This window comes from Heloderma suspectum, chromosome 10 (genome assembly GCF_057233095.1).
Source record: "Heloderma suspectum isolate Gila_16-S chromosome 10, 16-S_ref, whole genome shotgun sequence".
NCBI lineage: Eukaryota > Metazoa > Chordata > Lepidosauria > Squamata > Helodermatidae > Heloderma > Heloderma suspectum.
In genome coordinates, this window is record NC_139467.1 from 38207407 (window position 1) to 38278688 (window position 71282).

At 47.4% G+C, this 71282-nt stretch overlaps 3 protein-coding genes across 4 annotated transcripts in view; all 3 read right to left on the reverse strand.

The window, feature by feature from the left end:
• Window positions 1-1018: 1018 nt before the first annotated feature.
• On the reverse strand, window positions 1019-23425 carry LOC146338157 (gap junction beta-3 protein-like). 2 transcript variants are annotated; one of them, XM_084814418.1, is made up of 3 exons: window positions 23226-23425; window positions 7322-7507; window positions 2939-4233 (listed from the first exon to the last, which is right to left on the reverse strand). In XM_084814418.1, the coding sequence occupies exon 3, from the start codon at window positions 4194-4196 to the stop codon at window positions 3393-3395; it is 804 nt and encodes a 267-aa protein (XP_084670544.1). In that variant the 5' UTR covers window positions 4197-4233; window positions 7322-7507; window positions 23226-23425; the 3' UTR covers window positions 2939-3392. The 2 variants fall into 2 exon arrangements, with proteins under 2 accessions (XP_084670543.1, XP_084670544.1); XM_084814417.1 differs by lacking the exon at window positions 7322-7507 and having other exon boundaries at window positions 1019-4233.
• Window positions 23426-59277: 35852 nt separating this feature from the next.
• LOC146338158 (gap junction beta-4 protein-like) lies at window positions 59278-60015 on the reverse strand. The gene has a single exon (XM_084816359.1). It carries the CDS (start codon window positions 60010-60012, stop codon window positions 59278-59280), a length of 735 nt encoding a protein of 244 aa, XP_084672485.1. The 5' UTR covers window positions 60013-60015.
• A 10518-nt stretch (window positions 60016-70533) lies between these two features.
• Window positions 70534-71282, reverse strand: part of LOC146338159 (gap junction beta-5 protein-like) — an 858-nt gene continuing 109 nt past the window's right edge. Inside the window, exon 1 of the mRNA XM_084814419.1 lies at window positions 70534-71282. This exon is cut by the window's right edge and continues 109 nt beyond it. Within this exon, the coding sequence (XP_084670545.1) occupies window positions 70534-71282 (749 nt within the window).

Sequence of the window (71282 nt, forward strand, 5' to 3'; positions counted from 1 at the left end):
CACTGGGTGACTTTGGGATAGTCACAGACTCTCAGCCCAGCCCAGCCCAGCCCACCTCACAGGGTTGTTGCTGTGAGGATAAAATGGACGGGGATAAGGATTATGTACGTTGCCTTGGGTTCCTTCAGGAGGAAACAAGGCAGGGTATAAATAGAATGAATGAATGAAGGGAAGAAGTTCAGATGCTTTTCTTGTCCTTCTGGTTTGGGGTAGAATCATTTGCAGGACACCTGAAGATTAGGGTTGCTAACTCTTCTTCCTAGCTCTGCTCCTATACTTTTAAGACCAGCCTAACTTGCAGAAATGTTGTAGGTGAAGGCTTCCACCATCCTGGAGATTTCATGCTATGAAAACATTCTGCACATCAGGCTCTTTACTTAGAGCTGTGCATAAATGGTCCCTGGAAGCTCTCCACCCAATCTGTGGGTAGAGAAGTTCGAGGACCATTTTCCCAGGGGGAGGAGAAATTCTCTGACAGTTTCTTGAGTGCAGGGCTCACTGCTTCTCTCTCTCTCCTTTCCTAAGGTTGGTTGGTTTTGCTGCTGTAAGGAGCAGCAGCAGAAACAGGGTTGGTAGACTGCCATTTTGCTTCCCTCACAATGCCCCCAGACCTAGCATCCTTCCTGGGTGTTGTAGGGGATGGGGAGAGGGAAATGGGGGAGAATATTCAAATAATATTCTGCAAAATCTCTCTCCTTTTTGGAGAGGGGGCAAAAAAGAAAATTCTCAAAAATGTTCTTCTAGGAAGTTCTGTTAGTGCAAAGGCATAGGAGCAGGACAGCCTGGGGAACAACCCCTCCCCCTCCCCGCCAGCCTACTCTGGAAGATGGGTTTGGGATTTAAGCTGTGTGTTCAGGATTGTCATGGTCATTCTGTGGTTGGGATTGCTACTTCTTTTCTCTGCCACCTGTTAGCTCCTGCTTTTTCCTGCAGAATTGTAGGTTTCCATTGTATCTTGCATATTCTGGAGAGGAATAATAATAATAATAATAATAATAATAGTAATAATAATAATAATAAAGATGGCTGGGATCATTTTATTGTATCTACTCAAAAGAGCTTGCTGAAGAGTTTACTTTATTTATCAGAGCCACTGTCAAGCTACACCAGAAATATTTGGATGCTGCTGTGCTTGGCAGCCACAGAGACAATTATCTGTATCAATGCCAGCCAGTTTTGCTTTGGACTGACACTGAGATAATCTTTGGTTTCTGACAGTTAAGAGTGGACCAACCTATTGGATCCAATGCTTTCTGTAGCATTAGACAGCATCCACAGTGGAGGTCCAACTGTTTATAGGACTGAACAAAGTCCTATAAACAGTTTAAAAATGCAGGCATGGTTTCTTTGCTGTCTTCATAACCCACTGACCAGGAAGCTTGGTGAGTCGGAGTGTGGTGCTAATACAAATCAGGGTTGTGGGTTTGGGTCCCACACCGGCCATCCCAGGACAGACAAGAACCCTGGGGGTCTCTTTGGGGAACAGCCACAGCTTACCGGTTAGGTGCCATGCTTCGCATGCCAAAGATCCCATTTGCATCTCCAGCTTAATGGTCTTAGGTCACCGAACTGGGAAATAACCCTGCCTGGGATCTTGGAGAGATGACTCAGTGCAAGGTGGCTTCAGATGGCAATATGTCTGCCAGCTCAGTTCCTGTCTGACAAGTAAATGGTGAGATGTAGCAATGCCCAGAAGCTCCGGTAGCACCCTGCTTGGAAGAAAGCACCCCAGTGACTTTCCACACTCACCCCTCCTTCTTCCTCTTGTGGAGAAGAGAAGAATTATTCCTCCATGGGGCACATGCCTTCTGCATGCCCAAAGTCTCACAGTCAGGCTTGGCATCTCCAGTGAAAAATCCCTCCACCCTTCAGGAAAGGAACCGCAGCCAGAGAGCTGCTGATAATTAGAGTTGTAAGTTAGATCCAGTGGTGTAGCGGAGTGAGGGCTTGCAGGGTCGAAGCGCTGGGACTTTTTGTTATTAGCAGGGATGCTGATGTCATCTGCCACCCCCCTCAGACTTCCCTGTTCCCTCTGGGCTTAGCTGCAAACCTCACAGTAGCGGGCGGGAGGGATTTTCCCAGTAGCGATATACAGTAATGTTGTGAGGAATCCCTGTTGTAATGCAAAGTATTTTGGGGTAGCTTGGCCTTGAATGCTTAATGAAGACCCAGCAGCTTTACAAAAGACCTTCAAAAGACATATATAATACAGAGAGATGGATCAACACAGCTACCTGCATCTTTGGACTCCCTTTGGGACTGTGGCTATGGGTCTGTCAGGACTTCAAAATATACCACTACACCGCTGGCTAGATCAACCAACAGTCTGACTCAGGATAAGTCCTCTTCATATGTTCAAGAGTGTAGGGCTGGTCCTCCAGGGTGGCAGGGCGAGGGATACTGGCGTCAGTAGCCATAGCAACTCCTGCTGCAGAGCACCAATGCAAAATGTATGTCTGATGGTTTGGGCGGAAAAAGGCCTGAACAAACATAATAATGCTTCCCTAGTATTAAAACACTTCAGAGCATTCAAGAAACTTCACGTAACCTGACCTGAGTAATCCTTCTTTGGCCTTGAAGTCCTACCTGTAAGGTAATTGGTGTTATTTATCCCTATATTGCAGACGCAGACCTGAGGCAGAGAGAGAGAGAGAGAGGGCGGGGGGAGGGAGGCTTTGTAGAAGAGGCGAGAATTTTGAACCAGGCACCCTAAGCTCAAAGTCTTAGGAACTACACTGAGGTTGCCATCTAAGGCAGACAACATAGCTTTGAGAGAATTTTGGTCTGCAGGAGGAGGTAGAACATCAAAGCCGAATAAGGCACGTTCACTGGATTTCCCTCATTAACTCCTCCCTGCCCCCCCCCTCCGGTTTAGCGACCTTGCAATGCTATAAGCAATTGAACAAGTCAGAGAACGGAATAAAAGCAAAAAGCCATTGGACTGCCACTGTAGGTCTTCCGAAGACCACAACATATATTACTCAGATACAGCTCTCTTAGCTGACTACCTAAATTAATCATATCTTCCAAGACAGTTTTTGGTTTGTTTGTTTTTTTAAAAAAAGAAGAGGATGGAAAGCATACATTTAAAGGGTTGCAACTTCATCCAGAGGTGAACAAAACCAACATCTTTTGCTGGAACGTCTGAGCTGCCCATGTTTGGTGTAGCCGCAACATGTAAACGAGCCATGAGGGCCACAGGGTGGGCATCGGGACTCAACAAACATGGCTGGGCCCCTCCTTGTGGAACATTCTGTTGGCCATACAATGGAAAGCCTCCCTTTCAAGTTATCCTTTCCCGCCCCACGTTTCAAAAAGCCACTTTTGTGTCCCAGTGAAATAATCCAAATATCAGTTGACCATTTGGGATTTGCCCCTCCCAGCGCCCCAGCTCAGATTAAGGTCAGGTTAGGTGCGGAGGCTCTGAGGGCCTCTAAGGGCACGATCTTTAATTTCCCATCCTGCGGATGCTCCATCTTTGTGTGGCACTGGCAGGTGGAGGCCTTGCTATAAGTGAGCGACTTCTTGTTCTTGTTCCACTTCTGCATGGAACGGACCACCCGCTTGAAGATGAGGTAGAAGATCTCACACACAGTGAGGACGATGCAGAGGGCAGATGCGCCTACCATGAAGTAGGTGAAGATCTTCTTCTCTGTAGGCCGAGCAATGTAGCAGTCCACCGTATTGGGACACGGTTGCAGATCACACTTGACCAAGACTGGCAGATCAAAACTGTCCCATATCCTATGCAGGAGGTAGAGGAAGATGATCTCAATCGCCAACTTGAAGAAGAGGGTGAGGAGGTATGTCCACCAAAGGCCACCGTGCTTCTTGCCGGTGTTGCTGTAGAGTTTGGGACAGTCCTCTCCATTCTTTTCCCGGTTCTTCCTCTCCCTGTCCTCACGGTAGGCCACGTGCATAATGACCAGCAGTGAAGGGCAGGTGACGAAAATAAGCTGCAGGGCCCACAGACGGATGTGGGAGATAGGGAAGTAGTGGTCGTAGCAGACATTGGTGCAACCAGGCTGCCGATGGTTGCAGTCGAAGTCCTTCTGTTCATCCCCCCACACCCTCTCGGCAGCCACTACATACACCAGGACCCGGAAGACGAAGACGACGGAGAGCCAGATGCGCCCGAAAGCGGTGGAGTATTTGTTCACCCCACTCAGCAGGCCCTGCAATGTCTTCCAGTCCATGTTGACTGATGCCTGTGGAGATCTTGCTCACCTGAACCTGGGGAGAAAAGGGAAAAGAAGGAAAGAAAAGGAACGGCAAGTCAAAATCTTTCCTGCAGTTCATCACGCCGGAACTCGGCAGTGGATAAATGAGGGACTAGCTGCTTGTGTATTTCTCTCTCTGTCTGTATCCGGATTCCAACCTGCAAGGTAGGGTGGCCAGGTGTCTGGCTTTACAGAAGACCATCATCTATTTTGGAGAGCTGGTAGAGGACAGTCCTCCGAAGATGTCCTCTGTTTGGTGGGCTGTCCAGGTCTGGTTTAAAGTGAAAGGACCATAAGGAGGGAGAGCAGCAGGGTCCCGGAATTTGTCCAGCAACAATTGGCCCCTGGACAGCAGACTGGGTGGGTACACAGGTCCCTTGGTTGCGGTCTCCTCCCACCATGGTGAGATGTATTGTTATTTCTATTTAAATTATCGTTATTATTTCTACATCTGCAGCTATACAAATACATTTGCGTTTGCAAATCGGGATTCGGGGCCCTGTTTGCCCACTTTTTTGGTGATGCAGTTCCTCCCTTTTGCCAAGGTGTAAGGGGCCACCTTACTGCAAGGGGCTTGCTGCCGGGTGTGGGATTCATCCAATGCAACAGGACCCAGGCCTGACCAAGAGAGGGAATGACATCAGGACCAACCAAGGAAGTCTCCTTCCATCAATAGGCCAGAGAGAAATTAGCAATCATCATAGTCACATCCTTATAGAGGTTTCTGGGTCAGGCTAGCTTCTTAGTCTGAACAACCAGGAGACCTGTTCTTGCTGGCTATAGATCATGTGTCTTGCTCTTTCCCTCCCTCCCTCCCTCCCTTCCTTTCCCTCTCCCTTCCTCTGCCTCTCCCATTAACCTGCCACACCCTCAGCTTTGTAGGGGGTGAATCTGATAGCCTTTCTGCCTGCCCAACCAGTTTTTATGCCACCTTCTCATTAAGCCTAGGCTAACTTGCAATACATCAAATTATACAAAACATTTAAATCATAAAATACAGTGCAACAGCAAAACTATATGAAATAAGCATTTGGTTCACACTAGACTATTGTAATACACTGAATATCGGGCTGCCTTCGGAGTCGTATTGATGGTTTCTGATCACATGATGCCGAGGGGGGGGGGGCTTTTACTCAGATGGAATACTTGCTACCACTCTTTTTAATAGTTTTGGCAGATTTTTAAAAAACTTTTATTTTTTTGTTGCTATGTTGATCCAGTGGAGGCTGGTTGTCAGGGGGCTGTAAATCCGCTCTGGATTCCAGTCAGAACCTGTCAGAATGCTAAAGGAGCTATCCAAGGTGCTGAACTCATTAGGAATAGCTCCTTTAGTTCGGGCTGGTTCTGACTGAAATGCAGGGTGGATTCATAGCCCTACTGACACCAGCCTCCACTGGTTTATCTAAATCCCATTTTCAATGGAATTTGTCAGCAATTCTCGTGCAAATGCAAATGGCATGATCTGGATTTGCCTCAACTACTTTGCTGCCCAGGCAACTCTGCTTTTATTTGGGGCACCCAACTTGCTCTTGCTGAAAGCGTCGGCTGTGTCCCAACATTTGGTAATCTGGGCTGGAAGACAAGAGGCAGGTAACGCTCTGGCAATTATTCTGAGCTGACGCACAGCCTCTGCGGCTTGCTTGCAGCTCCTTAGCTTAATTAGCTCACAGGGCAAGCAGTTAATGAGGACGTAGGTGAGGAGCGAAGGATTTGACTCGACACACCCTGTTACACATTCAGCATCTGGCGCTCTGTCAAGGACGTGCAAGCCACCACAATGACGGCCGTGCGAACTAGCATGGCGTTGGACTAGAAGCCCACAGCTGAAGGAGGGCTTGTGAAATTCAGACCCACCATTTGCTGCTTGGAAGAGCCGTGGCACATGGTGTGCAAATGTCCCAGATTCAGTCACTGGCATCTCCAGGTAGGGCTAGGAAAGGCCTCTGTCTGAAGCCCTGGAGAACTGCTGCCAGCCAGTGTTGACAATACTGAGCAAGGTAGACAAATGGACTTGGTCTAAGGTAGCTTCCTATGTTTGCTTCCTTTGGGAAGCCAGGGTCGCAATGCTGTGGGGCCAGTCAAAGCCAGAATCGGCAGAATTCACCTGTCGGGCTCTAGAGCCAGGAGTGGGCAATGTCTGGCCCTCCAGATGTTTGGGCCTACAACTCCCATCATTCTTAGCCAGCAGAGCCAATGTGAGAGGTCATGGGACCTGTAGGCCAAAACCTCTGGGGGGACACAAGTTGTCCCCTCCCTGCTCTAGACTGTAGACCTTGCTACCCCACGGACCCTGGTTCTCTCTCTTGCCTGGCTGGAATGCACTTCCTTGCTTCCAACAGCACATGAAGTGAAGCGCCTGAAATTCTCCCTGTCTGAATTTCTCTCTAGATTTTGGAGTTTCAAATTCCTTGGCCTTGTCTCTGAAATGGAGCCGGTGCATTAGGAATACTCCATTAAGTTGCCTTGGTTCTGGGAGGGGCTGCAGCTCAGTGGTAGAGCAGTGGCTTTGCATGCAGAAGACCCCAGGTTCAACGCCCAACCCCTCCAGGTAGGGCTGGGAAGGAATCCTGCCTGGATCCCTGGAGTCAGTCAGTGTTGACAGCACTGGGCTAGATGGACCAGGGGTCTGGCTCATTATAAGGTGGTTTCCTATGTTCCTATGGTCCCACAGGACACTGGGTATGCAAAAGTGCCTTTCGTTTTTTGTGCCTCTTTGCCCACCCCCACCCCCATTTCCGTTACCAATGCACGTGCACCCTTTGATGCAACACTGCTAAAAAAGCGATCCTGACGTTCTTGAATGCTTGGTTCTGTCCAGATTCTTTTCCCGTCGCCTTTTATCAGTGCACAGAAGCACATGCGTGCCACTGGAAAGCACGGCACACAAGCTATCTTGATGCAATCATCTTGATTACGTTATTTACTACTTTGCACTGTTTTGCATGTGTGTGCGGGTAACGCAATCACCGACTACATTAATCCTCCTAATTAAAACCAGAATTCCGGTGGAGTGGAATGCAGGACAAAGTGAACCCCTGGGATGAAAATGGAATGCAATGTGGGAGAATCATTCCTCCCTACATACGTGGGCTCAACTCTACTTCCCAGTTTTGCTCCCATCTCGCTTCCTCCTTGGCTCCTCATCTCTTCGCCTCCATGTCTCCATCACCTCTGGTTTCCCCATGTCCCTGCTTTTCTTCATTCCACTTCCTTTGTGTCACTCTGTCCATGGAACAGCTTCCCAGCATCCTCTCTCACTCGCATCCAGTGGTGTAGTGGAGTCAGGACTCGTAGGGAGATGGGGAAGAAATGGTCATTTATAGAAAGAGGGGGGGGAACCACAAAAGCGCCCTGCCTCATTTTGGCTCTGTCTAGCTTTGATCCCAGTCAAGCTGACATCTTTCCCTTCCCTCGCAGAAAGTGGACTGCAAAGCGGAGAGTTCCTTCAGCAACTGCACATTCTCTGCCACCACACTAGCTTAGCCAAGCAGCATCTGAGACTTCATCACTATTCATACGTATATACACACATATCGTGCCTTTCTTTCAAGGACCTCAAGGTGGTGTACATCGTCCCTCCCTTTTATCCTCACAACAACCCTTTGAGATAGGTTAGGCTGAGCGTGAGTGACTGAACTAAAGTCACTCAGAGAGATTCTTGGCGGAGTGGGGATTCCAACACTGTAATTCCTCTGCCACGTTGGCTCCAAGGCCACCACAATGTTAAAAGGCTAACCCAACGTCAGATTGCATTAACAGAGGTCTGCAAAGCTTGTGGTCTGGGGCAGCTCACCAGCCCTGTTTTCTGCCCTGCCAGATGTTGGATTCCCCCCCCCCCACTGTCCCTTGCTGTTGCCTGGTTTTTTGCAGTCCCAAGCAGGAAGTTAAGAAGCCCCTTCTGGGTCCCTGTACCTGGGTGGTGGTGGGCTGCATTCACCTCAGTAGGCCGGCGGTGGTGCATGCCTGCCTGCCTGAGCAAAAGTTTGCTTCCCAAAATTCAGGAAGCGACAGCATGGCCATAGTAAAGTCCTGAATCTCCGCACGGCCAGCTTCTCTTATCCCTGTATGAAAAGCTGCAGCTCTGTACATTTCCCTTTGCTCCAGCGATAGCAGATGAGTCTGCCTTTGTTTCTGGTCACCCCAGGAATCCTTTGTAGGGTTGCCAGCTTTCCCATTTCCCAGTAGCTGTGTTTTTAACAGTGCCGTGATGTGCAAGCGCTAGCAGGAGATCGTGGCCCTCTTGCCGTGGAAACTTTCAGCTGCTGATTTCTCCAGGCTGAGTGGCGGTTAAGGGACCAGGCCAGACCATTGGCCACCCTAAAGCAGTGGAGGCTGGTGGCTCCGATGTCAGTGGGGCAGTGAATCTGCTCCAGGTTTCATTCAGAACCAGTCAGAATTCTAAAGGAGCTAGCCAAGGTAGCTTCTTTAGAGTTCTGACTGAAACCTGGAGCAGATTTACCACCGTACTGACAACGGAGGCACCAGCCTCCACTGCCCTAAAGCCTTTTTTTTCATCAGTCCAGCTCAGGTTTTTCCTGGCCAGTGATAGCTGTTTGTTAAGCAACTGCACAGCCAGTCCTCTCCTTCCTTCCCTTTAATTGTGAGGCTTGTAAGCCATTAATGGACCTTTTTGTGGTAGGGAAGGGACACACCCAACAGTGGAATAGCTTTCCTCTTAACTCTTAGCTACCTGCTATTCCTGCCCCTCCCCCACCCAGTTGTGATTCCATGGAAGGTCAGATATTTATGCTTTGCGGGTTTTCTCCCTTTCTTCTGTGTATGCCCTGAAAAGCAAGGCATTCACTGTACCAGCCTTCACTGTATGTACCTGGGGTCCTCCAGATGTGCTGGACGGCAGCTCCCCCAATTCCCAGTTAGAATGACCAACTGGAAGAGGCTAGAAAAAAACCATGGCAAAGTGGAATGGATAAATGTGCTGCTTTTTCAAACTTTCTATTTCCAGGGAACCTTGAGGAACCCCTTGAGAGCTGTAGACCCTCTAAGTCCTTTAATGCACCCCCTATGGAGTGCAGTGTCTGGAAGCTGTATTGGGATGGATGAGGGTGAACAAGCTGAAACTTAATCCAGACAAGACGGAGGTAGTGAGGGCTGGGAAACCAACTACTTCAGATGGAGGTTTACAACTGGTCTCAGATGGGGTTGCGCTCCCCCTGAAAGACCAAGTGCGCAGACTGGGAGCCCTCTTGGACTATGAGCTAGCTGGGGAAGCCCAGGTGGCCGCAGTGTCCAGGAGTGCTTTTTACCAGCTTAGGCGGGTATGCTAACTGCTACCCTACTGTAATGCGCTGTATGTGGGGCTGCCTTTGAAGATGGTTCAGAAACTCCAGCTGGTGCAGAATGCGGCCGCCCAAGTATTGGTGGGGGCAATTTGATCACATGACACCTATACCGCACCAGCTGCACTGGTTACCAGTGTGTTTCCCAGCCCAGTTCAAAGTGCTGGTTTTGACCTTTAAAGCCTTAAATGGTTTGGGACCAAGTTACTTGAAGGACTGCCTGCCTTCACCCATATCAGCCTGCCCACACTTTAAGGTCAGAAAGAGAGGCCCTTCTCATTTGCCCACTTGTGAGATCTGTCAGGTGTGTGATCACACATGAGAGGGCCTTCTCTGCCTGGAGATGCTGCTGGGAATCTACCTGGGGAACTTCTGCATGCAAAGGAGATTCTCTACCACTGAGCCACAGAACTTTCCAATAAAGAGGGTGGCAATTGCAATAAATGTGCATTGCATAGAGGTATTGTTCCACCTCATTCTCCTGCATGTCTAGGGTAGACCAGATAGGGATGGGGGAGAATTTCTCCCCGAAACTTCGGGGGGCCAAGTAGTTTCGGGGAGAAATTCTCCGCCCCCCCCTGGGATGGGACTTACCTTTCCCAAATGTCCCTCCCGGCGGCGGTTCGGCAGGTCTTCGTCAGGGGCGGGGGCGGCAGCCGGTCTTTCGACCGGCTGCTGCCGCCGCCATTCCAATAAAAGTAAAAAAAAAAACACGCCCCCGTGATAGGCTACGTGACGATTAACGTAGCCTATCACGGCTAGATTTGCAAAGTCAGCCGTGATAGGCTACGTAAATCGTCATGTAGCCTATCACGGGTGACTTAAAAAAAAAAGTGCGTACGGCTAATGGCGGCCCCCATAGGGAGCCGCCATTCGCGTTCCTTATTTGGTTGCTGTAGTCTATGTAAAGATTATGTAGACTATGGCGAAAATAAGGGCAACGCTATTTGCGTTGCCCTTATTTTCGCCGTAGTCTACGTAAAGATTTACGTAGACTACAGCGACCAATTAAGGAACGCGAATGGCGGCTCCCTATGGGGGCCGCCATTAGCCGTACACACTTTTTTTTTTAAGTCACCCGTGATAGGCTACGTGATGATTAACGTAGCCTATCATGGCTGACTTTGCAGATCTAGTCGTGATAGGCTATGTAAATCGTCAGGTAGCCTATCATGGGGGCGTTTTTTTTTTAACTTTTTATTTCACGGCCAGGCGAGGCGAGGCGCCTCCTCCCCGGCCTGAATTTCGGCCGGGCGAGGCGGGAAGCCTCCCCCCCAGGCCTGAACTTGGGGGGAGCAGCAAAGCGCCTCCTCCCCACCGCGAAGCAAGCTGCGAGACCAGGTAAGTGGCTTTCGTGCACCCCTAAGACCAGGCCTCATTCTGCAGGTGGTGAGGTGACCTTTTTGTAACTGTGGTGGCAAACCTGTGCCCGGAGGGACTCTATCACTTGAGTACAGGTGGGGACTCACCTGACTGAATGAATGTATGAACATAAGAAGAGCTGTGCTGGATCAGACCAAGGGTCCACCTAGTCCAGCATTCTGTTCACCCAGTGGCCAACCAGCTGTCGACCAGGAACCCACAAGCAGGACACGAGTGCAAGACCACCCTCCTGCCCATGTTCCCCAGCAACTGCTTACATAAGCCCACTGGAGGCGGAATATAGCCATCAGGTCTAGTAGCCATTGGTAGCCATCTCCAGGTATTTATCTAACTCCCCTTTAAAGCCATCCAAATGGGTGGCCATCACTACGTCTTGTGGTAGCGAATTCCATAGTCTGACTCTGCACTGTGTGAAGAAGCCCTTCCTTTTATCTGTCCTGAATATCCCACCAATCACCTTCATGGGATGACCCCGGGTTCTAGTATTCTGAGATAGGGAGAAAAAGGTCTCCCTACCCACATTCTCCACACTGTGCATAATTTTGTACACGTCTATCATGTCCCCCCAATGAAGAAATGTCCTCAATGCAACATAGAAAGCTAGTGTTTCAGAGGTTCAAGGGGTCATAGCCTACCCCTCTCTCTGACACACTAGTTTTCTATCTGCAAGGACTTTTTCCCCTCATGCGACAACTTAGTCCATCACCTGAGTGTGGCTACTGATCCAGATAATAGCTATTCTGGATCAATTGAACAAAGGGTGGTTAAAGTGCAGAAGGATGTTAACAAATTTCTGTTCTGAAATTCTAAGAATGGCTCTGCTGGTGTACCTTTAGCAGTACCCAGAGACACAGAAATTGATTAAAGCCCCCCCCCCCCATTAAGGACAAATAGTGCATAGAAACTGGATAGTGAGACAGTTTTCTCCCTTTCTCATAATACTAGAACCTGGGGTCATCCTGTGAAACTGATTGGTGGGAGATTCAGGACAGATAAAGGGAAGCACTGGGCACATTGTTTAACTATGGAATTTGCCTGCCCGAGATGTACTGATGGCTACCAACTTAGCATGCACCTGATCTTGTCTGATCTCGGAAGCTAAGCAGGGTCAACCCTGGTTAGTACTTGGATGGGATTCCGCCTGGGAATTGGGCTTCCTGCATTGAGCAGGGGGTTGGACTCGATGGTCTTGTAGCCCCCTTCCAACCCTATGATTATATATAAATATATATATATATATATATATATATATATATATATATATAATATCTTAGTATCATAGGGTTGTTGCGGGTTTTCCAAAGGCATCTGGTTGGCCTCTCTGTGCAAACAGAACGCTGGACTAGATCGGCCTTTGGTCTAATCTGGCACCTGCTACATTTCGGTCTGTGCCGAACTTCTATTCAAGGGACAGGTACACTGCCTGTGGGGGAAGGTAGCAGCTCCATTGGCTTGTGCACGCCTCCAGAATGGATGTTCAAACATGGCTTTTCTCCAAAGCCATTGAGGGCTAATTGAATTCCCTAAAGTTGCATATTGTTTTAACTGTTTTATTGTTTTAGATTTTTAATTGGCATTAGCTTGTTTAATGGTTTAATATGCTTTTAGCTGTTTAAATTATTTATTGTTTTAAACTGTTTGAATGGATTTTATCTGCACACCACCTCGAGACCTTAATGATATTGAGCAGGATACAAATGTTTTAAGGGCGCAATCCTAACTAGATAGGTGGCTGCCTCCAAACTCTGAGGTGACCGCCTATCCAAATCAAGGCAGGAGAGGCACGGGGGGATCACTCCCTCTGCACCTCTCCTGCCTTGCTCTTTTTCACTAGACAGCCATTTTCGGCTGTCTAGCAGCGGGGGGGCTGACCTGGAGAGGAAGCTGCCGTGCAACACTTAGGATGTGTTGTACCTGCAGCTCCGCTCTCCCTGCCCCAGAACGCTCCCAAGCCCTGCCCCTTTTCAACCACTCCACGCTCCTCAAGGCAACACAGGCGAGAGGGGTGGTTGGTTTTCCAGGAACTGACCTCAGAACGCGGGCTCTGAGGTCCGTTCCCAGAAATGAGCATATCCTATGGCCTGCTAGACAGTGTCTAGCAGCCATAGGATTGCTCTCTGAACAACTAAAATAAATGTTTAAACAAAAAGTCAGCATTTTAAAAGTACCCACATTCCCACAAAAATATCACACATGTCTTAGAAATGCTATTTTTTTCAACACACACATATGTATACATAAAGCAGAATAGTTCATACCAATCTTCCTTTGTTCAGATAATTAGCCAAGAACATAAGAGCTAATTGAGCCATGCCTGCTGTTGCCAACTTTTCAACTGCTCCGTGTATTAGGGGTGTACGAAACCCCGCTTACCTGGCTCCGCCGGGTTCTGCTGGGGGGGGGAGGCGCTCTGTCTCTCCCCCCGGAATCCTCGCCGGGGGGGAGGCGCTCTGCGCCCCCGAAATCCTGTCCAGCCGGCTCCGCTCCGCGGGGATTCCGTAAAGCTGCCGGCCAGCTCCGCCAGCAGCCGGACATCTGGCAGCTGGCTAGCAGGGACGCAAATGGTGGCTGCCATAGCCACCGCTGTTTGCGTCCCTGTATTCAGCTGTGATAGGCTACATAAAGACTAATGTAGCCTATGACGTCTGGGTTAAAAAAACAAACAAACAATGTGTACCCAAATGGTGGTGGCTACGGCCGCCGCCATTTGTGTTCCTTATTTTTGGCCATCTTAGTCTACGTAAATATTTACGTAGACTAAGACAGCGAAAATAAGGGGGAACGCAAATAGTGTAGCGGGCGCTATTTGTGTTCCCCTTTATTTTCACCATCTTAGTCTATGTAAATATTTTTATATTTAAATATTTACGTAGACTAAGACGGCCAAAAATAAGGAACGCAAATGGCGGCTGTAGCTGCCGCCATTTGCGTACACAGTTTTTTTTTTTAAAACCCAGACGTGATAGGCTATGTAAGTCTTTACGTAGCCTATCACGAATGGGGGGGGGACAAACTGCAAATGGCAGCAGTGGCGGCAGCCGTTCGGAAGACCAGCTGCTGCCGCCGCCACCACCGAAGCCGCCGCTGGAGCCGCCGCCATCCGGAACATCCGCCCCAGGTAAGTCTCATCCCGGGGGGGATCCGCAGGGGGTGGGGGGTGGCAGGCCGTTCTGCCACGGAGTTCAAGGGGCTGAATGCACTGGCATTCGGCCTCACTGAGATCCATGGCGGAATTTTCTGACATCCCTATGTAGCATTGCCTTTAACATCAGCATGAGAAATGCAGGAGTGAGTAGCACAGATGGAGGGAAATGTTATGCCCAGCTATTGTCTGCAGATGAAACCACTCTTAATGGCAGAGAACTGGGGAGTGGAGGGTAGGAAGGTTAAAAAATGGGCAACCCTATCTAACTCTTGGCTAACTTGATGGAGCAGACGGCCAGGTCTCTGTCAAATGTTCTATCAGCTACAGTTACAGTCATGACTCAGTTCCTTATCTTGCCTTGCTGCATTTCAGTGGATAGAGCAGATCTGTGGTTAGCTTGTTTTTTACATCCTTGCTATGCAACTGATTTTACATTGATCAGTTAATGTAATACATTAATACATTAAAAATTAATGATTTATATCAAGGATTATATTTTTATTGCAACTGTGATTTGCTAACTGCACTTAGCAGGAAGTCAGTATTATATTGGATCAGGCCCACAGAGACCTTCACTGTTTCTGCTGGACCTGAAATGAAATGTCACAAACAACCCTTGAAGTTTGACAATAATACATGCAGATTTCAAAAGTGACTTTTTACAAGTTCAAAACTGGAATTTGTCTTCTGAATTTGAAACTGTACCTCCAAATGTGAGTGGTTTGGGTGAAACTGGAAAGGATTCAAACTGGGCATGAAGATGAAGAGTATAATTAAAATGTAGCTATGACAGCTGTACTGGAAAAATGCAAAATAATTATATGTCTTGCTTTCAATGCATTGGATATATTTTAACAAAATGTATTTTTGCTGCACACTGACAGCTTTTGGTCCGTATTTCTATCCTTGGTAGATAGAAACAAAAAGGAAAAAATTTTTTTTTTCAAGTAATGGAGCACTTTCTTTACCGCTTGATTAATTTCATTTGATTTTGGTGCTCATCCAGTATGGAACCTTAAGAGTGATTACCTATTCAGGTAGTGTGAAATATGAAATAGCGATTGTGATTCAGGTTTACGGTATTAGTGTACGCCCCCCTCCAAAAAATCCAACCTCCCTCTTCACAATAGCAAACAAATAGATATAAAGAAAGTCGCCCAGGCCTTTTCTTGTTCGCTTGCTTGCTGACTCATTTGCTTGGCACAGTCTTGCTTTGACTGAATTCCTGAGACGCACCAACACAGATATGTTTATTTGATAGGGTTGCCAACTGGCCAGGAAAAAAATAGAACTAAGCCTTAACAGCACCTTGATCTGTAGAAATTACCAGGGAATACTGTTCACAGCACAGATATAAACGTAATCATCTGCTACTGACTGCAGATCCAGCTTCTGATGAAGGTGCAGGAGCAGCAGCAGCTGGTGCAACCACCATTCCTCCACCTGGCCTTATGTCTGCATTTTAAATAGGGATGTTGCGGGCACCCGACTGGGTCCGGGAATTCGTTGGGCTCCCCCTGCCCGTGACCCCCGGACTGTGCCCGCTGAGATGCTGTCCTTGCTCGCCCCTGGTCGTGCCCGCTTGTGCCCGCTCATGCTCTCCAGGACTTACCACGATCCCGTTCGGTGAGCACCTGCCATTTCCATGCCTTTGATTGCTACGTAAAACAGGAAGTTAAAAAATGAGCATATTTAGCTTTCCCAGCTCCAAACTGCTAGGGATGTCTGTGGAATCCGCCACCAACTCAAATGAGGCCGAATTCCATTGAATTCGGCTCCCAGGAGTCCGTGGCGGAATGGAAGTACTCACCTCCTGGACCCACACGGACCGATTCCTCCCTCCTGGCGGCTCCATTCGGAAAGTGATCCGGATGCAAATGGCATCAGCGACGCCATTTGTGTCCCTGTATTTTCTTGTGATAGGTTACGTGTTTGAATTTGGGTAGATAGTTGCGTAGCTTATCGCATGAAAAAGCAGGGACGCAAATGGAGTAGTGGATGCCATTTGCATCCAGATCACTTCCTGTTTCCGCCCAGCAGCGGTACGGACAGCAATGGCGGCCGTATCGCTGGCAGAATGGAGCTGGCTGGAGGCTCAGCGAAGTCAACACAGAGCGGAGCTGGCCGGCGAGGATTCAAGGGGGGAGAAACTGATCGCCTCCCCCCCGGCGGACCCCCCCCCCCCGTGGACGCAAGGTAAGGAATTCATACATCCCTACAAACTGCGCATATTTAAATATGCACTTTTTAACTTCCTGTTTTACGTAGCAATCAAATAGAGGGCGCTCACCGAATGGGATCATGGTGAGCTCGTGGGTGGCCCGAGCGCGGGTCCTGGGGGGTGCGAGTGGGGACACTGCTTCGGCGAGCTCCTGGAGAAACCGAGCTAGGGTGAGTTCTTAAATCCCCAATTTTAAACAGTCATTTTTAGCATCCGTAGCGTTCCCAACTTTAAAACAGGCCCAGCCCTTTGCTTTTAACAGCACCCACAGAGATGCATTTTCTAGGCATGGAAATCAAGGCTGTAGAGAAACTTGCTTTCTTTCTCTGCCCCTAGTTAAAGACGGAAGAGCAGGGTGAGGAAAAAGTTGGCAGCTGTGCTTATAGTGCGGTCTCAAGTGTACCACTAGAAACTAACAAGCCTGGCTTAAAAGCTCCTTGCTCGTCACAAACACCCGCTTTCTTCCCAAATCTCTGGAGGTCAAAAACAGTTGCTTCTTTCAATGGACACTATTTGTTTTCTACTCTTGCATCAAAACACCCCCCGCCCCTCAAGGCAAACAGGTTTATAACTGTGTTTTGGCTTCTGCATTCCATGTGGTACTTAAATGGGAGTTAACTGGTGAGTGAGTGAGTGCGTTGCAGGTGAGCTGTTGGTCTAATGTGTGAGGTTGGAAGGAAAGGCCTTAACCTCTTAATTGCTGGGGCATGGAAAAACTGTCTGGAAACAAGGTTTATTTGGGAACCTGTATTCCGATGTTGTTGTTGTTTTGAATTACAGTGGTGGATCGGACAACCAGCAGTGAGATCTAGTGGATGGAGAGATGGTTGCAAATTGCACCTCACTATAGACTCATTCTGCAGCCATAGTCAGGTCACATATCTCTCAGTCCCTGTTCCCTATGTGAGAGAAACTGAAATGGTCAGTCAGACAGAAAACGGGCATTATAGCTACCTACTAGATGAATCCCTTTGGAGGTGGAACCCAACAAGCCTTGATTGGTTGCTCCCTCCCCCTCTGGACTTCAGTCCATTTTCTGCTATGAAGCCCAACTCAGTCTGTAGTTGGGCCAGTTAGTGGATTTTCTGCGGTTTTTTAATTTGTGCAAATTACACAAGTTATGGCTGGCAGTTGCATAAATTATGCAAATTTGGGGCACAAATTTACACAAATATTGCAAATTTTGGCAAAATTTGCACAAATTATTCAAATTTGCCCCAATTTCAGCTGTAATTTGTGCAAATCTTGACCCCCCCAAAGTTCCCAGAGTTTGCGGGTTGAACCCACAGCTCAGCCTGCAAATGCAAGCTGAGTCAGGCATGCTGCAGAACTCTGTTGAGCCCCCAAAGGACCAGATTTCCCAGTGATGGACATCCTTCCTACCAATCTACCTTACAGGGCTGCTGTGAGGGCAAAATGCAAATGCTGAAGCAACAGAATTCAATTCAACCCTGCATGCCCAAAGGTAAGGCTAATCACTCTCACTTAGCCAATGACTAATAATATGTTGCATTTATTTATTGCTTTTTGAGTATTAACATATTATTAATGATGATGATGATGATAATGTAATAAAATAACCCAAATTTCTTTGCATTGCACAAAAATAAAAACAGACCCCATCTATAGTCTAGCATCGTAGGCTTAGAATCATTGCATCAATGTTGCAACTAATCTGTAAGAGAGGCCATTATTTTTGTCTCAGTGTTGGAGGTGGGGCAGAGGCTGTGAGACAGAACAGCTTGCGCAAAGGCACCAGGTGAGTATGTGGTAAGAAGGAAGGGACTTGACTTGACACACTCCGTTTTTCATTCAGAATCTGGTGCTCCGTCAGGGATGTGAAAGCCACCACAATGACGGCCATGCGAACTAGCATGGAGTAGGATTAGAAGCTCACAGTGAAAGAGTGCCTGTGCAGTTTAGGCCCACCATTTGCTCTCTGGATGTTTGGGAAGGGCCCAGAGCACATAGTTTGCACGCAAAAGGTCCCATGTTCAATCCCTGGCAGCTCCATGAAAGACTTGGAAAGACCCCTGGATGAAGCCCTGGAGAGCTGCTGCCAATCAGTGCTGCCACTACTGGGCTAGATGTAGACGCTATGCTATTTGCGTTCCCCTTATTTTCGCCATAGTCTACATAAATCTTTACGTAGACTAAGACGTGCCAAAATAAGGAATGCAAATGGCGGTGCCCATGGGCACCGCCATTTGCGTACGCGCGTTTTTTTTTTTTTAAATCAGCCGTGATAGGCTACGTAAACATTTACGTAGCCTATCATGGTGTTTTTTTTAAATTTAGCCATGATAGGCTACGTAAATCTTTACGTAGCCTATCACGTGTTTTTTTTTTTTTTAAACTTGGAAATGGTGGCGGTGGCAGCCGGTCGGAAGACCGGCCGCCGCCGCACCGCCGCTGGAGCCGCTGCCGAAGCTGCTGCCGCCGCCGCCACCAGGAAGATCCGCCCCAGGTAAGTCCCGTCCCGGGGGGGGGGCAGGGTGCCATTCTGCCACCAATTTCGGGGGGCCGAATGCGCTGGCATTCAGCCTCCCCGAGATCCGTGGCGGAACTTTCATACATCCCTACCCTAGATGTCAGAGTTCTGAATTTCTTGGCCTTGTTTCTGAAATGGAACTGATGCATTAAGAATTCTCCATTGTTCATTTTTTTGTTCTGGAGTTTGCACATGGCACTGAGGTGAGCTTTGAACCAGGAATGTCCAGACACTTTCTTTTATAACTGTGGGGGGCGGGACCCACTGGGGTTGACCCATGGTTCTCTTTGCCTGTAGTTAAAAGCTTTTTCGCTGAGCTATGGCCCTATACAAGCCAGACTAGAGTGTGCCTGCAATCAGAGAGCAGGTGAATTCAAATGTTAAATCTCTCCAGATGACTCTGAGCAAGTGAGCCAAGCCACAGAATGTAGGACAAGACAAAGAAGCAACTGGGTCACAAGTCAAGCACCAGTATCCATTGCAACACCTTGTGTCACCCAATGATGTTGATCATTGATGCTTTGGGAAGGGCTGTTTCACGAACTGATGGAACTCGCTGCCTACAGGATTTGGTGATTAAGGATGAGGGCAAAATTATTTTGGTTCTCATGTTAATTTTACATCTTTGAACCAATATATGAAGCAAAATTCAGTTATCCTTCGAAGTTTGCACTTCTGCAAATTTTGCAATGGAATTCTCCAATAAGAAATGTGTACAAATATTTGTATATTAGGGGAAAGCGCACACAAAAATGTGGATATTATTGAAACTAATGTTCAAAAATGCATTATATAAGGACAATTGCTTGTAAAAATGTGTGTAAGGCAGTATTGCATACAAAAATGCATGTAGTAGGAGAAATGTGCACAAAAATAAATACACCTTTTCATGCAGACTTTGTTCTCCAAGTTCAGGATGAACTGAATTTAAGACTGAAAAAATGAGGAACGGAGAGAAACCAGCGTTTATGGAGTCACCCATCTGTAGTGGTGATAGTCACTGATTCTGCTGGCTTAAAAAAGTGACTTGGATGAATTCATAGGGAATTCTATTAAGAGCTGTCAGGAAATGGAGCCCCATAAGCAGTCCATATGGACTGCTTATATTAGAGTATATATTTGAAATAGATGTGTCCTTCTTTTCACAGTGATGTAAAAGATTACTGTGTTTGGATATGTTTTATGATATGATCCTCCTCCTCTCTTTGTGGCTTCCCCCCTTTTTTATTTTGTTTGTTATAGTTATATTTGCAAATAAAAAAATAAAAAATGAATAAGTGGAGCCTCCAAACTCAGAGGCATAATACATCTGAGTACCAGATGTTAAGAGACAAATAATAGAGGAGCACCGTCACCTTCATGACTCTGCAGCCCTGCTTCCTGTAAGTAGAAAACTAGCACAACATGAGGTAGGAGGGCCTTTCTCCCTTTCCTGCTCATTTTCTACTTGCAAGGTTGCTTAAAAAAAAAAATAATGTAGGGGAGCTTTCAAGGAGGCATCCAGATGCTTCCTGGAGGTAGCTGGCCAGCCACTAAGGGGAAACAGGATGTCAGAGTAGAGGGATGGTTGATCTGATCCAGCTGAGTTCTTACATTCCTATATATTTCCAAAGGAACATGGGGCATTCCTTGGGAGTTGGGTACCATTTCACGGCTGCCCATAAAGAGATTGCTGCCCTGTAGAACTGTGTGTGTTGCTTGTGCAGTCGGACCGGCCCTGCCAGCCCCAGCACAGCCCCTGCATGTCTGGAATAATAACGACAACAGCCTTGAGTGTCAAACAGCCCTCATCCATCTGGGATGAGGGAGGAGAGGTTCAAAGGTAGAGGGTGTGACCTGGAGGGAGACTCAAGCAGCGACACCAAGCACCAAAGCAGCCTGTGGCTGGTGCGGACGTGCGCGCGCCTGACTTCATGCTTGCAGCATCATGGGGGGAGCTGCATGTGTGAATGGGCGCATCTCAGGTAGCACGTTCCTCTCCCTCGTGCACAGACCATACTTTTTGTGGAGTCAGTTCACACGCCCACTGGGCAGCCATTGAGGCCTGGTCTGCACATGCAACAGAGCAAAGTAGGAATGATGGGGAAGAGCCCCAAGGTGACTGAAGGGTCTGTACCACTTCAGGGACCAAGTACGTAACCATATTTATGAATTTTCCCCTGTATCAGCCTTCCCCAACCTGGCACTGTCGAGATGCATGATGGCTGGGAATGCTGGGGGTCATAGTCCAACAAATATGGAGGGTACCAGGTGGGGGAGGGCTGTCCTATATTAAAAAAAATAAACAAACACAAAGGGAGGGGCCACAGCTCAGTAACAGAGCACCTGCTTCCCAGGTTCAACCCCTGGCATCTCCAGGTAGGGCTGGAAAAGACCCCTGTTTGAGACCCTGGAGAGCCACTGCCAATCAGTGAAAGTAATACTGAGCTTGATGGACCAATGGTCTGCTTTGATATAAAGCCGCTTCTTAAGTTCTAAATCCCTGCAAATAGAAAAGTAGCACAAGATCGGGTATGGCGGACCTAAAACATTTCTCCCTTTGCTGCCACTTTTCTACTTGCAAGATTGTCCCCTTCTCCTTCTCCTTCTCCCTCCTCCCAAATGTAGGGGAACGTTTTAAAAAAAATGACATCTTTTCCCCTGCATCCTGAACTAGTACCCTCCACTCCTGGGTAGGCCAGGCTCCAAGCATGGGTTACTCAACATCATTATGATGTTGTCATGTTTTTAAATGCTCTCTATGTTTTTAATTATGTATTATTCTTACCTTGTTTCTGTATCAGGTGTTTTATATGCAGAGAAACCGAGTGATGCGTTTGCATGTGGGAACCAGCCCTGACCTATGGGAACCCCTTGGTTTAAAACCACCCCAAACTCTTAGGACCAGCGATCGTCTTTTCAGTGCTGGTCCAGGACATTTTGCTGCCTAAAGCAGAGTGACAATGCAGGTCCCTTTATAAAAAGTCTTGCTGCATTGTTTGCATACCAATTCCTCCTGCCTTCATTTATGCTTCCACTACACCCCATGGAACTGCCCGAATCATGTCACTTCAGCCTGTTGCATGGCAGGATGTGTCTGTTCCTCTTTAAATATATGTATTGTTAGATTTCCTTATAATCTCTCTTTCTGCCACTCTTCCTTCATTTCACTAATTTTAAGCCCCCGCCCGCTTTCCTGGATTAACATATGTCTTCCCCCCCCATGGCTCCATAAACTCCTGTATCTTCCTCCATTTCCTGTGTCACCCTCCCCTACCTTGGTGCTGTCCAGATGTGTTGGACTACAACTCCCAGCATGCCCGGCCAGGTTGGGGAAGGCTGTCTTAAGTGGTTCGACTCACCACTTCCCTTGCAAGCAAAGGTACTTCAGAAATTGTCCCTGTGATTTAATCTTTAGCTGCAATCCTAAACACACTCATCACTGTTTGCAAAAATGCAGGAAGCAGCATCTTTGGGGGAAAAAACATCTGGGTAGGGGTGATGTTTGGCTGTAAAGTGGTGCAAGGAGAAAAGGGTCCCCACCTGCCTGCCACACTCCCAATCCAGATCAGACCCACAGGGCTGCTTTTCCTGAGAAGGTACATGGTCAATATTATGCATACTATTAAAAAAAAAATCATGCTTAACTTGATGTGAAGCCTGGTCCCTATAAAGGAATAAATTCCATTGAAAACAGTGGGACTGACTTCCAAATAACTATGCATAGGTTTGGACTCTCTCTCTCTCTCTCTCTCTCTCTCTCTCTCTCTCTCTTTCTTTCTTTCTTTCTTTCTCAGTGGAAGAACTGAACACATGCTTAACTTTCCCACAATGAAACCAAAGGAACCTTAAAATGTTTAGCTATGAGTAGATCATACCCAAAGAAAGATCAACAAGAGAACCATGCCAGCAGCCAACCTCGCAGAGACACTTTCTTTTCTCTCCTAAACCCTCTCCTCAGAGCCCCCGTTCTTTCCAGATTTCAAGTTACACCCCCCACCCCCCTGCAGCCCCTAGCATGAGTCTGGCCACTTAAAAGCGTAAGGAGCAAAGCGGACACTTCCTTGTAACTGACATTAAAAGCAAAACAACCACTTCCTTCTCAAATTGAGCAAAATCTACCAGCCAGGTGGTTTTGATTTGTTCTTTGGCAAGCCGATCGTATGATTTCTTCCAGGCAGATCTAACTAGCACTGAGAAACTGGATTTCAGAGTCCTGGTGTGTGTCAAAAATGTCTCGGGTTGTCACTTGCTTGAAATAATCAATGGCACTATATACATCTATATCATGTTTACTGCATTTTTCATACGAAACCTGTTTCCTCCAGTCTCTACTGAACCTTACAACATGGGTATCAGGCCGGTCACTATTAGTTGGTAGCAAGAAATTCCATTTTTTTTTTAAAAAAGAAAATGGATATTCAGTCTCTGTTCATCCGTCTTCCAAACGCCTGTCCAATCCAGCAGTAAGAAATTAAATTCTACTTACCCACTCAAGGATCTTCTTTGGCCTTCCCTTGTTCTTGCCAGCCTCACCAAGAGAGAAAAGCAGGGAACTCTCCCTTGAGGCAGGACCCTGTAACTCTTGGGTTTGTTATGCCATGAAACTTTCTCCCTCTTGTGCATGCAAAGGCAGCCACACAGCCCAGCTCATTGCAGTGCAATGAGCTGCCTTATTTTTGTGTGAGTACCGAGGGTGTGGTCCCGCTCCCTTGGTTGTGCAAGGGGAAAGGAATCCTTTTTTTGAGTAGTGAACGGCATGTGTGTGTGGGGGGGGTAGGGGTGGAACAGAAGGAGTGAGGCATTCGCTCAGCCGGTTTGGCAACAGATCTGGCTGCAAAAGTGTGCCTGGGGGCCAGCGGAGATGCTGATCCCTGAGAGCTAGCCTGCTGTATGTAAGCAGGGCGCCCCCTCCCTTGGCAGGCCAAGGGATACCCCACTGTCAGAAGCTGGGGCATGCCAGAGGACTAATCTCCCGGGGCGCGTCACAGCCTGGGTGTGAAGGAGGCAACTGCGCTTGACAATCCTGGTAGAGCTGATTTGCCATATTTGTACCCCACCTTATTATTGACAGAGCACCATCCGCAGATGCCGCGCTTTATTAAGGGCTCTGCCCCAAGGAGCTCACATCCTGATTTCAGCAGTGGAGGAGACAACACAGAGGGTGAGAGAGCACTGAAGTCTGGTGGCTCCAAATCTGGTGGGGCTGTGAATCCATTCTGGGCTTTAGTCAGAACCAGCCAGAACTCCAAAGGAGCTATCCAAGGTGCCGAACCCAGTTTGGGGATAGGCTTCAGCATGTTGGATAACTCCTTTAGAGTTCTGGCTGGTTCTGACTGAAACCCAGAATGGGTTGACAGCCCCACCGCAATCGGAGCCACCAACCTCCGTTGTGAGAGAGCCAAGTAGGGACCAATGGGAGCAAATCCACTGATGCATGCCTAGGCTGCAGGAGAGTTCTGCTGACCTCAAAAGCTTGTTCACTACTTTCTCTTGGTCACTCTTTATCCCCCCGCCCCACCCCTGTAATGGGCTGACACCGCTACCTGCAGTATTAATATAGAACAGGCTTAGTTTCAGTTAGGGAGAGAGGAGGCCAGGACGGAGGTCCAGTGGCTCAGGCAGGGAAAGGGTTGCCCCCATGGGGGATTGCATCACAGGCAGCAATTCAACAGCTGAAATGTTTCCCCCTGCTCCTAGAATGAGTGAGGGAGAGCTTTACCTGTTGAATTTCTGCATGTTGCAGCACTTGTTGAGGACACAGGGGTGTGCCTGAAGGAAAAGTGGAAGAGGACCATCACGGAGTGCTTAAGTGGGGGTTGTGGGCATGCCTCCCTGAGCCGCTCTGACTCTTCACTAATCGTGAGTGTGACCAGGCCTTGCAGGGGTGGAGGAACCTCTGATCTTGCTCTGCTTCCCCTGGTGGTGAGCAGCTCAAGGGTGCTGCAAAGCAAAGGCTGAAACAGGTGCATTGCCATCCCAGGTTCCAGCACAGCTCTGTGCCGCCCTGGCAGTCTGTGGGTCTCCCCTGGATTGGTTGTGAACGCTTCCAGGTCAAGCCTGGGTCTCTGCTAATAAAAATATTATTTATTTATTTATGTATGACATTTCTGTACTGCCCCATAGCCAAAGGTCTTTGGGTGGTTTACAGAAATTTAAAACCATTAAAAGACATTATACAAAGTGCAAAACCATTTCCATAAAAACATATAAACAGACAGTGTATACACAGACGACATATATCTAAAACAATTTTAAACAATTAACCATAAGATAAATCCAGGACCTGATTAAAACTCATTATATGCTGCCAGATGCCTGAGAGAAGAGAGAGGTCTTAACCTGGTGCTGAAAAGATAACAATGTGGGTGCCAAGTGGGCCTCACTGGGGAGATCAAAATTGGGGGGCCACCACCAAGAAAGCCCTCTCCCTTGTTGCTGCCTTCCAAACCTCCCTTGGAGAAGGGACCTGGAGGAGGGCCTTAGATGCTGAATATAGTGTACAGGTAGGTGACAAAGCTCCTTGGAGTCATAAAAGGCAATGCGGTCTTCATGGATGGCATCCTAATACAGGGGTGCATCAATGGAAGGCCATTGGGAAATGCTGGCCCTTATCTTAAATTGGACTCACGAATCTGGACTCAAGTGGAAGAATGGGAAATAAAAGGCATTTATGAATTGATTGCGTTTTTTTCGTTAAGGTGAAACAGAGTACTTGGAAGCAAAAAGCACCAACTAACATTAGAAAACTGACATGCCTTCTCAGAATGAAGAATTATGTAGGTCAATATTTGCAAGACCCTTCCGCAGAGGCATAGCCACTAAACATAATACTGAAATCCACCACGTCCTGGCTTTGGGGTCCAGGTCAGGAGGCTGCCCTACAAAGATGAAAGTCATACTCTCCAATGCCCTGGTCCTACAATTTGTGATGCCAGTGAGCCCGCAATGATTAATGCTGATGCCAGCACCTGCACAGGAGGCGGAGTGCCCCTGGAGTGGCATGACTCAGAATGGGTGACAGCTGCTTTCTTCTCCAAGAACTCTTAGTGAAGTAGAAAAGCGCCCAAATAAAGGAGTGCTTGGCTAGCATTTGGGCATGCAAAACCTTTTGCGGATACCTATGTGGTCTCCATTCCTTCACACTCCTCAGAGACTATAAACCCTTGATGACCTTGATAAAAGGAGTACATTTGGACCATTATGATGCATTCAGTGTCCTCCAATAAGAATGATGAGATTCAATTCAGGAGATGAATAAGTTCCAAGAAAAAAGTTAGTCATAGAAGGAACCTTTTCAGAATGCGCCACAATGCAAATGGAGGGGTGTATTGATTTCATTAAATCCATTCCATCTGTGTTTCACAGATTGTCAGGCACCTTTTGTTCCATCGTCTGCTCATTGACGGAATCTGATTTTTTTTAGGGATGTATGCGAATTTCACTCCACTTGAGCTAATGCACATTAGCACCAATTCACATTGGCCCTACTCCCCTTAAAAGTAAAAAACTGGCCCGCATGTCCTCAGAATACCTATGACCCAGAAAAAGCCAGTCTGTTGTGGAATCCACAGGTCAGATTTATAGAAATCCAAACTCATTTGAATATGTTGTAGAAAGATATTATTTGTACTGTGCATGATTCTCTACCAGCATTTGAAAACAGAGTTCATCGCATCCAAAGGCCTAGTCATGGAGATCCAGAAATTGCAGAAGTTTTACTTACACTGTATCAGATCAAGATTGCCTAAATATCTTATCAATGCTTTAGAGATGATTAGAACATACATTGCTGACCATGGACAAATACACCTGTACCTGAAAGACAAGCCTTCCCCAAAGTGGGGCCTTCAAGATGTTTTGATCTACAACAGCCATCAACCCCATCCAGCATGGCTAGTGGTCAGTGATGATAGGAATTGTTATCCAAACCCTGTGGAGGGGTTCATGTTTGGGAAGTCTACAATTGACCTTGAAGAAGGCTGGCTGGTGTGAATTGGGAGGTCAACACTATTAAGTTGTTGTAGTATTCTTGCTATTCCCCTTCAGCTATTCCCCTTTCCTGACCTTTATTCCGAACACACACGAAGCTATCTGGCATGTAATTTCTTGGATCTTCCCTGGCTTGCTTTAACAAATTGGTGTTACATTGGCCACTTTATAGTCCTGTCATACACATGCTGATCTTAGGGACAAGTTGCATGTTTTTGTTAGGAGATCAGCAATTCCACCTTTGAGTTGGGTAGATACTCTTGGGTAGATGCCTTCCAGGCCTGCTGATTTGTTAATTCAGGCATGGGTATCTGCCATACATCTTCTACAGTGAAGGCAGATGCAAAGAATATAAGTTTGCAGAGTGCTGGAGGACAGTTGGGGAATCTGTATTGTCACTAAATTCTCCTACCTTAGCTCTGTTTGCAAAGATGCACATTTTATGCTAGGTCTGAGGAATTGTGGAGGATGCAAAATGGTGAACTGGGTGTCAACACAGTTGCTGCTGCAATTATTTGCAGTAGTGGGGGGTGGGGGCGGGGAGAAGCTGTGCTACAGGTTCTGCTTTTGATGAGTTCCACTCTTAAGAAATTTTTGGAGAATTTCTCCTTCCCCTGGAGAAATTCAGTGAAATGGTTCCCCCAGATTCTCTGCCCACAAACAAACAAAAATTATAATGGGTATATATTAGTGGCATTAAAAACAAAACAAAACACTCCAGTGTCTGTTGCTGTCTTTTTTGTTTAATTAAATTCTCACTTCCTTTGCCGCAATTTTGTATTTTATATTGTTATTGTAAGCCACCCTGGGAAAGTTTTTTGAAGGGTCAGGTAGAAATGCTTGAAATCAAATAACTAAAGATAGATCATGGCCTCGATCCAATTCTAATCACATACAACTGTGTTTTGTTGTCATGTTTGACTTTTCGTAAATTGCTTGGGGAAGCCGATGAAAACTGGGGTATAAATCCAATGCATAAATATGTAATTAAATAAATAAATCCCCATTTGTGTCAAAAGATGCAGCCAACCAGTTCGAAACATTGTGATTCAGCCAGGGATGTGCATCTGGAAAAATGCACAGCCATATCTCCATCAGCGACATGTCAAATACTTCTCCTATGTATAGACCTTTCTTGTGGGATCAGGTTGAAAGTCTTCCTTACAAAATGCCTTTAATATTTCAAATTTCAGATTAAGATTTTGAGAATGCAGCATCTAAAAAAAAAATTGTGGCTGAGTTTGAATCATTCCAGTAAAATCTTGTTCTGCATCCCATCTATCTCCCTGTGAGTCATCATTTTGTTAGCCCACATGCTAATGCAGGAGAATCAACAGTCTCGAGTTTCAGTTGAAGCTGGAATTCTTTCCTTAATTAAATAACCTTTTATTAAGGATGTCTGTTCCCTCCGGGGTCTAACCCAGCCTGTCTGTTCTGCTGGGAGGCATGGGATGGGGACCACAGTCTTCTCATTTCCCCCCTTCTCATCCTCTTTCCTCTGGCGTTAAGGTGTGTGTCTGCTTTGCTTTGTGCTCCTTGTTTATTGGCCTCACCAACTGAGCCAAAGTTGATCACACCCTTTGTTTTCATGCCCATGAGACGCTCCTGCATGTCATGCTGGATGGGATCTTTAACCATGCTGTCTTTCTGGCCTGGATTATGATACCACAAGGATGCCAACATGCATTTGTTTTCCTTAGGAAACATATTGACATATCTGTCAATCTTGGTTTCACTCCATTTCTCATTTTTTCAACCTTACATTCAATTCATCCCAAACTCTGAGAATTTTTCCAGTCTTAAATTCAGTTCATCCCAAATGCTGAGAATTTTGTTTTGTTTTTAAAAGTGTTCATATGTATATTTGCATGCATTTTAATGAACGGTTCTCGTAATACATGCATTTTCTATGCATTTTTGCCTAATACAACCTGTTTTTGCAAGTAATTTTCCTAATATAATGCAGGTTTAGCATTATTTTCACTAATATACTCATTTTTGTGTGCATTTCCCCCTAATATACACATCTCTGCACACATTTTTTGAATGGAGAACTTTTGATTGGAGAACTCTGCTGCAAAATTCAAAGAATACCAAATTTTGAAGGATAACTGAGTTCTGCTTTGCCTATTCGTTTGGAAATGCAAAATTAGGTAAATTTGCATTAAAATGAGAACTACATTATCCTCCATCTCTGGTTTTCTACTGTTCCCCCAACCTTCTGTTTTAAAACTGTGTTTTGAAACATTTTCCCAATACATATATTTTTGTATGAATTTTGCGATATCTACACACGTTTATAAACCATTTTCCTAATACAGGGCATTATTTCCCTTAATATATGCATTTTAAAGCATGTTTCCATTGGAGAACTCCATTATAGAATTCATGGAACTCTTAATTTCAAAGGATACCTGAGTTACTGTTCTTATAGTGGTTCAAAAGTGAGAAATTAGGTGAGCTGGCATTCCAGTGTGAATAAATTTCTCATCCATCCCTACCATAAAACAAAAACACTTGGCCATAGCTTGTCTCTCAGCCACAGTGTACCTCATCTGTAAATATGTATTTATTTATTTCTCACATATGCTGCCCAGGAACAGTGTTCTTTTGCAGCTTAGGGTGCAACTCTAAACATGTTTAGAGAGAAAAAGTCCTATGACTGCCAGCGTCCTGGCATGCTGAGAGTTGTAGGAGGACTCTTTTCTGTCAAAACAGAAAGCAATAATTGGTTGCCTCTCATCAGGTCCTTGTGCAACTCTGCTGGCTACTTTGAATGTTGCATAAGATTCTCTGACCTGTAGTCACTTTATACTTACGTATCCAAACTATCCTGCTGTGTGGCTTTACAGGGTACAGTAGCAACTAAACAGCACTGCAGTCAGGCACACCCTGACTCAGAGGGATGCAACGAACTGTGATAAGAATCAGTATTTTAAATAAAGCAGTAGGCAAAAAGGGAGAAATATTCTTTAATTTCTATCAGACTTTCTGAAGGTGGAAGCCAAAATGTTTGAGAGAGATTAAACAACATATATTTACCCCTGTTTTGCCAATTCCTTTATTAAAAATAAAGACTGCCCAGTGCCAGCGTCAGGGTTTGAAGACCTCTGGGCAACACGCCCTCAATTGTCCTCCTCCTTCCATGAGTCCACCTTCTCACCGCCATTGTCACCAGCTGCTATGGCTCCTCATCTTCTTTCTTACCATTGCTCCCATTTGTTTTCTTGACAGGCAGAGAGCTGGTGAGCAAGTCGGCCATGGCATCTACTGCTCCTCCTTCTCACCACCTCTGTTGTCTGGGCCAGAGCAAGAGGGAGGTGAATGAGGAGGTGCAATGGTGAAGAGGAGAAACAACTCCAGGGGCTCTTGTCAGTGGGCCCTGCTGGGGTCTGGGCTCTTGGCAGGTGCCCTACCATGCCTACCCTTAATGCTGGCCCTGAATCTGCCCACCCCTGCTGTAAACAGACTGCCCTAGAACCGCCTATTGCTCTTGAACATGACTGATGTGAATCTCTTTCTTTAACCTTGGATTTGACCCAGCAACCTCCCAGACATTTTCCATCGTACACCAAGAAACTCTCTCTTGCCCCAAAGCAACTCCTGCAATCCTAATTGCACTGTACTGTGATTTTTATCGGCTTTCCTATGCCGGCAAGCTCTCTCTGGCTTAAGCTGGGTGAAGAGAACCCTCTAAAAGTCCCGCCTGCATTGCTTGGCCATATATAGAGCTGGTAAAAGGTCTGAGGCACAGAATGTCACATTTATGGGGAGAAGAATCACCAGCACACTGATTAACTTAAGGCTAGATGGTCCTCTGGAAGACACAGCTGCACAAACAGGATTATCCAAACCACAGTTACATAAAGCTCATGATTATGAACATTCCCTCTTTATTTCACCATGTAACCAAAAACCCAGGCTGTGTTTATGCCACACTAAAAAATAAAATATAATTCTGTGACCTCTATACATTTTGCAAGCTGGGTAACTTTATGTGGGTTTTTTTTTTTTTTTGCAAAATCTGTTCCAGCTGTCCCCAACCTGGTGCCCTCCAGATGTTTGGACTTCAGCTGCCATCAGCCCCCAGCCAGCATGGACAATGGTCAGGTATGCTGGGAGTTGTAGTCCAAAACATCTGGAGGGCACCAGGTTTGGGAAGGTTGATTGGTGATCTGCATAACATACGCAAATAATGCAAATTGGCATCATTTCTTGTATTTTGCATGGTGTTTACAATTTTTCAGATATTAATGCTGCATCTATCTATCATCTATCTATCTATCTATCCATCCATCCATCCCCTAGCTATCTATATCTGTTTTGGATTTCACTTTCTTTGGCCATGGGGTAGGGACAAGTCTATGTTGAACACTGAACTTCAACCTTTCCCTGCTCTGAAATCCAATTCAGCTATCCCTTTGTTATTTCACCAGCCATTGCCCACACCCTTGCAAAACATATTTTGGCAACCATCAGGACTAGAAACTTACTGTATGTGTGTTTTTTAAAAAAATGCACATTGCATATGTGTACTGAATACAACGTTCTGTGGTTCTGTGCATTCCTTCTGGAGGGCCATGAGTCCACACCTCTGGCTTATAGGCAATACAAATCTACCTTCCTTCATGACTTTGCCTAATCCCCCTTTAAAGCTGTCTAAGCCAGTGGCTACATCCCATGGCTGCTGATTCCACAAATTAATGGCACACTGTATGAAGGAATCCCCTCTTTTGTCTGTACTGAATCTCCTACCAATCAATCTCAATGGATGACCTGGGGTTCTAGTACTATTATGAGAGAGAAGGGGTGGGGGGAGCCTCTCCCTAACCACTTTCTCCACCCCATGAATCATTTTATAAATGTCTGCCATGTTCTCCTTGAGTCATCTTCTTCCTAGACTAGAAAGCCCTAAATGTGTCAGCTTTTCTTCATCCTAAAGAAATTGCTCTAACCTCTGGATCATTTTGGTTGGCCTTCCCTGCAGATTTTCCAGCTCTACTCTGTCCTTATTGAGAAGTGGTGCCCAGAACTGTACATCATGTTCCGATTGTGGCTGCGCTATAGACTGACATGAAAGCATGGATCCTAGCATCCTTAATTTCCAGCTGCTTTCCTAATAAACTGGGGGGTGAACTCTGCCACACTGCTTTCTGCTGCTCTGAACGCCATCTTACGTAACATTGCCAGGACTGCCAAACTGCTCCACCCTTTTCTTCCCAGAGATGGGATCCCAACGCATGTTGGAACAGATGCAGGTCAGGGGAGGAGAGAGCTTCTTGGAGCTCTTTGCAGCTTTCCAGGGTGTTGTTTATCTTGCCACATAGTTAACAGACAGAGCTGCCTTGCAAACAAGCCCAACCATAGCCCCACGTTGCTAGTATGGGATTCCTTTTTATGCCAAGCATCTCTGGATTCCTTAGAAACACTGTTTGCTTTTCTTCTCCACCACAACCCTGAAACACTGTCTTTCTTGTTTTCAGAGGAGTTTCTTCATCTTTTTTTATCTGGGATGGAAGCATGGGATTTTCATTCCTTTCCTGCAGGGGAAAAAAGGAAGAGGGTAGAGGTGAAATTATTGGTTCTTTTCTTAGGGTGAACTCCCCACCCATGCTTCTTCTCTCTGTGCATAATGAACATGTGGAATGGACCATCATGAGATGTGGAGATGGCCAATCCATCATATGGCTTAAAAAAAGGGCGGGTTGGCTTGAACCCCCAACTGTTCTTCTTCTGTTTCTGAAAAACTTTTTTTTTTTTTTTTGAGAAAGAAGAGAAAGCTTCTTCTGAGTATGTACAGGCTCGAGCGTATCCCACCCCGCTCTGAGTTAGGGATGTGCACATCATCAGAAACTGAGGTCACCAAAGTTCTTTGAATTCCATCTCAAAGCTTGTTCTGACTCGAGTCTGTATCAGATTGTGAGCTTTTTTTTTTTTTCTTTTCTCAGGAAAATCCATGCATATTTTCATGTGTATTTTTTCCAAACCTATGCATCAATTGTGCATGTTTTTGAAATGTACACATTCTTCTCCCATTGATTGAAGTGTTGTTGTTCAGTCATTCAGTCGTGTCCGACTCTTCGTGACCCCATGGACCATAGCACGCTAGGCCTTCCTGTCCTCCGCTCTCTCCCGGAGTGTGCTCAAGTTCATATTCATTGCATCGGTGATGCTATCTAGCAATCTCATCCTCTGCCATCCCCTTCTCCTTTTGCCTTGAGTCTTTCCCAGCATCAGGGTCTTTTCCAGTGACTTTTCTCTTTGCATTTGGTGGCCAAAATATTTGAGCTTCAGCTTCAGTATCTGTCCTTCCAATGAGCAGTCAGGGTTGATTTCCTTTAGGATGGACTGATTTGACCTCCTTGCAGTCCAGGGGACTTGTAAGAGTCTTCTCCAGCACCACAGTTCGAAAGCATCAATTCTTCGGCGCTCAGCCTTCCTTATAGTCCAGCTCTCACAGCCATATCTGTGCATATTTTTCAAAAGTACGCATTTTTCATGCAAAATGTTCAAATGTACGCATGCTGTCAAACACATTACTTTTGGTCTGTGAATCACATCATAAGCTTGGAAACGTGCAGACTTCGACGGCACATTGCATCTGAGTTTGTGTTTGGTTTGGAAAGTGGAAACTGGGTAAAATCCTGATTGAAAACAAACGGAATTTCTTTTCCATCCCTACTCTGAGTAACCACAACCTGTTAGCCCCCCCATCCATCCAAGACTGGCTGAGAGGATTTCCACCAGGTCAAAGGATGTGATATATAGTGGCTATTTCCTCCTGTACTAATGTGCCCACTGCCAGGGCCAAAAATATTCAATGAGAGCCAGTGTGGTGTAGTGGTGAAAGTGTTGGACTGCAAGCTGGGAGATCCGGGTTCTAGTCCCCACTCGGCCATGGAAGCTCACTGGGTGACTTTGGGCCAGTCACAGACTCTCAGCCCAACCTACCTCACAGGGTTGTTGTTGTGAGGATAAAATGGAGGAGGAGGAGGATCATGTATGCTGCCTTGGGTTCCTTAAGGAGGAAACAAGGCAGGATATAAATGTAATAAATAAATAAATAAATAAATGAAGGCTATCAAAATTTTCACAAATTAATGGCTACTTTTTCAGTCTACTATTTCCCCACATTCTTTGAAATACTTCTCCACTGGAATCTGTAACTTACTCAACAGATAACAAGACTGACTGAGGTTTGAAATGGAGGTGAATGACCAGGAAAGGGATCTTGGGTTCTGGTGGTGATGGATAGCTCAATAAAAACATCAACACGGTGTGCAGCTATGGTGAAAAAAAGGCAAATTCCATCTTGGGGATAATTAGGAAAGGAAGCAAAGATAAAACAGCCAATGCTTTAGTGCCTTTACACAAATATATGGTGCAATCACTCTTGGAATGGTGTGTGCAGTTCTAGTCACCAAACCTTCAAAAGGATATTGTAGAATTGGAAAAGGTGCAGAAAAGGGGCCTTTTTTTTTTTTTTTTTTTTAGCACAGAGAAAGGTGAGGAAGAGGGCACATGACAGAAGTATATGAAATTATGCATGGTGGAGAGAAAATGGATAGAGAGAAGTTTTTTCTCCCTCTCCTAGGATTCTAGAACCCAAATGGGGGCATCTCATGAAACTGAATGGTGCGAGATTCCAAACAGATAAAAGGAAGGACTTCTTTACCCAATGCATAGTTAAACTCTGGAATTCACTACCACAAGATGAAGTGATGGCTACCCGCTTGGATGGCTTTAAAAGGGGATTGGAGAAATTCATGGAGGAAAAGTTATCAATGGCTACTAGTCCTGATGGCTCTGTGCCACCTCCAGGTTCATCATAATAGTCATCACTTTAATGTGTATGCCCTTTTTCCACATCAGTGTGTCCAAAGGGGCTCACAGCACAAGAACAACAGCAAGAATACATATCATACATTACTGCAATAAAAAGTTTAGTGCCAATTCATTTCAAAACCTAATATCAGCACAAACAAACATTTCAATCGTACCAACATGATCACATTTGAAATTCATTACAAAATAGGCGATATCGATCATTCAAGGTCAATTGATCTCATTTCTCAGTATACATAAGCCAGAGTCAAAGAAACTAAAACTTTCCAATGCCGTCAGGTATTAATAGCAACCACTTCCTCTCAAAAGTGCCAAGTGAGGTTCTTTCATCCTTTTCCTCCCCCCCTTCTCTTAAAATGGATATGATAGACTGTATTTAAACCTTCCGTGTGAGGGTGTACAGAAATGTGCACACTCATTTATATATTTAGAAATGATACTATCTAAAATATAGATAGTATAAGATATAATTGTGATTGTTTTATTTTTTTGTTTTTTTTTAGTCTTTATAATCTCTTTTCTTTTTAATTATTATTATCAATGTTATCAATATTATGATACTAGGATTAGTAAATATTTTTCGCTGGTTGTTCTTAAGCTTTATCATTATGTAGTAGCTAAAAGGCATGATATGGCCAATGGAAATGAATTCTAAGCTTGCTTCTTTGTTATAAGCCTGAAGACACAATATTGAAATTGATGATTTATGCTGTATTGACCTGTAAGATTGGTATAATCTTTAAGTAGAGTGATATTTGAAATTTATGTGTAATGTAGTTTAAATTTAAGTTTGTTGTGTAAACTTCTGTTTATATTTTGCTTTTTTCCCCTCTCTTTTTGCATTTTTTCTTCTTTTCTTCTTTTATTTCCTTCCCCTTTGCTCTTCTCTCTCCTTTTTATATTATCTCCTTTCTTCCTTTCTCCCCCCCCTCCTTATTTCATTATTGAGGGGTCCTCTTAAGAATACTGTAATGTTTGAAACTGTAGAAGATGATTATGTTGTTGGTGTTCTTTGGTTCATTTATAAAGATAAAAGTAGAATAAAAAAAGTGCCAAGTGAGGGAAATAGCAAACAGATGTCTTGAAGCTGACAGCAGATGACTGCTCACATGTGACATTCTCTCCTTCTGGGACAGTTCTTAAAGCCGCTTCCCCCAACCTGGTGCCCTCCCGTTGTGCTGGACTACAACTTCCATCATCCCAGCCAGTATGATTAGATGTTGTAGTCCAATATAGCTGGAGAGACCCAGACCTGTGCTGCTGTCTTAGAGCCTTCAAGGGTAGGAGTCAATGTGTATTCCATTCCCCTGTGCACTGGATGATGCTGGTGCGTCTGGTGGCTGCACAGTTGTACCTACTCACTTGGGAAACCAGGGCTATTGGCCTGGTCTTCCCATAGGCATCAGGTTGGCCACTGCAGGAATCAGAACACTGCACTAGACAGGCCTTTGCTGTGATCCAGCGGGGCTCTCCTATACGTTCACGTCTCCCCCGCTGATAATATGCCCATGCTCAGCTAGGGATGTACAGACTGTGTTCAGTCCATTCCGTCTGTGTTTCATGGATTGTCAGGCATCTTTCATTCCATCGTCCGCTCATTGATGGAATTGGATTTTTTTAACCAGAATTTCGTTGTACTTGCGCTAATGCACATTAGCGCTAATGCACATTAACTAATGTGGATTTGCACATTTGCACCAATGTGCACTTACTGCACTAATGCACAAGTGTGAATGAGTGCAAATGCCCCCCCCCCAAAGTGAAAAACTGGTCCACAAGTCCATGGAATCCACACCACTTGGAAAAAGCTGGTCCGCTGTTGAATCTGCAGGTTGGATTGATGGAAATGCGAGTTTATTTGAATCCACAGCAGATTTCTCTGACATTCTTGTAATCAGCATATGGAGTCTATGCCACATGATGACTAAAAGCACCAGCAGTTAGATTATTTTCAGTTGATATGGGGTAAGATGTCAGTGATGAAGGATTTTCTTTAAGATCTCATTGCAGTTTTAAAATGCATCCTCTCTACTATTTCTGGCATTGTACAGGATCTCCCGCCACAGATACCATGTGCTGAGATGGTTCTGTGAAGACCTGTGCCATACACAAAACTCTGCATGGGTTGGATTTTCACGTACCGTTGCAAGGATAGTGTCTCAAGGCATTGACTCATCATGGGCACAAACCAGGAATCTTATGGCCCATGGTCAACGCCTGTCCTAGCTCTCCAGGACTGTGTGTGCTGAAGGAAAGAACAACTCCCACTCCTGTGACTGGCAGGCAGGACAAGAACAGGCATAAATATCACAAACATGTTTGCATGCAGGAAAAGCAGGGGAAATGTTATCTGAATCCCAGAGTGCAGGACACGGAATAATGGGCTCAAGTTACAGGAAGCCAGATTTCTCCTGAACATCAGGAAAAACTTCCTGACTGTTAGAGCAATATGACAATGGAACCAATGACCTAAGGAGGTGGTGGGCTCTCCCACACTGGAGGCATTCAAGACAAGGCTGCTGTCAGGAGCGCCCTAGTGGCCTCTTTCAGTAGACTCCAATAGCCAACTCAAGACACAGACAAAAGGATTCTTTTCAAGGCTTTAATCCTTTTACAGCTTAATGACTCTTTCAGATGCTAATCACCAGCGACTAAGCAAGGAACAGCAGAGTAGCCTATGCTCCAAGTAGGCAGTTGATCCCCATTTGAAAGACAGTCACTTGAAGACCCTGAACTTATGGGCTAGGGAGAGATCCTCCCTCTTTCCCTTGGGTCCATGGGAAGTGGCTGTTGCTTGTGTGCCAAACGGGCGCTACGCCTCCTTTCTGCGCCCTCCATCGCTTGTCACTCCCTGCATCTGTGTCGAGCGTCTAGCAAGCCCCGTTCCTGCACTTTCTCACTGCTAGGATCACTATCTATCTCAGGAATGCCAGCAGGAGGAATCTCTGCCAGCTGCTGTGCCTGTGAGGGATGAGCTGGCCACTATCCCACCGATTGCTGATCCTCCTCAGAATCAGAACTGCTCTGAGGTTCTATCGGCTCAGTTTCCACCCTGACATCTGGACAGCCATCTGTCAGGGATGCTCAGACTTGGGTTCCTACATTGAGCAGGGGGTTGGACTCGATGGCCTTGTAGGCCCCTTCCAACCCTACTATTCTATGATTCTATGAACTGGGCTGCATTCAAGGCTGGCTCCAAGGCTGGGGGAGACCACTGCAATATGCTATTAGTGGACGCTGAAACGTGCCATACCAACTATTAGCCATGCACTAGTCACATCCAGGCTAGACTACTATAATGTGCTGTATGTAGGGCTGCCCTTGAAGATAGTGCAGAATATGGCTCCCGGTTATTGGTGGAAGCTTGGCAATTAGAACATGTGACACCAATCCTGTACCAGTTGCACTGGTTGCTGGTGTGTTTATGAGTCGAATTCAGGGTGTTTGGTTTCAGCTATAAAGCCCTAAACCAGGGGTGGGAAACTTCTGGGGATGTGGGAGCTGCCTTACTGTCTTTACCCCCCCCCTTTCCCACACACAAAATGCTCCAGGATGATGTAACTTCTGGGGTATTGGTTGCAATTCAAGGTGGCAGATGGAAGCTGCTCACTGTCAGAGTGCCAGGAAAAAAGATAACTCATTTAGGGAAGGAGGCCCAGGACACATGTCAGGGGTGGGATGGGCCCTCCCAGGGCCCTCCCAGGGCCCTTTAGCCCCAGCAGCTGCCCAACTGTGCCAGGTGTGCCTTGATGGGGTGCCTGGCTGCATTCAGAGAGCCTTTGTTCCTTTTGCAAATGCATCGGTGCACATTTCAGAGCTGTGCGCAAATGGCCTCTCCAAATTCTCTGTGTTATTTATTTGTGAGCAGAGAAATTGGGGGACGGGGAGCATTTCAGTGAATTTCTCCAGGGAGAGGAGAAATGCTCCAAGGGTTTCTCAGGGGTGGAGCCCGCCATTAGAAGCAGCGGTAGCGCAGCTTCTTGCTTTTTTCCAAAAGTTTGTTTTTGTTTTGTTTTGCTAGTGCTGCAAATGGCATCAACTGCAACGGTGGGCACCGTTCTGCATCATCCACAATGTCCCAGACAAAGCATTGTTCTGGGGCATTGTGTGGGGTAGGAATGGCAGCTGCCACCCAAACATGGCCAATTATATTTTGAGAAAATTCTGCAGAGTGGCCTTTTTATTCCTAGGGAGGGTGAGAAAAAGAAGAATCTTGGATTTTTTTTCCCCTCAGAAAAATGTCTTCTGAGAAATTTCATCTCAGCTGTAGTAAAATTGCTGGAGCATTCATAGTTTCATGCACATCTTCCACCTGTTCTTCATGGAAATCCAAAGCCATGTTCTTGAGGGGAGAGGCTGTCAAGGGAGGAGGTGGGAGTTAGTTTCTCCCTCAAAAGAATGTGGGTTTTAATGCCCTTTTCATTGCTCCAAAAGCCCTTAGGAATGCTGGCAATTGGCAGAGTGTTGGTACAGAGTGTTTGTGCAAAGCACAGGAATTAAGTGCAGAGATTGGATTAGATAAAGGGAGGTTCTGACCTTAGAACTGAGGAAGAGGGAAGAAAGTGTGAAACAAGATAGAAGAAAGGAGTTGCAGGAAGAAGATGGAGGAGGTGGAGGAGGAAGGGAAGAAAGAAAGGAGGAGAGGAGGAAAGAAAGGAGAAGGGGAGAAGGAGTATCAGGAGGGAGCAAAGGAGAGAAAGAAAGATAACAGAGGAAAGGCAATTATATTCTTTCTTGGAATTTCCAAAATGGTACTCTTAAGTCTTAAGGGCTCTTCATGGATCACTGCCTTGTTGTGGCAAAGGGGCTTGCGTAACTCAGTGAAGCCATAAGCTATGCCGTGCAGGGCCACCCAAGATGGACAGGTCATGGTGGAGAGTTCTCTGACAAAATGTGGTCCACCGGAGAAGGAAATGGCAACCCACTCCAGTAGTTTTGCCAAGAAAACTCCATGGAACGTATCACAAGGCTAAAAGAGATGATGCCAGAAGATGAGCCCCTCAGGTCGGAAGGTGTCCAATATACTACTGGGGAAGAGCAGAGGGTATTTCCAAGTAGTGCCAGAAAGAGTGAAGCGGCTGGGCCAAAGCCGAAAGGACACTCAGCTGTGGATGTGTCTGGTGGTGAAAAGAAAATCCGATGCTGTAAAGAATGAGATGGCTAGATAGCATCACGGATGCAATGAATATGAACTTGAGCACGCTCCGGGAGAGAGCGGAGGACAGGAAGGCTGGCGTGCTATGGTCCATGGGGTCACGAAGAGTCGGACACGACTGAACGAGTGAGCAATAGCAACTCTTAAGGCCTGGTCCAGTCATACATGTTTATCGCTCCATGAATTCCATTTAAAGCCATTTAAATCTATATTTAGCAGCTACAATGTTTCTTTATTTTTACTTTAGAGACGGCACAGGGGGCCTGATCCGGATCTAAAAAGCCCCCTGCCCCCCACACCATAGTCAGGCCCCCTGTGCCTGCTCTGGAGTAAAAATGAAAAATAGATGTAGCTGCTAGATATGGATTTAAAGTAATGCCTGTTTTGGACTTTAAGGGCGCACTCCTGTGGGGACAGCTGGCCACCTCCAAACTCAGAGGCGACTGACTGTCCAGTGCAGGAGGCACGGAGCGCGGAGGGGATCTTCTCCTCGGTGCTGGATGCCCTGCATTTGTGGCGAAACGGCTGATTTTGGCTGTCTAGCCAGAGCGGCTCGGAGTGGGGTGGGGCAGGAGGCCGGATGGTGCATAGGGAGCGTCACAATGGCGCTTCTGCTGTCCCTGCCCCTCCCAGCCTCCAGGAAGGCCCCCTTTGCCCCTGCTCTGTGCTGCTCATCCAAGCGCAGTACCAGGGAAGAACCACGTCACCTACAAGGCAGCAGGGGAGGGGGCAGGGAGGTGGTTTCCTGGGAACGGACCTTGGAGTGCGGGCTCCGAGGTCAGTTCCTGAAAACTGAAGAATCCTATGGCCGTCTAGCCGCTGTCTAGCACCCTAAATGGCTTTAAACAGAATTCATGGAGCGATAGGCACGTGTGCCTGGGCTCTAAGCTACTTGACATCATATGGCAGTGAGCTCCAAAGCTAATTTTGTGCAGTGTGAAGAAGCAGGGGAGAAGTTCTCTCTCAGAAAATAGCGGACCACTTTCTGTCTTTGGCGGCCTGATTTGACAAAGGCGGAAAAAAGCGCAGACGCTTCAGTCGGGCCCTGCGTGTTCATCCCATGACAACATCCATAAAGCAGTCATGGGGTGTGTGAACTGGGCTGTTGAGGACCAAACCTCACAGAGAGACCCTGCTCTTCAGGCAGCTCAATGTCATTTGAAACATTTGGCAACAAGTCGGCAAGTGCTGATGAATCACATGAGGAAAAACCAAGCCGTGCCCATGCAAGGATGTGCTCTACATTTAGGGATCGCTGTGGGTGAAAGGGTTTGCCAGTAATTCATCAGATTTTGCTGGAACCCTGCCCCTGTCTGTTCCTTCCCACTTCCTCTATTGCGAAGGACAGTAGTAGAGTGGAATAGAAATGTCTTTTGCAACCTTGGGCAGCTGGTATCCAGAAAGAAAACGAGAGAGCGCCTTCATGGTGGGTGGTGGCCCACCTATGGCAAGAAGTTTACCTGCCTCCCACTTCACTATTGTTTCAGTGTCAGGTGAGGGCCTTCCTGTTTTCCCAGGCCGTCTAACATTACAGACTCCTGAAGTTCTTTAACTCTTTTAAGCTGCAGTGAGTTTTTATTGGCTGGCACGTTATCTTGTGCTGTGCTGTTGTTTGAGGTATTTCTGTAATATTTCCCCCCCCCCCCCACTTCTAAGCTGCTCTGGGAATGCCGATTGAATCATAGAATCATAGAATAGTAGGGTTGGAAGGGGCCTACAAGGCCATCGAGTCCAACCCCCTGCTCAGTGCAGCAATCCAAGTCAGAGCATCCCTGACAGATGGCTGTCCAGCCTCGTCTTGAATGCCTCCAGTGTGGGAGAGCCCACCACCTCCCTACGGAATTGGTTCCATTGTCGTATTGCTCTGACAGTCAGGACGTTTTTCCTGATGTTCAGCCGGAATCTGGCTTCCTGTCACTTGAGCCCATTATTTCGTGTCCTGCACTCTGGGATGATCAAAAAGAGATCCTGGCTTCCCTCTCTGTGACAACCTTTCAAGTACTTGAAGAGCACTATCCTATTTCCCCTCAGTCTTCTCTTCTCAAGGCTAAACATGCCCAGTTCTTTCAGCCTCTCCTTGTAGGGCTTTGTTTCCAGTCCTCTGATCATCTTTGTTGCCCTCCTCTGAACCATCTCCAGTTTGTCTGCATCCTTCTTAAAGTGTGGGGCCCAGAACTGGACACAGTACTCCAGATGAGGCCTAACCAGTGCTGAGTAGAGGGGAACTAGTACTTCCCGGGATTTGGAAGCTATGCTTCTATGAATGCAGCCCAAAAGAACATTGGCCTTTTTTGCAGCCACATCACATTGTTGGCTCATATTCAGCTTGTGATCGACAACAATTCCAAGATCTTTCTCGCTTGTAGTATTGTGGAGCCACGTATCCCCCATCTTGTAACTGTGCATTTGGTTTCTTTTTCCTAGATGCAGAACTTGGCATTTATCCCTATTATAGGGATAAATTATCCCTATTTATCCCTATTTATATTCGATTGGCCATTGAAGGGCAGGAATAAATTCCATAAACACACAGGCAAGCAAACAAACAAACGTTTTCCACAGAGCTGGCCCTCCAATGAAGCAGAGTGAGGTGGTTGCCTCAGGTGACAGATGCTGGGAGGTGGCAGCAAGGTTTTCGAGGAAAGAGCTGAGGGCCAAGTGGCTGGCCTTGAGCTCCCTAAGCTTGATGCCTTCAAGCATGGTGGAAGATGTGGTCCCATTGTCAGTGTCGAAGAAAGACTGAACTACAAGTCCATGGAATGGACTGGGAGGGGGTGGAATGGGAAGGGATGACATCCTGTCCTTTACTTCAGGCAGCAAAATGCTTTGGGCTGGCCCTGCTTTTCTACCACAAACATGGGGGCTTTGAGAAGTCTTCATGAGACTGCACCCCCCTCACCGTTTTAGCAGGCTTTGCTCCCTGCTGCTGTGTATCATTTCCCCATGCTCCCTTGCGTCTTCCTAACCAGAAGGTGTCACAGTGAGGGCAAGAAGTGACCTCACAAAGCCTCAGACTGAGGGCAAGAGCAGAAAATAATGTTTCCTGCCTTCACTGTGGCATCTTCTGAATATGAAAGAATTGGGAAGCAATGAAGAAAAGCCACCCAGCAGCAGCAGGAAGCATGAGCGACACCCTAGGCCTTGAGTACATGTCCAGAGCCCAATCCCCTTCCCAAATGACAACTCCCCAAATGGCAAAAGCAAACTCCAAACCGTCATGGCGGTGCTATGATTTCAGTGAGTTTAAAATGCAAACGTGCACACGCCGTTTTTTTTAAAAATCCGAGTTGGCAAACAGTTTTGTTGTTATTGTTCTAACATATCGGGAACATAGACGCAGCTGTAAAGCATGGGTTGGTGGCTGGGGGATGAAATGTTACTTGCATGCTTCACAACTGATGCAATTACACATGGCCATATAAAAGCACCCCCATAAAACCGTTGCACCCAGGGTCTAAAATTATTTAGCTGCGTCACTGACACCAACAGTGAGGGGGGTGGGGGAACACTACAACTCCCCTGAACGTCACACCCTGCAAGTGGTGGCCAAGTCATGGGCACATAGACCTTTTTATCATTTATTCTTAATGTTTATATACCACCTTATTTGCAAAAAGAAAAGAAAAAAAGCCATTAGGGAAGTGCACAGCAATGTAAAACAATCAAACAAGGACATAAAAAAATTGTAAAACATTTAAACATTAAAGGAACTACATAATTTAAAAGACTGAATTGAAAAGATGTATCTTCACACCCTTTTTAAAGGCTGAGAGATTGGGGCCCATCACAGTTCCTGAAGGAGCTTATTCCCTAGTTTGGGAGCCATGCAGGAGAGATGCCTTCCAGGCGTGCCCAACCAACAGGCCTCTGTTGGTAATGGTGCCCCCCAAAGGCAGATCTTCAGACCTGGGCAGGTTCATAGCAAAGCAGGTGGACCCTTAGACAGCCACGTGCTAAGCCATTTAGAACTTTAAAGATTAAACATTTATGTGCGCATACTTTCCTTCATTAAAACCACACACACATTTTAGAACTGGCTTGCTGTTAGTAGCATATCACTTTTTTTGAGCAGATTGATTTTTGATTTGAAAGTTGCTTTTTCAAGGGTGCAAAAGGATCTTGGAAAACCCACTGTGCTTCTCCTTTTTTTTGGGCGGGGGAGACCTGTTCACAGCTGTTGTTCTCTGATATGGTGCTGCTTCACCACCATTTTTTTTTAAACTTGAAAGGACTTCTCCACTGTGTTATCCATTCCCAGCCTATCAAGAAGCACATAAGGAAGGTGATGGCATCACAGACCAATTCACATAGCCATTATAGGGATGTCAGAGAATTTCTCCACGAATCTCGGGGAGGCCGAATGCCAGCGCATTCGGCCCCCTGAAATTGGTGGAGAAACGGTCTGCCCCCCCACCCCCCCCGGGATGGGACTTACCTTGTGCGAATGTCCCTGGCGGTGGCGGTTCGGCGGCGGTTCGGCAGCGGCGGCTGCGGCAGCCAGTCTTCTGACCGGCTGCCGCCGCCGCCATTTCCAAGTAAAAACAAAACAAAACAAACAAACGTGATAGGCTATGTAAAGATTTACGTAGCCTATCATGGCTAGATTTAAAAAAAACACCATGATAGGCTACGTAAATGTTTATGTAGCCTATCACGGCTGACTTTGGAAAAAAAAAAAAAAAGCGGATACGCAAATGATGTACACCTATCCCTGGATTAAAAAAAAAGAAAAAAGGATTCTCTCCACACCCCCGAACATCTTCATGTCTTTTCAAGTTGATCTCCCCAAATCGCTGAAAACTGAGGTGTATGTGTGTGCTTCCTGAGGAACATGAATATGCTTGAGAAGGAGGTATCCTGTAAGGATGGGCAGAATGCTTACCTGCCGTTCTGCGGGGGGGTGTCCGCAGGGGGGGAGGTGATCCGTTCCTCCCCCCCGGAATCCTCTTCGTCCGGCTCCGCTCCGCAGTGATTCTGCAGAGCCACCAGCTGGCTCCAAAGTGCTAGCAATATGGCCGCCATGCCATATCGCTGGCTGAAGAGGACTACTGCCTGCGGACGCAGGGATGTCCATGCTTTTACGTGATAGGCTACGCAAATATTTGTGTAGCCTATTGCGTTAATCAAAAGCACAGATGCAAATGGCATCCAGGACGCCATTTGTGTCGGTAAAGGCCTTAGTTTAAGGTAAATGCAGCCATTTATGGCTCCATTTACCTTAAACTAAGGCCTTTACGGCCGCAAATGGAATCCCGGACACCATTTGCATCCTCAGTCAATCCACCCAGCCAGCAATACGGCATTTTAGTCATTTTAGACTCCCAGCTGTCCATGGAGGCTCAGGTGTCAGCTGTGAGCCGGACAGCGCTGTATCAACTCCATCTGATACGGCGGCTGCGCCCCTTCCTTCCCGACCATCTGCTCCCATCGGTAGTACATGCCCTGGTCTCCTCTCGTTTAGACTACTGTAATGTGCTCTACGTGGGGTTACCCTTGAAGACGGTTCGGAAACTGCAGCTGGTACAGAACACGGCGGCTCGCCTGATTAAAGGCAGCCGCCGGCAAGATCACATCACTCCAGTGCTGAAGGAGTTGCACTGGTTACCAGTTGTTTTCTGGGCCAAATTCAAGGTGTTGGTTTTGACCTTTAAAACCCTATATGATTCCGGCCCAGCCTATCTTAAGGAGCGCCTCCAGCAGCACCAGACAGGCCGCTTAACAAGATCAGCCTCGGATGGCCTTCTCTCTGTCCCATCAGCCAGGACAGCTAGACTGGTGGGGACGAGGGAGAGGGCTTTTTCTGTGGTGGCCCCCACTCTGTGGAACTCCCTCCCTAGGGAACTCCGTCATGCCCCCTCTTCAATGAGCTTTTGTCGTGCATTAAAAACGCTGTTGTTCAGGCAGGCATTTGGGGTGGGTTAGGGTATTTTAGAAAATGTTTTTATTGTAGAATTTTATTGTTTTAAACTGTTTTTATTGTATGTTGTACATCGCCCAGGGTGGCTGGGTGACCAGCCAGATGGGTGATTAATAAATTTAATAATAAAAATAAATAAATAAATGGCGGCCATATCTCTGGCACTCCGGAGCCAGCCGGTGGGGAGGATCCGGCCGGCGAGGATTCCTCCTGGAGGCGCAGGTAGGAGATCCGATCCTCCGCGGACTTCAGGGGGCCAGATTCAATAGAATCCAGCCTCACCGGGGTCCATGGAGGATTTCTCCAACATCCCTGGTATCTTGTCCAATAGCAAATGGTACTAAGTCAAACTGAGTTCACAGCATTTTTATGTGCAGGCAATGTGGCTCCATTTGCCCTCACTGACATCATGAAGTAGCCATGTCTGATTACATACATTATATACTCTAATTCTATCTTCCCCAGCAAACAGGGAGCTGAACATGGGAAGATGGGGCCAGGCCAGCCAGGCAGTAGACAGGCAGTCAGTGTGGCGTAGTGGTGAGAGTGCTGGACTGGGAGTTGGGAGATCCGGGTTCTAGTCCCCACTAAGTCACGGAAGCTCACTGGATGACTTTGGGCCAGTCATAGACTCTCAGCCCAACCCACCTCACAAGGTTGTTGTTGTGAGGATAAAATGGAGAGGAGGAGGACCACGTACGCCGCCTTGGGTTCCTAAAGGAGGAAAAAAAGGCGGGATAGAAATGTAATAAATACATAAAATAAATAAAATAAAAATTCACACCTAGGGATGCTTCAGTAACTGGATATTTGCACCTTCCCGTACAGAATGACCTGATTTGCAACTCCCGGTAGAGGTGCAGTGGCAAATTTTGACATGCTCATCATGACAATCCCTATGGGCATGCAAATCCAAAAATGCAGACAATCCATATCAGCAAACCAGGCCTAGCAGTTAATTGCCCCACTGACATTGGAGCCACCAGCCTCCACTGGATTCCAGCTCAGATCAGAGGGAACGGGGAAGTCTGAGGGGTGGTGATGATGGCAGATGAGGCTGGCGTCCCTGCAAATAGAAAGGTCCTAGAGCTTCAACCCTGTAGCCCTTTCTCCACTACGCTACTGCCCCCCAGGACAGACTGGAATTTAGCCATCCACAAGGTTTCGCACTTATTCAGATCTTTCGATGCAGTTCCTGGCAGTTTAATTATAGCAAAATACACGTATAAATATACATTTTGAGAGAAAATGCACATCAAAATATATATTCAAACACTACTTCCAGCATCAGAGGCAGTATGCCTATGTACACCAGTTGCTGGGGAACATGGGTGGGAGGGTGCTCTTGCACTCATGCCCTGCTTGTGGGTTCCCGGTCGACAGCTGGTTGGCCACTGTGTGAACAGGATGCTGGACTAGGTGGGCCCTTGGTCTGATCCAGCAGGGCTCTTCTTATGTTCTTATGATTGCAGGAAATTATGGAACTACCGTCACCAGGGGAGGAGAAGGCTGTCATTGGCTACTTGTCTAATGGCTCTATGCTACCTCCAGTATTGGGGCAGTGAACATGGGTGGGAGGCTGCTGTTGCGCTCATGCCTTGCTTGTGGGTTCCTGGTCAACAGCTGGTTGGCCACTGTGTGAACAGAATGCTAGACTAGGTGGGCCCTGGGTCTGATCCAGCAAGGCTCTTCGGATGCACTTATTTAAATAGGTATTTTGGGGAAGTTGTTTGTTTTTAATTCACAGATCGATATGGAAATGGAACTTAACAGAATTATGATTAAAACAGGAATGTGACACAGGCTTTAAATACACAGATCCATCCTTGTTCATGCCAACTTCAGGTCTCTTACATCCCTCTCTGAGGCTTGTTGTCTGCTGAGCTGACTCACAGTGGAGCCAGACGGGAGGGACATCCAATTGTTTAGGAGAAAGGAGCGGTTGCTCACCAACCCACCTTACGTGCAGAGAAAGTTTGGCATGGAATATTTCCTGCTACAAACATTGTAAAATGATGCAACAAGTGCCAAGTATGGGAACTTTATTTAACACCATGTAACTTTTAGAACACCTGAATTCAAAATGGCGGGCGTTCTGGAACTCAATTCTCTGCTGGTGCTCTGCAGAATTGCTTCCCACCAGGTGGGCATTTATGAATCAGCCCCAAAGAGGAAATTCATCACCCAAAAATAGGACAAAAGAGGATACTGACCTGCGTAAAATTTGCATGTGCCAATTTATACGTATAGGTGCACATTTTGAAATAATTATTATAGTTTGAACAGAAATACAGGACATCTCACCATAGTGGGGAAGACTTGGCCAGATGATGTGTGTGCTTTGCATAGTCTGATGTCCAGGTGTTGTTCATGGGCAACTTCAAAGCCTCTGCTCTCCCTTCTTAGGGTTCTATACCTTTAAACTAGGCTTGCCATGGAGAGTAGGGATGGACAGACTCCCCTCTGTCCAGGGTGCAGGAGAGCTCGGCAAGCCCCCCCCCCCGCTCACACAGCCTGGACCCACTCAGCAAGCCTCTCTGCTTGCCCTGCCCCTGCCCGCTGAGATGCATGAACTGCCCCTCCTCTGTGCCCTAAGGACTCCAGTAGTCAAGCCCTTGTGCTTTATGCGCACAAGGGCTTGACTGCTGGAGTCCTTGGCGCTGCATGCATTCCAAACCCTCTAGCCACCTCCTCCTTGCAAGGAGGAGACAGCTAGAGCACTTGGGGCACTGAGGACTCATCCTGCCCCCACTGGCTGTTAAGGGCTTCCTTGACAGTTGGCGGAGGCAGGATGACTTTTTGGTGCCCTGCACACCCCAGATGCTCTGGCCATCTCCTCCTCGCAAGGAGGAGATAGTGAGAGTGCTTGGGGCGATGACAACTCCAGGCTGCTCCCAGCCACTCGTCGAGCTCCAGGACACTTGTCGGCCGGGCCTGTCGGTGCCCCATGGCTTAGCGAGCACGGTCCGGGGGGCCAGGTGTGGGGGAATCTACCGGCCTCCCAGACCAACCCGAGTGCTTGCAAAATCCCTATTGGAGAGCCCTTGAAATAGAGGACACCTTGAAAATACAGGACAGTCCTGTAGCAGCCCTTCAAACAGAAGATTGTCCTATGTAAAAGAGGACCCAGGGCTATCCTACCATCCATGTATCCACCTCTGAAACACTCTTTATTCTTATTAAAAAATCAGAGTGGGCTTGCATGCAGATAGGGAAGAAGAAGTGTGGCTCTTTCTCCTTCACTTGGACCTTGTAATGTGGTGCAGGCAGCTGGTTATGCTCAAGATGGCGGGGGTGTTGTGTTGCACATTGGTAAAGTTGGCCTTCCTACCCACGAAAGCTGGCTTGGCATGTGAGTGCCTGGACAGATGTTGTACTCCAAAATCAGGATTGAACTGAAACTACTCCAGTTGTTGCAAATGTTGTTGGCATTGCTGACAAAAGACTCTACTTCTTGGCAATTTGGGGGCTCACTTCCCAATAATGTTTAAATTGCCCGTATTTGTCTTCAGTGACATCATCACTTAACCCATTCTGGTTGATTGTGCTTTTATGTATTAATGTCTGCTGACATGATCAGAGCAGATATAGCATTCTGACATCATCTCATTAAAGGCACAATCCTATTGAGATAGTTGTCCACCTCCAAACTATCTGACTATCCAATGAAAGGCGAGTGGAGAACGGAGGGGATCCTCTCCTCTGTGCTCTGGCCGCCCTGCATTTGTGGCTAGATTAGGGATGTTGGAGAATTCCGCCATGGACTCCAGTGAGGCTGGATTCTTTAGAATCCGGCCCCCCAAAGTCCGTGGAGGAATGGAGCAATCCCCCCCGCCACCCCGCAGAATCCCCCGGACAGAGCCTACCTGGCGGCTGATGAGGCGGCGGATGCGGCGGCGGATGTGGCAGTGGCGGCGGCAGCTCCAGCTCATCTTCCACCATTTGCATGGCTGCCTTCTGCCGTGATGTAAATACTTACGTAGCCTATCAGGGCTTGGCAGGGATGCAAATGGCAGCTGGCATCACGGCTGCCATTTGTGGCTGCAGCAGCCCGGCAGCGGCCAGAAGTCTGCCTGCGGCCAGCCCCGGCTGGCGGCTCCATGGAGTCGCTGCGGAGCAGGGTCAGCCGGGGAGGGTTCCGGGGGGAGGGATGGAGCACCTCCCCCCCACCGCGGATTGCCCGGCATGGAGCCAGGAAAGGGATTCGTACATCCCTAGGCTAGATAGCCAATTTTGGCTGTCTAGCTGGGGGCTTCGGAGTGGGGGCAGGGAGGCTGGATGACACATAGGAAATGTAACAGTGCTTCTGCAGTCCCCTCCCCTCCCCGCCCCTGGGAATGCCCCCCTTTCACCCGCTCCATGCTACAGTTATGAGCACAGAGATGAGGAAGAACTGTGCCACCTAAAAGGCAGTGGGGGCAGGGGTGGGGAGTGTGGTTTCTGGGAACCAAGCTCAGAGCCCTGGCTCCAAGCTCACTTCCCAGAAACCAAAAAATCCTATGGCCGCCTAGACCCTGTCTAGTGGCCATAGGATTGCTCTCTTAGGGTGCAAATCTATAGCCACTAGTCAGCAGCTAGGTGGCCATAGGATTGGTCGGTTCCCGGGAACCAACCTTGAAGCCCGCACTCTGAGGTTGGTTCCCTGAGAACCGACCTCCACCCGCCCGCACTGCCTCGTAGGCAGCGTGGATTTGCCTTGCACTCAGCGGTCATAAGAGGAGCACGGAGCAGTGAAAATGGGACGTTCCTGGGGGCGGGCTGGGGAGGGGAGGGTGGACGTTTCTTTCCGGCACTTCCTATGCGTGTCCAGTGTTCTTGCCCCACCCCCTGCTCCATCTTCCCATGGCTAGACAGTCAAAATCAGCAGTCTAGCCGCGAATGCAGGGCCGCTGGAGCGCAGAGGGGAAGATCACCTCCGTGCTGCTCCTGCCTTGCGCTGGATAGGTGGTCGCCTCTGAGTACTGAGCATTAAGTCCCCCTCCCCCATGTTAGGGTTCCATTCCAGATCACAGAGTAAGTGAAGGAGATGTAATCACTAGGTACCTCTTCAAAGCCTATCCCAATAGGATTGCACCCTCCATATGTAATACCTGTCTGGGTGGAATTACCTATGCCAGTAATTTTGGAAGGAGGAATAAGGAACACCTAGGGTGGCAATGGTGTTGAAATAACAGCAGCTACAGGATACAATGACACAGAATGGAAATGAGTGGTGGGGGTGGGGGAGGTGGATATTCATACAAGCTAAGTGTTTCCAGAGAACCTTATCTTTGTAAAATTGCTGCTTTAACGTCAATACTGCCAAATATTCAATGCTGTGTCATGCCACATTGGGTCTTTGTTACCCCTACAAGTGTGGGAGCCGCCTTCTGGTTGCCATTGGCTTAGGGCCAAGCTACACATTATTCTGAAGATGTAGCTAAGCATCAATGTCTTTCTTTCTTACTCTAAAGTAAGTTCAGGGCCCCCAGTATGGATTGGAACCCTAGCAGGTGGTAGTGGTGGGTTATGGGGCTTTAACTCTTAGCCCTCTGCTGTGACCTCAACCTGGATCCCCCCCCCGACCCCCACTCTTCACTCGTGCCTGTAATTTTCATTGCCAAAGTAATCCATTTGTTTTACTGGTGACCTTTTTATTTATTTATTTATTTATTTATTTCTATACCGCCCAATAGCCGAAGCTCTCTGGGCGGTTCACAAAAACTAAAACCAAACAACACACAATAAAACAATTTAAAATATATAGAACATTAAAACCACAATATAACAATACAACCACAATAAAACCTAGCAGCAGTACAGGAGTTTAAAATACGGATTTAAAACAGCAAAGATAAAAATTTAGAAAGCTAAAATGCCTGGGAAAATAAAAAGGTCTTCACCTGGCGCCGAAAGGAGTACAATGTAGGCGCCAGGCGAACCTCACTAGGGAGCTCATTCCAGAGCTGGGGTGCCACAACAGAAAAAGCCCTCCTCCTAGTAGCCACCCGCCTCACTTCCTTTGGCAGGGGCTCACGGAGAAGGGCCGCTGATGATGATCTTAAGGTCCGGGCAGGCACATATGGGAGGAGGCGATCCTTCAGGTAACCTGGCCCCAAGCCGTTAAGGGCTTTGAATGTTAACACCAGCACTTTGAATCGGGCCCGGAAATGGACCGGCAGCCAGTGCAGCTGGAAAAGTACTGGAGTAATATGAGCTCGCAGGCCAGTCCCTGTTAACAATCTTGCTGCCCTATTTTGGACCAGCTGAAGTTTCCGGACCGTTTTCAAAGGCAGCCCCACGTATAACGCATTGCAGTAATCCAGACGAGAAGTTATCAGAGCATGGATAACTGTAGCTAGGCTATCTCTGTCCAGATAAGGGTGTAATTGGTATACCAGCCTAAGCTGATAAAAAGTGCTCCGTGCCACTAAGTTCACCTGTGCCTCAAGTGACAGTTCTGGATCCAAGAGCACCCCCAAACTACGAACCTGATCCTTTAGGGGGAGTGCAACCCCCTCCAGAACAGGTTGAATATCACCTAGCCGGGCAGACGAACCACCCACTAACAGTACCTCCGTCTTGTCTGGATTGAGTTTCAGTTTATTAGCCCTCATCCAGTCCATTACCATGCCCAGGCACTGGTTCAGAACAGCCACTGCCTCACCTGGTTTTGATGAGAAAGAGAGGTAGAGCTGGGTGTCATCCGCATATTGATGGCACCTCAGCCCACACCTCCGGATAACCTCCCCCAGCGGTTTCATGTAGATGTTAAACAGCATGGGGGATAGAATAGAGCCCTGTGGAACCCCATGGCACAATTGCCATGGCACAGAGCAATAATCCCCCAGCACCACCTTCTGGAATTGGCCATCCAAGTAGGAGCGGAACCACTGTAGTGCAGTGCCTCCAACTCCCAACCCAGACAACCTATCCAGAAGGATACCATGGTCGATGGTATCGAAAGCCGCTGAGAGGTCCAGGAGAATCAACAGGGTCGCACTCCCCCTGTCCCTCTCCCGGCAGAGGTCATCCCACAGGGCGACCAAGGCAGTTTCCATTCCAAAACCAGGCCTGAAGCCCGATTGAAATGGATCTAGATAATCCGTTTCATTCAAGAGTGCCTGGAGCTGTCCTACAACCACCCGCTCAAGCACCTTGCCCAGGAAGGGGATGTTGGCCACTGGCCTATAATTGTTAACATCCTCTGGGTCCAGGTTAGGCTTTTTCAGGAGTGGTCTAATTACTGCCTCTTTTAAAGCGGCAGGCACCACTCCCTCTCTCAAGGAGGAATTTACAACCTCCTGGACCCAGCCGGACAACCCCTCCTTGTTTGATTTAATAAGCCATGAAGGGCAAGGGTCAAGCACACAAGTGGTCGATCGGACTTGGCCAAGCACCTTGTCCGCATCCTCAGGCCTCAGTAACTGAAACTCATCCAATAAAACTGGACCAGACGGTGCTCTGAACGCCTCTACCAATGGAACTGCATTAATCGTGGTGTCCAATTCATGACGAATCTGAGCGACTTTATCCTCAAAGTGTTGCGCAAACCCGTCACAGCGTGCTACCGAGGGTTCCACCGTCTCTCTCCCTGGCCCAGAATGTAACAGGCCGCGAACCACTCGGAAAAGCTCCGCCGGGCGACACTGAGAAGATGCAATGCTGGTGGAAAAGAACTGCCTCTTTGCCACCCTCACCGCCACAGAGTAGGCTCGATACTGGGCTCTTACCTGTGTTCGGTCAGACTCAGCACAAGTTTTCCTCCACCTGCATTCTAGCCATCTCCCCTCTTGCTTCATTGCCCTCAGCTCAGGTGTATACCAAGGAGCTGGCCGGGCTCTGCTCAGAGGGAGAGGGCGCTTGGGTGCGATCGTGTCAACCGCCCGAGTCATCTCTGCATTCCACAGAGCGACCTGGGCTTCAACAGGAGCACCAGCCATACCAGCAGGAAAATCCCCCAGAGCCCTCTGGAATCCATCGGAATCCATTAATCTCCGGGGGCGGACCATTTTAATAGGTCCCCCACCCTTGCAGAGGGGAAAGGCCGCCAGAAGTCTAAACCTCAGCAGGAAGTGATCTGACCATGACAAAGGGACAGATGTTAATTCCTCTACTTTCAGATCACCATCCTCCTGCCCAGTCGAGAAAACCAGATCAAGCGTGTGTCCTTTTATATGCGTTGGGCCAATGACATGTTGGGACAGCCCCATGGTTGTCATGGCGGCCATGAAGTCCTGAGCCGCCCCGGATACAGCGGCCTCAGCATGGAAGTTGAGATCCCCCAGGACCATCATCCTGGGGGTCCTCAACACCAAGTCCGAGACCACCTCCGTCAGCTCAGGCAGGGAGTCTGATGGGCAGCGGGGTGGGCGGTACACCAACAGAATCCCTAATCTGTCCCGGGTACCCAACACAAGGTACAGACACTCAAGATCTGCACTCGAATGAGCAGGAAGCCTGGAGAGGGAGATTGAATTCCTATAGACCACGGCAACCCCCCCTCCCCGACCCTCAAGTCGGTGTTGGTGCTGCACCGAGTGCCCAGGAGGGCACAGCTGGGAGAGAGTGACCCCTCCCAGTTCCCCCACCCAGGTCTCAGTAATACATGCCAGGTCAGCCCCCTCATCCACAATCAAATCATGGATGAGGGAGGTCTTATTTTGGGCCGACCTGGCATTCAGCAGCAGCACCACCAGACCCGAGGGCAGACTGGTAAGGCTGCCAGGAACCATCAGGTTGGGGGAAGAACCAGAAGAGGGGACAGCTGTAAGGTGTCTAGCCCCTCTTCTCCTCAGCTGGCCTGTTAATCCCCCAACGCCATACCTCCCCCTGCCCATGACCACAGTTATGGTGGCACCTCCCCCACCCCCTGAGTTGTCCAATAGTCCTCCCAGGCACATATTAAAATATTAAGATATAAAATATACAACAGTTTAAAAGAATATAAAAGAGATAAAAGAGAACAGCAGCTAAGAAGGAGCAGATAGTCCACGTTTGCCCCTTCCCCTGGTCTTTAAAGCTGCTGCCCTCTGCTGCTGCTGCTATTTGCTGCTGGTGTTGTGGCTGCTGGTGTCTCTGGAGAGGCAGGTGGGTAGATCTTGCAACTCCAAGTGCGACGCTAAGTGCTTCTTCCCAAGCAGCCTCTGGCAGCCCCGCCTTAAGTACCTGTGGGCGGGGGCAGAAGCAGGCTCAGGCTCAGGATCCACCTGGTGCAGCTGCTGGCTGGTCCTCCTTCCCCAGGCTCCTTCCCTTTTGGCAATGAAAATTACAGGCATAGGGACCCTGATCTGGATTGGGACCACAGAGAGGGCAAAGCATTTAAGCCCCCCTCCCCCATGTTAGGGTCCCATTCCAGATCACTCCAGAGTAAGTAAAGAAGATGGAATCACTAGCTACCTCTTCCAAGCAACGTATAGTTTGGGTCTGGTGTCACAACCAATGCTTTCTAATATGCTGTGCACCCACCTAGTTGCTTCGGGGAAAATGAGACACCCTTTATTCTACATTTCAAGGTCGACGGGCAACTTTAGCTCAATTAAACAACAACAAGAAGAAGTTACATATTTATGCCAAGAGCTTTCAAATCATAGCTTGCTGCTGAGAGGCTCAGGGTGCAATCCGATGCATGTTTAGACAGAAAAAAAGTCCTACAATTTCCAGCATGTGGGAATTCCCCAGTGTGGCTGGTGGGGGAATGCTGGGAATGGTAGGACTTTTTTTTCTGTCTAAGCATGCATCAGATTGCACCCTTAGAGGGCTTTGAGATTTACTGTAAAGAGGCAGACTTCCAGAACAAAATATAATGAATCTGGATAACTTATTCTAGCTGCACAAGAACATAAAAGCATAAGAAGAGCCCTGCTGGATCAGACCAAGGTTCCGTTTAGCCCAGCATTCTGTTCCCACAGTGGCCACCCAGCTGCCTGTGGGAAACCCACAAATAGGACATGCATGTAACAGCATCCGCCTGCTCACGTTTCCAGCAACCAGTTTGCAGAGGCATACCACCTTTGATACTGGAGGTAATATATAGCCATCATGAGTAATAGTAGCCATTGTTAGCCTTCTGTTCCATGAATTTCCCTACCCACCTTTTAAAGCCATCCAAATGGGTGGCCATCACTACAGCTTATGGCCACGAATTCCATCGTGTATGCGCTATATGAAGAAGCCCTTCATTTGATCTTTCCTGAATCTTCCACCATTGAGCTTCAAGGGATCACCCCACTGGTTTCTAGCATTATGCGAGAAGGAGAAAAAACATCCCTCTATCCACTTTCTCCACACCATGCATTACTGTATGCACCTCGATCATCTGCTCTCTTCCTTGCTTTTTTTTTGTTCCCCTAAGCTAAAAAGCCCCAAACGTTGTAACCCTTCCTCATAGGGAAGTTGCCCCAGCCCCTTGATCAGCTGGGGTTCCCTTTTCTGCACCTGTTCCAACTCCACCATATCCTTTTCAAGGTGCCGTGACCAAAACCATACACATTATTGCAAGTTGCATGATGGATTTTTTGAAGGACAGTATGCATGGTTGAAGTTCTCTGCTTTCAGTTCCTGGGTGGGTATCGGGGTGTGGGGGGAGAGGGGTCATCCTATGAAAACATTAAGCCTAGAAATGTTTTCCTTTCCCACACTTTTGTACACACCTATGGAATTCTGTCTGAGGTTTTCCAAGTGCTTCCCAGCCACTCGTTCACAAATGGATTAAGCATGTACCCCACCCCTGTTGTTAACTTGCAGCTTGCACGTGCACCACGTCCCTTGGTCTAGGCTGACGAACATGCAGATCAGTCCTGTTCCCACCCCTTCTCAAGGTGAAATGCTGAACATGTTTTTTTTTTTTTCATTGCAAGGATATACGGCTGGTAGGTTTTGCAATGTAATCACTTTTTAAATGGGGGGTGGGTGGGGAGAGGAAGAAAAGAGAAAAGTCTCTAATAATAACCCTTTTCCAATTTTCTGCATTGCAGTATCTCAAAGGTGGGACCAGTTGAAACTTTGCATTTAATCCTCAGAACAGGTTCATCCAGGGCAGCTGGGAAAGAGCAGAGGCAGCCCATTAGCTCTTTATACAGCCCCAGCATGTTTCAGTAATTCAGCGTGTCTTAACATGACTTAAATACACCGAAGCAACGAACAGGCGTTTCATGAAAAACCACTGGACTATGGTGGCTTTCATAAGCCAAATCCATCGAGCTCTGTCACGTCCAATCAATTCATTAATTGAGAAGCAAGATTTGGGGAAGTGGGGGGTAGAGAATGGCCACCAAAGTTCTAAAGTGCTGCCGTCATGGATAACAACATCATTGTATTTCTGCCGAGTCAGTTGCTGGGCCGGTCTGCTCGTTGGGCAAAGTTGGACAAGTGTCCGGTGCAGCAGCCTTGTACCATTTGCTCCTGGCCCCTCAGGGACCACACTGGTCCAGCAGTTTGGCCAGTTTGGGGAAAGCAGGGGAAAGCGTGCATGGATTGGGATCCTTTCCCTAACAATTCCCTAACCCTTTCCGAGGATATGCTGATCTCTCCGCTACCTCTGGCTACCTGTCTGCGTGATTGCTTTTCATCAAACGTAGGAACCAGAGGTATGGTGAGGGTGAGGATTTAACACCGCACATGCTCACAATCTAATAGCCATGACACAAAAAGAGAAAGGACTCAGGAGGGAAGAGGAAAGCAAGCATATCTTCCTCCCCATAGTAATCTTCCTGGGAGACAGGATGTGCATCTTGGCCTTCTGGCTGGCGACAGAGGCCAGAGTGTGCCTTCCTTCAACTCTGCAGTCCCAGGGATAACTGGCTGCCATGGAAGCAGAAATAGGCAGCGGTCTGTCCTTCTTTAGCCTCCCCCTGCACCAGAAGATGATGCAAAATGTGCTTTGTAAGCACAATTTGCCTCTCCTTCTCCCTCATCCCAATTGCAGCACCTCTATCCTGCTGCTTTCAAAGAGGCTTTCTCTTATTTGCTGATGCTGAGCCTTCTCCACTCTTCCATCAAGGAATCTTCTGCCCAGACCTATCTGGAGCCTGGGGGATGTCAGGTGACCTGTGGTCCACCACTTGGCTTTGGCCAAAGGAAAGCACTCCAAGGGGACCATTCAGAACAACAAGGCAGCCTCTTAAGAGCAATTACAGAGACCGGGTCAGGTGATACTCCCAGACCCCTAACCCACTTGCTCATGAGTCCTGAGCAACAAGAGGTCTCTCTGCTTCTCCTGATAGGCTGTCTTTTCCTTGGTGTTGCCCTACTCTTGAGTTATGTCTGAGGCCCTCATGCCCTCTTATTAGGGATGTGTGGACTCGCCCTCGTCCGGGTTCTCCGGATGACCGCCCAGCCCCTGCCCCGCTTGCCGGTCCCTGGACCATGCTCAAGACCCTCCCACTCTCAGTGAGCAGCCTGCACTTACCCCAGCAGCCTTGTTGAGCTCTGCTGTCACCATTTTTTTGGAGAAACAACATGGCGAGTGCAAAGATGTGCGTATTGTTGTATGTGCGAAAGTGCGCATTGTTGTGAATGAGCGTATTTGCGCACACGCAAAATGCGCATTTTCGCTAAGACACACATTAGCATGTGTGCAAAAATGTGCCTTTTTTGGGAAAATGCACATTTTTGCACATATGCAAATGTGCATATTCGCAAAAATGCGCATTTTCGCTAAGACACACATTAGCATGTGTGCAAAAATGTGCCTTTTTTGGAAAAATGCACATTTTTGCACATACGCAAATGTGCATATTCGCAAAAATGCGCATTTTCGCTAAGACACACATTAGCATGTGTGCAAAAATGCGCCTTTTTTGGGAAAATGCACATTTTTGCACATACGCAAATGTGCATATTCGCAAAAATGCGCATTTTCGCTAAGACACACATTAGCATGTGTGCAAAAATGCGCCTTTTTTGGGAAAATGCACATTTTTGCACACACACAAATGTGCATATTCGCAAAAATGCGCATTTTCGCTAAGACACACATTAGCATGTGTGCAAAAATGTGCCTTTTTTGGGAAAATGCACATTTTTGCACATACGCAAATGTGCATATTCGCAAAAATGCGCATTTTCGCTAAGACACACATTAGCATGTGTGCAAAAATGTGTCTTTTTTGGGAAAATGCACATTTTTGCACATACGCAAATATGCATATTCGCAAAAATGCGCATTTTCGCTAAGACACACATTAGCATGTGTGCAAAAATGTGCCTTTTTTGGGAAAATGCACATTTTTGCACATACGCAAATGTGCATATTCGCAAAAATGCGCATTTTCGCTAAGACACACATTAGCATGTGTGCAAAAATGTGCCTTTTTGGGAAAATGCACATTTTTGCACATACGCAAATGTGCATATTCGCAAAAATGCGCATTTTTGTGATCGCCCGTTTATTTCTCAAAAAATGGTGACCACAAAGCTCGACGAGGCTGCTAGGGTGAGTGCAGGCCATTCATTGAGCACAGGCAGGGGGCGAGCAGGGCCAGGGCTCGGGGGTGTGGGCAGGAGCAGGCCCGCTGGATTCCCAGACTAAGTCAGGCTCCCGTGCCGTCCCTTCCTCTTCTGTTGCAGGGCAAGGCTGTGTGATACGCTGCCTTCTTCACCAGCTCATCCTGGTGTGTGGCATTCTATATATAAGTAAAGGACCAACCTAGTTTAAAGAAAGTGGTTCTTCTCTGGCATTGATTGAAAGGAGACGTGAGCCTCCATTTCAGCCATCTCTGTGGGGCTCTTGGATGCTGCAAGCTTTCTGCATCTCTTGACTACCAAGTAGGCCACCTCACAGAGGCTGAGAATGACACACAGCGTGGTCGTAGCTACCATGAAATATGTGAAGAGCCTCTTCTCCGTAGGCCTGGCAATGAAGCAGTCAACCTCATTGGGGCAGGGGGCCAGAGCACATCTCACCACCCTGGGAAGATCGAAGTTGTGATAGAGGCAGTGGAAGATGTAGAGGAAGGTGAGATCTACAGCCGCCTTCATGATGAGGCTGAGGAGATAGGTCCACCACAGGCCTCCGCGCTTCTTACCAGGGTGGGGGTAGAGTGGGTGGCGGTGTTCTCCTGCTTCTTCCAAGTGCTTCTGCTCCTTGGCTTTCCGATAGGCCACGTGCATGAGGACAAGAAGAGAAGGGCAGGTCACGAGGATAAGCTGGAGGGCCCAGAGACGGATGTGAGAGATGGGAAAGAACTGGTTATAGCAGCCATTGGCGCAGCCAGGCTGAAGGGTATTGCACACAAATCCATTTTGGTCATCAGACCAGTCATCTTCGACCGCCACTGCATAGACAAGGAATCGGAAGATGAAGACCGCAGTCAGCCACACATGCCCCAGAACTGTGGAGTACTTGTTCACACCGCTCACGAGTTCATGGAAAGAGGGCCAGTCCATCCTCTCAACAGGAGATTAGTGCAGCAAGAACTGGAAAAAGAAAACGGGAAAAAATGAAATAGGGTGAGTGGAGTGGCCTTGATGAAAGTCTTCAGGACTGGCTTGTACTGTGTACATATGTATGAACCTGCCCTCCTGTTCCAAAGAAGCTTTTCCTCCTCTATGGAGGTACCCATATCTAAAGTAGTCATAGTAGGGTTGAGGCCCAAGTTCACTTTCCGTCATGAAAGCCTGAACACCCTTTTAATCTTCCTACCCTTTTCTGTGGCTGATCACTCCTGTACATAGCCATTTCTTCCCACTTTGCTGCTGTTTCTGTGGCCATTTTTCTCTCTGTTTCATTCTTCCTCAAGGCATTCTGGCCAATCAGGGATCACACATTAGCCGGCATGTGGTCACAAAGCTATATGTATAATCACTTTTTTTCACAATTATCTTACCAGGGTGATGAAGTGGCCTGTGGGTCCCTGCTCCTTCAGATTTACATCCCCTCCCCCGTCAGCTTAGCTGTAACACATACTGTTAATTTTGGTAAGAATGTAGGAGATGACAGAGTGGGTCAATGACGCATCCAATAAATCTGAAAAGTGACAGAAAAGATGCAACTGAGTGTGGTCCTCCGCTTCTACAGAGGTGCTCTAGACAAAAGGGCCAAGCTGTTTGGTTCTCTGTCTGCACACTTCATGGGCAGCACATTTCAGTCTCTAAGGCAACCTTCCAGATGTGTTGTATGACAACTCCCATCATCCCCAGCTGGCATGGCCATGTGTTGTAGCCCAGAAAATCTGGAGGGCACCAGGTTGGGGAAGGCTGTTCTAAGGTTTTGCTAGACCTTAAGAACTCAGCAAGTTCTTAACCTGAGGTGTATTAAGCAGGGATGCAGCATGTGTGAAGCCATCAAGTTCTGGCTAGGGATGTATGAAACACTTACCTGGTTTCGTCCAGGGACATCTGCGGTGGGGGGAGGCGCTCTGTCCCTCCCCCCGAAATCCTCAACAGGGAGGGGGAGGCGATCCATTCCTCCCCCCCGGAATCGTGCCCGGCCAGCTTCGCTCTGCGGCCAGGCCACGGAGCCGCTGGCCGGGCCAACCCGGAGCGGGGCCTCCAGCCGCTGCTGGGCTGCTGCAGACACAAATGGCATCCTGAGTAGGGGACACCATTTGCGTCCCTATGGTAGCCCGTGATAAGCTACCATAGGGACGCAAATGGTGTCCCCTAATCAGGACGCCATTTGCGTCCGCAGCAGCCCGGCAGCAGCTGGAGTTGCTGCCACCGCTGGGGCCGAAGCCGCCACCAGAGCCACAGCCAGGTAGGCTCCGTTTCGTGGGGCTTTCGCGGGGTGGTGGGGCGGGTTGCTCCGTTCCGCCACGGATTCCGGGGGGCCGAATTCACTGGAATTCGGCCCCCCTGGGATCCGTGGCGGAATTCCCTAACATCCCTAGTTCTGGCCAAAACAGGGAACTGCAGGATAACCAAGCAGACCACCAGCGAAGCCTCTTGATAAGGGCCAGAGCTGGCCATATGATACGTTCTGACACCTATATAAAAGCTTCTGCGCCAGGCACGGGGGGGACAGCATCTGTCTGTTTCTAGCCAGTCTTGCTTTTCTCCCTTTGTCCTCATGATTTGGCAAGAGGTGAGTCAAACTGGGGTCAGCATTATTATACACCTGCTGGGGCCCATGCCTCGTTTCTCCCTGTTTACCTGTTCTCTTTGAATGAATGAGCAGTGACAGAACCAGGAAGGGTTCTTGGCAAGCATTCTGGGACTGGCAAAGCAGAGTGAGGAGAGAAAAAGCAGGGCCAAGTCCTGGTTTCAGTGAGGCATGCGCAATAGGGTCAAGCAAGGCAAAGGAATATCCAGGTTCAGGTAAGAAAGCCATGCAAGTTAGAGCATGGCAAGGGAAGGCAGGATTCAGGAGCACAAGTGGGACCCTGGCCAGCAATGCAGGGAGCTCAAGGTGGAGACTTATAGGAGCAGGGCTTAGATGTTGCTTCAGCAACAGGCAATGCCAGACTGAGCCTTACATCAAACTGCAGCTCTTTCTGGGTCAGGCAAGGCAAAGCAAGGGGAAGTCCACATTCAGGTAAGGAAAGCCAGGCAAGTTAAAGAACTGCAAGGGAAGGCAGGAGTTTGGGATGTTGATAGGACCCTGGACAGACCAGCGGGGAGGCTAGCTTTGCCTCTGGTGACGGAAGCCTTCTTTTAAAAGGAACATGCCCTGCTTCCTACATCCATTGACTCCAGCAGAGTAAAGGAGACCATGTTTCCATTAGGGCTTCTGGGTTGAAGTTTTTAGAGTCTCAGGGAGGGGAATGTGACCAGCTCAAGCTGGAAGGGTGGCAGGGAGAACAGTCTCCTCTTGCCCTAGAGCTTTTGGTGCAGTCAGGGTGACCAGAGCTGTTTCTGAGGGCAGTTCCCTCTCCCAATCTGATGGCCTCATCCTTTGAAGATGGGGAGTCAGAACCCGGTGTCATGACACCTTCTGGGTGGCTGAGTGGATTAGGCCCAGAAGAAGAGGGCAAACGGTTGGACAGCGGTCACCATGACAAGGAAGAGGTGGAACCATTCATGGAAGAGGAGCCCTACTGGGTAAACCTTGTCCAAGAACACCTCCACACACATTTTTGAGTCAACAATGGCTCCCAGTATTTGTCATGTTTTTTTTTTCCTGCTGCAGATTTGAGTCCAGTTCAGACCTTTGGGTCTATAAAAACATCCTTCATCTAATAGGGAGCGGGGCCACACCTCAGGAGCTCATTCACCTATGTCAATGACATCTCAAAGGAAAGAGGTGTGCAGGTGTTTGTGTTCCAAAACCTGGCTCTAGCCCCCACTGCATGAATGACATCCATCCGGCCAGCTTCACATTTGAGGGGCCTCCAAGCAAAGTGCCCTCTGGCACCATCCCCATCCCTAGTGAGCCCAAGTGCTGGTGACAGGAACCAGCAGAAGATGCCGCCATTTTGATTTTTCACAAGGTCCTGGAGCTACACGATTTGGGGGCACTGTGGATCATTAAAATAATGGGTGGCTCACAGACCCAGCCCCCTGATGTGGGCCCCTAGAGCTAGTGTCAGAAGAGGGCCTGGGCAATTGCCCTAGAAATGCCTGGTGCTGGCCTTGGACATTCATCAGGGCCAGAATGTCTGAACTGGGCCATAGCTCTCCTTCTGTAATTTGCACGTTTTAAAAATAAGGCTCCCACTTAAGCATGGCCAAAAAAGAGGAAATGCGTCAACAAAAGAGAGGACAAAAGATGAAACCAATTTGTATAAAATTTCCATATGCTGATTTATACACATAGATGCAAAATTAGAAATAATAATTAGAATGTAAATAGAAATACAGTCCATCTCACCATAGTGTTTTGGAAGACTGTGGCCAGGTGGCCCGTGGGCCTGCCTGTTCAGTCTAACTGTGGATGGGTGACAGTTGCTATGGCCCTTTTCATCTCTAAAAGCATTTGCTACATCTAAGTTAGCTGCTGCCTGTCCCCTTCCTATGTTTAGATGAGCAAGAATGTCTTGGTTGGCACCAGTAGGCCTTCCAGGTCTTTGCAGAATCTGCAGATTCTTGTGTTCAACAAATTGGGTGTAGCTTTCTGGGGAAAGAAGAACGTGAGTCACCTGGAGTGTTGCCTCTGGACGTGATGGAATGATACACCTGGGTGACTTGATCTAGCATGACAGTTCCACTGTAGGGTGTGAAAAAGCCACCTACGGAATCTCGGAAGGCGATAAGGAAAACAGAAGAGGAGAACATTCCTTTTTCCTTGTATGTAGACAGACGGGACAGTTCAGGGTTGATTATATCAACCAATTAGCTGTAGACCCTAGAGGGATTGGAAGATGTGACTCAAACCAAGCATTGCCAGCAGGCTGGCAGCAGCTGAGATTAATTTTGCACCAAGCATTGTTGTGGTGGAAAACCCAGGGAAATCAGGCCTCTGGTTTTCTGGGAGCATGAGCTACACCCTCTTTTGCATGGAGGAAACGCCCCTTAATCCTTTTGTGCAACAACGAACCACAGAAGACGAGAGGAGAGGGCAGATCTTCCAGCCACAGAGTGCTGCGTGCATATTAAACTTCCCTCCCATGTGTTGTGGCTGCTAGTTAAGGCTGACTACCTTTAACAGGGCTACTGTAATGGAAATGGATTATGAATGGTGCTATGAACTTCAATTGGAATCCTCCAAATGCAGACTGAAGCACTGCAGAGTTAGTTTCCCCTGCTTCCCTCTCCCCTCCGGGCTGCAGCACTTCTGTTAAAAACCCTCTTGGTCAGCTCCCCCCACCTCCCCGAAGGTCCCTAATGAATTGCACAGGAGATTCTGAAAAGGCTGTCACTCACCAAGGCCACCAGCCACATATGGCCGCTCACCAGGGCCTTGACCAAACCCCCAGTTTTGCTACTCCAAGCCATAGCAGGAGAGGGATGTTTGGCTTGGCAGGTCACAACGTGTACAGACTTGTTTTAAAGCCAACCACTATCTCATTTGCTGCAGTGGCTGTGCCTGCAGGTTGTGGCTCTCTCTGGATACACAGTGGTGCAAGTAGGGCTGGGCCCTGGAGCCAAAGTGCAGGGCCGCAGAACCTGGGGGATGGGGCTGCTGGTGGTGGCCAAATGGAAATGGTAGATGACGTGGAGGCTGGTGGCTCTGATGTCAGTGGGGTGCTGAATCTGGTCCGGATTTTGGTCAGAACCAGTCAGAACTTGAAAGGAGCTCTCCAAGGTGAGAAGCAGAAGGAGAAGAAGTGGACGCCACTTCCTACTTGTTCACTGTCTCTATGCCTGTCAAGCAAGCCAGTGGTAGCAATGATGAGAAAAAAAAAATGATGAGCAGCAACAGCAGAAGGTAGACACACTAAAGGTTCAATCTTATGCATGTTTAGACAGAAAAAAGTCCTACAATTTAGAGTTCTGACTGGTTCTGAATCTGAAACAGATCAGATTCACCGCCCCACTGACATTGGAGCTGCCAGCCTCCACTGGGTAGATGATGAGACGGCAGCAAACAAGCCAGGTCCCACAAGCCGATCAATACGGCATCTTCCCTTTCTCCTTATTTTTAAATCCCATTTATAGTCAGGGGGTGGCCAGCTGGGCATGTACTGTACATGATTACAGACGCACGTTGTATTATTTTTACTTTTGATATATATATTATCCTTTTCTACCACAAAATGTTGCTTATTCCCAACTCAGTGTGGAAATAACTCTTATTCCCAACTCATCAGGGAAGCAGAAGCCGTCTCCATTTTATTCCTTCTGTCGTGATGCTGCTACGATTTCAGTGGGTTTAAAATGCAAAACTGCGCATCCTCAGAGTGCATTTTAAAATCAGAGTTAGCACACTTTTTTTGCATGCTCTAACCTAGCAGGAATGTAGAAGCAATTGTAAAAAGGGCCAGCATCAAGGGTGGGCACGCTCGGGCACCTGCCAAGGGCCCACACCCCAGCAGGACCACACTGACAAGAGCCTCCAGGAGGTCCTCCTCCTTTTCACCATTGCAACCTGCTTGTTCACCTGCCTGTCGCTCTGGCCCAGACAACAGAGGTGATGAGAAGGAGAAGAAGTGGATGCCACTTCCTACTTGTTCACTGTCTCTATGCCTGTCAAGCAAGCAAGTGGCAGCGATGAAGTGAAAGAAAATGATGAGAAATGCTGGGAATTGTAGGACTTCTTTCCGTCGAAACATGGGATTGCGCCCTAAGGGAGGGGCCCCATTGAAGGTGTCTTGCTCAACAGCCCTCAAAAACCTGGAGCTGCTACTGCATGTAAAGCATGGAATTGCAATGGGGGAGAAGAGAAATATTAAAAGTATGCTTCACAGCTGAGATAATACATGGTCAGCTAGAGGTCCTCCCCATAAGGTTGTTAAGACCAGAGTTTAAAATTGCCTAGCTGCACCACTATAGATACCAGCTGTCCGTTCAACATGTAGCCATCAGCACAATGCTGTTCGTTCTACCACAGCAGCCCTCCTTGACAAAGGGTTCTGGATTATTCTGAAATAGTGGTTTTAGACTACAGGTCGAAAAAAGAACCAATTTTGTGCAGCCGTTCTTCAGACAACTCAGAGCAAAATTATACATTTTCTTGGCCTGAAGACCCTCCCCCCCCCAACGCAGAAAGAACCAATTTTGTGCGGCCATTCTTCAGACAACTCGGAGCAAAATTTCACATTTTCTTGGCCTGAAGACCCCCCCCCAACCCCCTCTTACCTGAGTGTTTTGCTGAACCTGGCTTGTTTTCTGATCAGCGTGACAGTCCCCAAGTCTCCTTTGATTTGGAGAATGGAATGGGTGCTTCTCTTGATGCTGGGTGCGTCTGTGCCTGGAGCCAGCAAGCTCAGTGACCCATTGTAATGCTCATAGTTTAAAATCCAGAAAAACCAAATTACTCTGACCTTTATTATTTTTATTATTTGCTTTGGCCCACCTCCAAGCTTTAAACATAAAATGCAGGTTTCCATATTTTATTGCAGAACTGGAGACCTTTGGGCCAAATACAGGCACGGTGATTTCTAATTGTTAAGTTGTTCGGTGGCTTTCAGGCGGTCCCGCCCTCCACTCTCAGAGGTTGAAATGCCTCTCCTAAAGCTTCGTTACTAGCAGTAAGGGCTTTAAGCTAAAATGTGCAGGTATTTTTGGCCCTGCACCTTTGCCTCCAGCCCCACCCACCACTGGAATGCGGCCCCCGAGACCTGCTCCAAAATGGAATTTGGCTCTCAGGCTGAAGGAGGTTCAACACCCTGGTTTTAGAGAAAGAAAAGTGGAAAAAAATCTGAAGAGCAACTTTGATGCACCTGACAAAGGTGCATAATGCAACAGCCTTGCTGTAGCTGGGTCTGAGCCCCACCAGTACCCTGATGGGACACCACCTGGGAACCCCATCTATGCTGTCATGAGTTTCATCATGGACAGAAAGTGGGATATCCATGCAATAGGTAAATAAATGCAATATCCAACAGGTTTTTTTTTTTAATTATTCACATTTTATTGAACATTTCTCATTTTTATATGAGACACACACCTTTCCCCCCACCACTTTGATTCCCCTGTGCTTTAACATATAAGGCACTCATTTGCCAACAATTAAATGTCACAGATGTATTGCAAGTAAAGGATCAGCAGATAAGGTGTGATGTTTGGGAAACATGGGGAGAAAGACGTTAGCAGCTTCTTCTCCCTCCTCCCAGGGCATTTACAGCAACAGTGCAATGACAAAATGGTAAATTAATGCTAAGCAAAACAAAGAGAAATAAAATAAAATAAAATCACCTCTTTTTTGGACATGGGGGAAATTCTCACTCATGCCTATGTCTCAAAATCCAACATTTTGAACATAACAATGTTCATTTAAAAAGTTTGGAATGGTTTTTCCACTTGAAGCACATATTCATTTTTTTCTCTGCTCTCCAACCACACTTTATCCTCCCTTTTGTGCATTTGGGTGTTCCAGGTTTGGGGGCATGATTTGTGTTTATACGTGTGTGTGTATATACATATATACATACATACATACATACATACATATCCTTCTTGCTAGAACATGCTTGCAAACATGTGTTCACCTAAGGTACTTTTTAAACATTCACAATGATTGAAATTGAATTTGGCAAACTGCTGCTTTAGCTTAAATTTGATCAACATGGCTTAAGACTGACTGGGCAATCCTAAACATGTCTACTCAGCAATAAGCCCCATTGAGTTCAATGGCACTTACTCCTGGGTAAGCATAGATAGGATTGCAGCCTTATAGTGCAATCCTATACATGTCTGTTCATGGGTATGTCTCATTGATTTCAATGGGGTTGACTTCCAGGTAAGTGGGTGTGGAATTGCAGTCTTATTTTTGTTTAAAGTCTCTTTCAAAGTGACCATTTTGTGAAAAAAAGCATGTTATTTTCCTCTTGTGTTTACTCCAGGGCACTTGAAGTTGCCCGAAGCAGGTTCTTGGTGGTGGCACAGCATCTGTGGAATTCATCCATGACAATCCATTCAAGAAATTTAATTGAATAACAGTATGTCTACTTCATCATATTTTTAACTGATCAAAATGCAATACATTTTCATAGTACCCAAACTGTGATACAGAACTTTTTTGAGATATTGAAGGAAGTGCAAGATAACTTGAACTTTAACAAACCAAAGCAACAAATCATTGTTTGATTAAAAGTTCAGCAGTACTTATTTCCTAGTAAGGGGGTACAGGATTGCAGTGTAAAGGTTGTAGTCCCTCATTATTATGAGGAGAAGGGTTGTAGCTCAGTGGCGGAGTACACGGTTTGCTTGAAGAAGGTCCGAGGTTAATCCCTGGCATCTCTTGGTAGGGCTGGGAAACACCTCTCTCTGAAAGCTGCTAGCAGTGAAAAATACTGAGCTACAGAGACTAAATGGCCTCACTTGGCATAAGGCAGTTTTTGACCTATTTGCAGGTTACTATAATGCACCACCATGCATACTTGGTGGAAAGATGGTCTGGCATTTTTTATTTTTTAAAAATAAATAAATAAAGCAGCCTCGGCACAATAGATGAGCAGCCCACTTCTACTTTGGGGAAGCTTTCCGGTTAGTAACTGAGAAAGGGAGAATTTAGGTCAGGGAGAGCCAGTTTCTCAAAATGCCAAATAGGCCATAGGACCATAAGGAGAGGTGACTCAGGGGAAATATGCCACTAATTGATAGCAGTTGTCCCATTAATAACAGTTAATTAACCACAAGAATAGGTTACCAGAGGGGCGTGGTAGACTTGCCATTGCTTACATGGTTTCAGCGAAGCTTGGAAGGAGGCTAAGTTGTAGCAGCTCAACAAGAAGATCAAGACTCGAAACCTCAAATGACCAGGTGGCACGTAAGCATGAATATTGTGCAACAAATTAGCTGGTCATATGATGTCTCCTGCCCTGTTGCACACTCAGCTTCCTTCTCCTGGACCAAGAAACAAAACAAGAAGCAGGGCTGGCCCAAGATATTTTGCTTCCTGAGGCAAGGGCATCTCCTGTTAGGGCTGGGGAAGACCCAATCTGCAATGGAGAGCTGCTGCTAGGCAGTGTAGACAAAACTTAGCTAGATGGATCAATAGTCCATCTAGCTAAGCTTACTTCTTCACACAGCGCATGGTTACATTATGGAATTCACTACCACAAGATGTAGTGATGGCCACCAATTTGGATGGCTTTCAAAGAGGGTTAGACACATTCCTGGAGGAAAAGGCCATCACTGGCTACTAGTCCTGATGGCTCTATGCTACCTCCAGTATCAGAGGCAGTGTGCCTATGTACACCAGTTGCTGGGAAACATGGGCAGGAGGGCGCTGTTGCACTTGTATCCTGCTTGTGGGTTCCCAGTCAACAGTTGGTTGGCCCTATGTGAACAGAATGCTGGACTAGATGGACCCTTGGTCTGATCCAGCAGGGCTCTTCTTATATTCTTAGTCTGGCTCAATAAAAGGCAAGTTCGTACGTTCCTACATTTGATTTTTCGGAACCCAAACATACATTGCACTTCAGCCTAGGCCAGGTCTGAACAACTTGCAACCCATCGAGTTGAATGCAGCCTACCAGTTGCATATGGTGGGCTACAAGCAGTTGGATGAACCTTCTAATATTTTGGTCTGCCATTCCCCCCTCCCCTACTGAAATGCATAGTTTTTTCAGTGCAAGAATTGCATTGCTGAATCAGGCCAAAGATTCAGTACAGCACTGTCTCTCCCTCCATCTGTGATCTTTTTAAAAGTTGCGTTCTTCATTCCTAAGATCTCTTTGTTAAAAAACAAAACAAAACTCTGTCGGTATTGGGGAGATTTTTGAAAATTTGACTGGGTAAGATATTAATGTCTTGCTGGTAAGTCGTTTAGGTTGATTTATTTATTGGAAAGAATGAGAGTAAGTGGAATAGCTATTTAAAACCATTCTCTCTATTTATGCAGTTCAGGTAAGAGTGCCAATGCTTATGTCGCCAAAATAGCACCACCTACTTCCACATACAAGGGGGAGATATCAGCAGGCTTAGTGGAGCCCTATGGTTTGCAGAAGCACAAGAAATCTGTGAAAAATCCCTATTGGGGGTGGGCGGAGAAACCCCCAAACTGCCCAGTGAGGACTGAGCATGCTCATTAGCTGCAGACTGCTGAGTGAAGGTTGGGGAAAGAACAGAAAACTAGACGGGAGGGAGAATGGATTGGAGTAAGCTGGAGGAGGGCATAGCTGTCTAGCTGAAATATTAAATAGGAGCAGTTCACACTGCAACACTCTGTTGGATGTCCCACCTATATTCAACCCTTAGATCAAATATGGCCATTAGAAAGCAGAACAGCCTGAGCTGCGTGGGTGTCCGATACAGGCCAACAGAGTTGGAGCTAGACCTTGGATGAATGTTCTTCTTCCCCTGATCTTCCCTCCCCCCCTCTGTCTCTCACATCACATCCATGTCTTGCCTAGCTGAAAGTACTGTTATGGAAATGAAGCCATTTTGGATCCTGCCGAAAGGTCTCCATCCTGCTTATTGGAGTAGTTACCCTAGCTTCCCATGCTTTAAGGGCTCCATCTCCCCACACTGGGAATTGCTTGTGAGGGGTGAGGTGACTGGTTTGTAATCTGCCCCATGGAAAACCTGCGTGCCCACTTCAATGGCATCCTGTTTACTGGGGGACGGGGAGCAAGGGTCCCTCTTGAGGATGAGCACCTCGCTCTCATGTCTTCGGTGGCTGTCGCTTCTGGTTTGGAGGCTGTCCTTGCACCTCTTCCCAATGAGATAGAAGGCTTCCATGAGGCTGAGGAGGACGCAGACACAGGCCGAAATGATCATGAAAAGGGTGAAGATATTCTTCTCTGTCGGCCTAGCTATGTAGCAGTCTACAAGGTTGGGACAAGGTGGGAGGGAACATTTTACCAGATTGGGAAGCCTGTAGTTTGGGTACACATGGTAAAAGATAAAGAGGAATACGATGTCCACAGAGGCCTTGAAGAAGAGACTGAAGAGATAGGTCCACCACAAGCCCCCACGCTTCTTGCCTGGGGGATAGCGTGGCCTACACTCAGGTCCAACCTTCTCCAAACGTTTCTTGAGTTTGGCTTCCCGGTAGGCAACATGCATGATGACCAGCAAGGAAGGACAGGTCACTAGGATGAGTTGCAGAGCCCAGAGGCGGATGTGGGAGATTGGGAAGTAGAGGTCGTAGCAGACATTGGGGCACCCGGGCTGCTCGGTGTTGCAGTCAAACTCCTTGTGGTCATCTCCCCAAACTTTCTCAGCTGCCACTA

What these genes read in the sequence shown, in the direction of transcription:
- LOC146338158 (XM_084816359.1), bottom strand. Translation starts at nt 60,012, where the DNA reads ATGGACTGGCCCTCTTTCCATGAACTCGTGAGCGGTGTGAACAAGTAC.
- LOC146338157 (XM_084814417.1), bottom strand. Translation starts at nt 4,196, where the DNA reads ATGGACTGGAAGACATTGCAGGGCCTGCTGAGTGGGGTGAACAAATAC.